The 70,975-nt window shown below is 53.3% G+C and overlaps 1 protein-coding gene across 2 annotated transcripts; it reads left to right on the top strand.

Moving 5' to 3' along the window:
• Nucleotides 1-14,982: 14,982 nt before the first annotated feature.
• LOC147081875 (pepsin A-like) lies at nucleotides 14,983-64,922 on the top strand. 2 transcript variants are annotated; one of them, XM_085980634.1, is made up of 10 exons: nucleotides 14,983-15,033; nucleotides 16,735-16,905; nucleotides 19,594-19,711; nucleotides 21,346-21,464; nucleotides 28,024-28,223; nucleotides 28,561-28,570; nucleotides 28,746-28,852; nucleotides 29,701-29,845; nucleotides 30,881-30,979; nucleotides 63,845-64,922. In XM_085980634.1, the coding sequence occupies exons 1-10, from the start codon at nucleotides 14,983-14,985 to the stop codon at nucleotides 63,992-63,994; spliced, it is 1,170 nt and encodes a 389-aa protein (XP_085836760.1). In that variant the 3' UTR covers nucleotides 63,995-64,922. The 2 variants fall into 2 exon arrangements, with proteins under 2 accessions (XP_085836760.1, XP_085836761.1); XM_085980635.1 differs by lacking the exon at nucleotides 28,561-28,570 and having other exon boundaries at nucleotides 14,983-15,038; nucleotides 16,743-16,905; nucleotides 28,733-28,852.
• The last annotated feature ends 6,053 nt before the right edge of the window (nucleotides 64,923-70,975 follow it).

Below are 70,975 nucleotides of genomic sequence, written 5' to 3'. Positions count from 1 at the left end.
TCGAACCCAACATTCGGCTTTGGTCAGCAGGCAAAGCAGCTTCCCTCGCCACAGCCCTCATGTACCGCTTGGATAATATCCCAAGCTCGTACCTCCTTATCCTCACACTGAACCACCAAAGACTGAAATATGCATTGAAAATTTTACCAGGCCCTGTAAAGTTTACCAACATTTTTACCACAATATGTGGCCAGTTACCTTTAAGTAGCCACATCCCTTTCAACTTACCCCTCCTACACAGCTTTTTTGCGAGCTCCCAATGCCAGGCCCAATATGGGCTGTGATGGCGGGACTGTCGTATGAGAAGAGATTGAGTAAACTAGTTCTGTATTCTCTTGAATTCAGAAGAATGAGAGGGGATCTCATTGAAGCATACAAAATTATTACAGGGCTTGATAGGATGGATGCTGGGAGAATGTTTCCCTTGGCTGGGGAGTCTAGAACCAGGGGCCACAGCCTCAAGATAAAGGGTACGCCATTCAGGACTGAGATGAGAAGAAATTTCTTCACACAGAGGGTGGTGAATCTTTGCAATTCTCTACCGCAGAGGGCTATGGAGGCTCAGTCATTGGGTATATTCAAAACACAAGTCAATAGATTTCCGACTCATAAGGGCATCAAGGTGTATGACGATAGGGCCGGTGAATGGAGTTGAGGCAGGAGATCAGCACGGTATCTGCTGGCGAACGACTCACAGGGTGTGGAGTTTATGACCCCGCGGCAAACATTGCCCTGGCGATTAGGCTCCCCAGCACTATGAGCGCACAGCAGGCTGAACTGTCCGCGGTGGCGTACGTGGTTACCCACCCCGAGATCTTCCCAACCCCATACACGATTTGCTCGGACAGCATGTTCACATGCAATTCGTGTACGGAATACCTGGCCATTTGGTCTCGTCGCGGATATATCTCCGCGGACGGATGACCTTTAACAGTTAAGCCCTTGCTGGAAAAGATCCTGGAAGGGGAGGTGTTCATCCACAAGGTGAAGGCTCATTCCACCACAGAACCCCGCAGTCAGGGTAACCAGCAGGCGGATGCGCTAGCCAGGGAGGGTGCCCGCAATGGCATTTTCTGGGACCCCTATGGACCCGGACCCGTGGCAGCGATCCGAGGCAGGGAGGGGACTCCAGGGAACACAGGGGTGACACCGCCCCTAGACCTAAAGACCGTCCAAACCCTGGATCCCGCCCTGAAAACAGTCCTCAATGCTATCGCTGAGGGCAAGCAGGTAGAGGGTCCGTACAGTACGACAGCCCTCTCCGTCAAGGAAGGCATGTTGTTCCGGGAGGAACAGTGGGTTGTGCCGCAGCAGCACCGGAGGGAATTCCTTCAACTGGCCCATGAGGGTCCAGGGGCAGGACACCCCGGGCCTGAGGTTACCTGGCAACGGGTAGAGCAGGCGGGATGGTGGCCGGGACTTCGAGACGATGTCCGCGAGTTCTGTGCAAGCTGTCTTGTGTGCGCTGCAAACAACCCAGACCCCCAGAAAAGGAAGGTGCCCATGGGGCACATCAGGAGGGTAGAGGGACCATGGCAGTCAATACAGGTCGACTACATAGGGCCCCTGCCCACCGCCCAGGGAGGTTATAAGTACTGCCTTGTCCTGGTGGATGTGTTTACCAAGTGGGTAGAAGCCTTCCCGTGTAGAACAGCTATGGCGCTGGGTACTGCCAAGATCTTGGTCCGGGAAGTGTTCTCACGGTGGGGGCTCCCCTGGTTTGTTGAATCCGACCGAGGGAGTCATTTCACCGGCCAAGTGATGCAGAACACCCTCATGCTGTTGGGCATTGAAGGGAAGTGGCACGTAGCGCACAATCCCCAGTCATCCGGGATTGTTGAACGCATGAACCGGACCCTCAAGGAAAAGCTGAGGAAAGAGGCAATGGGCTCGCCCCAGAAGTGGGCGGAGATCCTGCCTCTAGTCCTCATGGGGATCCGGGCCAGCCAGTCCAAAAGTACGGGGCACTCCCCGCACGAGTTAATGACTGGGAGGATCATGCGAACACCCACCCATGTACTAGTCCCGGTGCTCACTGAGGGCCAGCTCCAAGAGGTGAATTGGGACAAGTTCGTCCATACCCTTTTGGAGCGCCTGAAACAGGTTTATGAGCAAGCGGCTGGGAACATGGGGAGACAGCATCAGGGCAATCGACTGTTGCTGGAACCCCGTAAGAAGCAAGAGTGGGAAGTCGGAGACCAGGTCATGGTTAGGAACTATGCCCGAGTAGGGAGTCTAGAACCACTGTACATGGGGCCCTACAGCATTGTAGACAAGGCCAGCCCCATGGTGTACGCAGTGAAGGTGCCCCAACGTATTAAATGGTTCCACATTAACCAGTGTAAACTGTTTAAGCCCGGTGCACAAGGGCCAACAACAGGGGCCAGGTCTGAGGACAGAAATCCTCAGCCTGAGACAGGGTCACAGACCACACAGGCTGGAACTGTAGCCTGCGTGAGGGGAGGAGTCATCCCATCGGAGTGGGAGGTCTCCCCGTTAGTTTGGGATTCGGACGAGGGAGAGCCCGAACAGCTCGGCCCCGCCCCTGACCCGATCACGGAGGAGGAGGAGTCGGAAGACGAAGGTCCCGCCCCCGACTCGAGCATAGGGGAGGTAGGGATTGGGGGCGGAGACTCACCACCTGTGGGGACAGGTGGGGTGGAGTCTGTTAAGTCTGTGTGTTATAACGAGAATTACTACACAGACCACAAGAGTAACTTTTAACAGGTCTTTACTAGTCGAAGGTCCGGGCTGAACTGCCCAATAAATCATTACACAGCACTTATATACCGGTGTGGTCACCACCGGTATTACAGTATACAGCAGCCAAGATAAAGTCGTGCAACTCTTAAAATAGTTCTCTTAAAGGTGGAACGGTTACATACACCACAATCCTCCCTTTTTAGCTTAACAGTATATATTCCCCATTAACATAACATAATAACATATATACACAACTTCATGCAAAAACAGTTCACAGATTCAGTCTCTCTGGAGGCTTCCTGACTCAGTCCGGATAACGCCTCGGTGGTGTAGTAGTTTTCGGTGGTGTAGTAGGTTCTTTTGGCAAGGTCGATTCGGCTTGAATGCCAGTGTCGGGTTCATCTGATTCCAGTATCACCGAATCGGAGGTAGATCCTATGGGTATCTCTGCTTCATCATTAGGCGTATAGAGTTGTGGAGTAGGTTGTCCCTTTTCGGATGGCTCTATGATCTGGTCAACATGGCGCCTTATTATGCTTTCACCAATGTCCACGGTATACATCAGCGGTCCTAGTCGTGTGCAAATAGTTCCAGGCTGCCATTTCTCGGTACGGTAGTCCCGGGCCAAAACTTGTTGACCTATCTGGAAGGTTCTAGTTGGCCTTTCATTCATGCCTTGAAATTGCCGGTTCTCTACGTCCCTTCTGATGTTTGGCTTGATCAAATCCAGCCGGCATCTTAGTCTCCTATTGAAAAACATCATGGCGGGTGTTTGGTTTGTAACCGCATGTGTTGCATTCCTGTACGCCAACAAGAAGTTATCTACCTTATGTTGTAGATTTATGTCTTCCTTACCCATGGCCTTTATGGCCTTCTTGAAGGTCTGGACAAACCTTTCAGCTAATCCATTGGTGGCGGGATGGTATGGGGCGGACGTGTAGTGCTTAACCCCATTGTTTTTTAAGAACTTCCTGAATTCTTCGGACACAAATTGCGGTCCATTATCAGAACAGATCTGTTCCGGCAGCCCATTCCTGGCAAATATGGTCCTTAATACTGTGATGGTTTTTTCTGTGGTGGTGGAGGACATCTTTATTACCTCCGGCTACTTGGAGTGTGCATCCACCGCGATTAAGAACATTGAGTCCATAAATGGACCAGCAAAGTCGATATGTACCCTTTGCCATGGAGATGAGGGCCACTCCCATGGATGTAGAGGAGCTTGTGGTGGGGCGTTTTGGATCTTCTGGCATCCTAGACAGCTCTTGGTCATTTCTTCGATGTCTCCATCGATACCTGGCCACCACACAAACGCTCTGGCTAGGTTCTTCATTTTCACTCCACCCAGATGCCCCTCGTGAAGCTCCTTTAGCACTTTATGCTGGAGTTTGGGTGGAATCACCACTCTGGATCCACACATCAAAGTTCCTCGGCACACTGACAGCTGTTCTCTTCTTTGCGAAAATGCTGGCAACAGTGGTTCGCCATGTGCTGGCCATCCCTTCACCGTTAAATCGTAGACTCGTGAGAGAGTCGGGTCATTTCTTGTTTCCTTTTCGATCGTAGAATTTGTTACTGGTAGACATTCCACTATGGTTGAGTGGAACATCTCCACTGGGTCCACTGTAGGCGCCTCTTCTACCGTTGGCAACGGTAGGCGCGATAAACCATCAGCATTCCCATGCTGTTTTGATCCTTTGTATTCTATGTCATATTGGTGTGCCCCTAGGAAAAGGGACCACCTCTGTAGCCTTTGCGCTGTCATAATGGAAACGCCCTTTTTAGGGTTGAATATGGATACCAACGGCTGGTGGTCTGTCAGCAGTGTAAACTTCTGGCCCTGCAGGTAATGATTAAACTTCTTTACTTCCCACACCAGGCTGAGAGCCTCCCTATCTATCTGAGCATAGTTGCGCTCAGCGGAGGTCAATGATCTGGATGCAAATGCGACTGGCCTTTCCGAGCCATTTGGCAACTTGTGTGAGAGTACTGCTCCAATACCATAAGGAGAAGCATCACAAGCTAAACGAATAGGTAGCGTTGGGTTGAAGTGAGCCAACACTTCCTCTGAGGTGATCAATGCCTTGCTTTTGTGAAAGGCCTTCTTACAGTCCTCGCTCCACTTCCATGGTACTTCTTTCTGCAAAAGAGCATTCAGCGGGTGCAGCACCGTGGATAGATTTGGCAGAAACTTATGGTAATAGTTAATCAACTCTAGGAACGACCTCAACTGGGATACATTTTCCGGAGCGGGAGCCTTCACAACAGCTTCGATCTTGTCAGGTGACTTGTGCAGCCCCTCCTGGTCAATGACATGACCACAGTACGAGATCCGTTTCTGAAAGAACTCACATTTCTGGCGATTAACTCGAAGGCCATATTCCTTCAACCTGGTGAGCACCAGTTTCAAATTTGCAAGGTGTTCCTCATCGTCATCTCCTGTAATCAGGATATCGTCCAAGTAACATTGAGTGCTTGGAATTCCCTGTAATACCTGCTCCATGGCCCTCTGCCAAATTGCTGGAGCCGAAGCCACTCCAAAAACCAGTCTATTATATCGATACAAGCCTCTGTGCGTGTTGATTGTGAGATACTGGCGCGACTCTTCCTCAACTTCCATCTGTAAGTACGCTTGCGCCAGGTCTATCTTGGTGAAGTGTTTCCCGCCAGACAATGAAGCAAAGATATCCTCAATCCGCGGAAGCGGATATTGCACCGTGTGAAGCACCGGATTAACTGTGATCTTGAAGTCTCCACAGATGCGGACCTTCCCCGGTTCCCCTGGCTTGTTACTCGATGAACGCTTCATGACGGGAACAATGGGCATGGCCCATTCACTCCAGTCCACCTTAGACAGCACTCCTGAACGTTTTAGCCCTTCCAGCTCAGCTTCCACAGCAGGTCGTATCGCATAAGGTACCGGTCTGGCTTTGAAAAATTTTGGGTTTGCATGTTCTGCAATCTTGATTTTTGCCTTAATTCCTCTCAGTGTTCCCAGTCCCTGTTGGAACACCTCTTTAGCCTCATCCAATATTCTGGACAATCGTTCAGGTTTGACATCTTTTTTTCCGGAATCTACCGTTATTGCGTTTAGGGAGTGCCAGTCCATATTTATTTTCCTGATCCACTCCCGTCTCAGAAGTGGTGGGCCTCCCTCAGGTAGTACATATAAGTCCATTCGTTGGTGTTCTTTGCCCTTGTGTACCACCTTGACTTTTATCTTTCTGATGGGGTATACTCTTTGCCCCGTGTATGTCTGCAATATTATCTCCGTATCCCGTAGGGGAATATGTTTGAATAACTTTTTGTAATCTTGCTTATTCATGACCGTCAACGCCGATCCGGTGTCCAATTCCATCTTCACTTGGACTCCTGCTATCTGCAGTGTGACCCAGATAGTTTGTAAATCAGCTTCCTTACTCACATTGTGAATTCTCAGACTACCCAGTTCCTTGCTGTTAGAGTCTGAATCCGAATTCTGTTCATCCGAACTCTTCTCAGCCACCTTATGTACCTTTCTGCACTTTTCCTGCGGTGACTTTTTGTTGCTGGTCTTCTTTCCTGACTGGCATACTTTAGCTATGTGACCAAGCTTGCCACATTTTCTACATTCCTGGTTTTTAAACCAGCATTGGTTCTGATCGTGTGTTGTCTTTCCACAACGATAACATTTCGTCGTACCCAAAGCCATTTGATCTACGCTGAGTACTGCTGCCTTCAGCTGCATTTCCGCAGTGCCTCTCGCTGCGGCTTCGTGCGATGCTGCAATAGTGACCGCCTTATCAAGTGTAAGATCATTCTCTTCAAGCAGCCGCTTTTGTGTTCCTTCTTTCGACAATCCACACACGAATTTGTCTCTCAGTGCCTCTGTCAGACTTTCCCCAAACTGACAGTATTTCGCTAGCTTACGCAGTTCAATTAAATACTCCGCGTTGCTTTCCTCTTTCAGTTGTGTTCTCGCATAAAATTTAAATCATTCCGCTAACATCAGCGGTGTGGGGTTCAAATGATTTTTCAGGACAGCAACAATTTTAGCGAAAGTCTGATCCGCCGGTTTAGCTGGTGATAGAAGATGCTTCAATAGCCCGTATGTCTTCGCACCCATTGAGTTTAGTAAGGTTAGTGCTTTATCTTCATCCGATATTTTATTTGCCTTACAATATATCTCTATGCGTTCTACATACGTGGCCCAATCTTCAACATCGGGATCGAAATCGTTGATGTTACCACGCTTAGGCATCCTCGCAATCTTCTTGAGAAACAAAAATAAATTTTTCTTTTATTTTTTTTATTTCAAAATGGCGGTTTCCCGCGCTTGTCTTCTTCCCCCGCCTACGAAAATGGCGGCTTCCCGCGTTTGCCTTTCTCCCCCGCTGGCTGTAATGGCGATTGCCGTATTGCTGCGTTCGCCCTCCCCAGCGGTTTTCAATCGTGCCTCCCAGCCCCTCTTGCAGTCCGGTCCTTTCCCCCCCCGGCTGCGGCTGAGTTCTCCGCGGTTTTTTTTTTTTTTTTAATTTTCTCCCGCGCCTTACGCTGACCCGGTCGCTGCACCTCGCGGCCTCAGTAGCTGCCCGGCCTTTCTCACCGGTCGCGGTCGAGCTCTTTCTCGACGCTGTTGCGTCTCCCAGCCCGCTTGCAGCCCGGTCTTTTACACCGGCTGCGTCTGCATTCACCGCGGCTCCCGTGCCTTACGCTGCCCCAGTCTCAGCGTCTCTGGCCCCGACTTCTGTCCGGCTCTTTTCCCCGGCCGTGGTCGAGTTCTCCGCCCTTATATCCTCCGTTTTTCCCTCCCCTACTTCACGCCTACGTGGCCGGCTTGCTGCTCGTCGCTGATCGGCTTACCCACCACCGTGATAGAAGGGATGATCACTGCCTGTTGCTGATGGAAGGCTTCGTGTCAGAATTCTTCCTTTGCTCTGCAGACCCGAGTCTTTTCTCAGCAGAATGATGAGGGCGGATGCGTCCTCTCGACGCCCGTTAAACTGCCTTGGATGTATCTCTGCCGCAGGGTAAGATCGTACTCGTCGCCACTGTTAAGTCTGTGTGTTATAATGAGAATTACTACACAGACCACAAGAGTAACTTTTAACAGGTCTTTACTAGTCGAAGGTCCGGGCTGAACTGCCCAATAAATCATTACACAGCACTTATATACCGGTGTGGTCACCACCGGTATTACAGTATACAGCAGCCAAGATAAAGTAGTGCAACTCTTAAAATAGTTCTCTTAAAGGTGGAACGGTTACATACACCACAGAGTCGGATGCCACGGATCCAAGCCCCAGGGGGGCGGAGCCTGAGGGAAGGGAGCCGGAGCCTGCAGCTGTGGTGGGACCACAGGCTGCGACGGTGGAGGTCCCAATCCCCGGTCCGTTAGCCCTGGGAGCCTCGCCCAAGGTGCCCCCTCGTAGGTTGGCTCGGACGCCTCAGCCCAGAAAGTTTTGGCCAGATTCTCCTTACTTCCCCCATCATCGATCCAGGGTAGCCCAGGAAAGACACGATTCCCGTTCAGCAGCGACAGGCTGCGGGGATCAAAGCCGAAGGTCAGTGCAGCCCCGCCACAGGGAGCGGCACGCTGCAGCCCTCACAGGAATTAGGTAGGCCGCCCGAAGGAGGGCGGCGTTGTACATAAGTTTAGGTGTGTTAAGTTTAGGTAATGATAAGTTAAGTTAAGTAATTTTAATGTTAGTTTAAGGCATGTAAAGTTTAAGATGATGGGGATGTTTTAAAAGGTAGTTTTCGAAGTCTGCCCAGTATGTGTGTTTGTTTGGAAGCGGGGTCAAGGGACCCGAGCGTTCGTTTAATTAGGCCAGCGCCTATTGGGAGCCTGGCTACATCATCTTATCGGTTACAGAAACCAGGAATACAATGGAGAGGATTCTCGTGGTGCTCGCGGCGATCGGGTGCGGGCTGGCCTACCGAGGCCGCACCAAGGACGTCGTCGTGTTCTGATGCTCCAGGGACACAGCCCCCATCGCGACAGATGGGACGGGGAAGCGAGAGGTTGAGGAAACCGCCACCTACTTCCACCAAGGGAGATGGCCAGGATGGCTGGGGTCGAATTCTACAGAATACTCCAGCAAATCCGGGTTTGCCTACCAAGAGACTTCGTTACTGTGCCCTCGGGTGAGGATCATTACACCCAGAGTCAGCGTTACCGTGGGAAAGAGGATCTGTTTGGTGTGTAATGGGAACGTACCGCTAAGTAGATGGTGGTGGCTTCGAAAGCTGGGAAAGAATATGAAGAACTCTACAATTGAGTGGGAGCGACTGGGTAACAATACCCATCGGACAATTACAGGGACTCACGGACAATTACGTGTGTGTTGGGACAAGTGGTGGGAACCAGATGAAGAGATATATGTCTGCATGTGGGGTTCGAAGTACGTTTGCCCCAAAGGCATATCCACCTTTTTCCAGAGGCAGTGGCAGGATGCCGGGAAAGGGATGAGGTGGGGCGTCAGCACCCAGGCGTGCGGAGTCCCATTCTCCCCGATTCCGGTAAACGCCACTGAACTCATCACCCGCCCACGCAAGCCCCTGCCCACGATTCCGGTAGCACTAGCCCAGAAGGAAGGGTGCCCCACTACCACAAAGGGACCCGGGAACGGTTTAGTATTGGTACCCACCGGTCAGATGCTGTACCAAGGGGTACACTACGCGGTGGCCTCAGTGATTTTAAACCTCACTGAGGTACGATTGCCGGAGTGGTGTCCCAAGGAAACGGAGCAATTGTACCAGGTCCTGTTAACCCGGATGTTCAGACAATTTTATGAGTTTGACTTTGCCGACATCGACAAAGCCGAATTGTACACCACACCACAGGAAGTTTTGGATCGGGTAGGGAGGCAAAGAAGGGGCACTGTAAATGACATCTTCACTGCTTTTAGTACCGGGACGTCTGTTGTCAACGCTCTAGACAACGTGGAGCTGCAGACACAGATTAATGGTCTAAAGGCCCAGTTAAGGAACATACTGACAAACGAAAATAAGGTAGTGGGTTCTGAGCTACATGAGGACCAGGCCATGACACTACACTTAAAAGAAATAATCGCTGAGCTGGAGAAACACGCTAGAACGGTAAATGCACTCATTAGGGAGGATCGGAATGCGTCCGATCAGGTTGCACAGAACGAGGCTTGTGTGCTATACGGGGCGTGGTTACTGGGCGAGGGCCGCAGTAATCTGGAGGATTTAAAACAAGGTTTGGTCCCGCCCTGGATCAGCAATAAGCACTTGCAAGCGCTCCACCCTTTTGAGAATGCATTAACTCCGTGCCAGCTCAGACTAGCTGCAGAGGCATACCCAGTCCCAGTGGACTGCGGACGCTCGAATCACACTATCATGGGAATAGTGGTGAGGATGCCGGTGTTGGGTCCCACAGCAAAACCCGCCCCGGTATACAGGGTGGGGAACATTGGAGTCATTCAGGGGGGTGCGCACATCCGTTACGCAGTGGTCCCGCCTTATGTCATCAGATGGGAGCGTACGATGACAGGCACCGACCTCTCGGGGTGTCGAAGCCGGGGAGCACACATCATCCTGTGTCCCCAGCACTTGAATGCCTTTTTAAAACCACAGTGCGGGTTCAGAGCCGCTAGCGCGAAGCCGGTAAATTGCACCATGGAGGCAATGGCAAAAGACCATGGGCTAGAAATTCAGTAGGCTGTGCACCCAGTTTTCGCCCAAAGAGGGCTTTTGCGCCACTTGCTGAGATTGCGCCGATATTCAGCGCTGCGGTAATGGCGGCGTTAGCCAGTAGCGCTGCGCCGCCACCGATGACATCATCGGTGTGCGCACTGCCCCGCTACCGCCCCGCTACCGGCCCGACCGCCATATTTAGTTGCGGCCGCCTCTTCCGCAGCGGCCGCAAACAGCGATCTGAAAACGGGGCCGTCCTGCAGCCTTAGTGGGGCGAGTTAAGGCGGAGGTGCGGCCCCGCACCTCCTTCCTCGGCCTCCTCCACCCCCCCCCCGCGGGATTGCCGGCTGTTTTCCGGGAGCCCGGCACTTCTCCGTGGTGCCGGGCTCATTTGCCGGCACGAGCGAGCGGTGATCTCGCTGTTGCAGGCACCTCCCCCTTAAGAGAGGGAGGAAGGCCTGCAGTACCGCAGCCTGCCGCTCCGCAGTGGGTGGCGCTGCGGCACCTAGCGCGCCGAAATTCAGTTTCAGCGCCCCAAGCGGGGGCGGCCACACCCTTGAATAGCGGCCGGCTTCGACTTGGGGTGCAGAAACTGAATTTCCGTCGGGCGCAAGTGGCTCTGCGCGCAGCGGTAACTTCTGGGCGCAAGCGAGCTGGCGGGCCCAAACTGAATTTCTAGGCCCATGTGCCCCCGCAGGTGGCATATATCGGAGGTGGAACATACTGTGTTACCACTGCAGCGCCTCACTACCACCACGGACAGCACGGGTGGTGTCCGGTCAGTGACAGCAGTTTCTGTTTCAAACCCAGGGCTGAAGTTCAAGTGGCACAAAAGCAAATTGTCCCCATTCCTGTACCTTCCACCGTTCACCTCACTGTAAAAGAGTATTTCACGGATTTGTAGCGATTCGTTGCGCATTTTGGTTATATCATTCCCCCTCTCCCCGAACACCTCACCAAGATTTTAAAAGCCATAATAGTCTCACAGAAGCATTTTTACACATTAGAGCAGAAGACATTGGAGATAGGGAAAAACATATTAGACGTAGTCACCCCACCATGGTGGGACCTGTTTACTAATATAGAGATCCCGCCCTGGATTAGAATAGCATCCCACATCCTAGTAGTGTGTCAGGTTTTGATTGTAATATATTTACTGTTCGTGCATTGCAAGAGAGGCAAATGCCTCCAGAGGCACGAGAACACAGGAGAATGGAGAGACCGCTATGTACGAGTGGGTGAAGAGACCCCCGCTTAAGCTGCTATGTATTAAAGGATAAAGCGTCCCTCCACTCTTGGTTTTGGTTACTATATGATTTAAGTGTATGAATACTGTTGTGTTATAACCGTTGATCGGTTTTCTATTTTTGATTAATAAAATGTGTATGCAGGTGGTGTAAGGGGTATCGGCCCCTTCACATCTGAAAGATGAATGTGTTATAGTTTGAGGTAGTACTGCCTATGGTTGTCCAACTGTACACAATGTAATTTTTCTGAAATGGGAACTGCATGTGTCGTGGGGGTCATAGATAGTTAATTACCAGGAATGTTTGGATGTGGGGAATCAGGGAAAATTTGCTCACCAAGGGTTATTGATACTTTAAGCAAGCTATCAGTATCACAGGAGGGACTGTAAGATTCGTGAAATTTTCATTAAATAATCACGTAGGAAAATAGGGTTAATAAAACAGCTTTATTGACCAAAAGAAGCTTATACAGAGAAACCTTTGATAAAAGGGCACACAAAATGGCCACCAGACCTCGTGACCAGCTTCTGGGACCATTTGAATTTCTGTTACTGCAAGCCAGACAGGCTTGTGGATTGAGGGCATTAAAAGCCCGCGAAAACCAGTTTCGGGAAGCCGAAATTCATGGAACTGAGCATACATGTTGATTAGATTATAAGTACAGGACAGATTTGGGTGGCAGGATGAGACCCATCAAGAAATGGGCGGACAATTGAACGAACGCTTTAACCCATTACACTGTACAAAGAGAAGCCGTTTAACAGCCATCCAGGGCAGTCTCCAGACCGATCAATATACAAACCAAGTTACGGTAACAAAGCAAAGACATTATCGGCCCAGGAAGGCCAGTTAAGCTATCACTGACTCCCGTTATGAAGACAAAACACCCCTGCAGAGAGTTCTGCCCGTTAAAATTATTACAAAGACAGGACTATGATTTGGCGGGAGATAAGAATGTTCCAAAAAAAGTATAACTGTGGATTGAGTAAAGTCCATCGGTACTTCGGTTCGGAACGTGTTCGGTTCGTGGTTCGGTAAACGGTGTCCAGCGGGGTGTTCAGCTGTGTGTTCCGCGACTTTGGGAGGTTCGGCCAGGCAAGACCCGGCCACGATGGGAAGACGACGAGGGAGGCCCGGGTACTTTTGTCGGGAGATCATCGACGACCCAGGCCGGAGAAGAAGACACTCAGGTCCCGGAGTGTGCATCCAGTTCTTCAACATCACATCGGTAACGGATCCATCCGTGGCGAGCGCTCACCAAGGCTGTATCGGCTGCCTCCATCGCAGGAGAACCAAGAGGAAAACAAGCTGCGCCAGAAGCTTCCAAACCCACGTGACGACGGAAAGCTGTGTCGAAAGGCTGCAAAGCCTTTTTTTTGCAATTCTTAAAGTGGTGAGCATAATCCCGAGTCCCTCAAATCGAAACTTAGTTAGGTTTAGGGGAGGGGGTTAAGGGTAATTGTAATGTGTTACCCCTTTTACGATGTGCCGTGTGTTCCCCATTTCTATAGAGTTAAGTTTATAGATGTGTGCATGCTTGTAGTTGCTTTAATCTGTGCATATGACATGTATTTTATAATGCTGCAAACTGTTCAATAAAGGCATCCATTTCGTGCTATTCGACCTGGTCTATTGAGTTTTTCTCTGCACTACAGCTCCCTGCACCTAAGTCCAAGGTCTAGAACCGTAGGGGCGAGTGGGTCGAACCACTCACGGGTAATTATTGCAAGAAGCCTGGCAGGAGACCAGAGCAAGCAAGAGAAACCCCCTACACATGGCGCAGGTGATGCGGACGTCCTTGAGGTATATCGCTCGGACGATGATGTAGTCCAGCAGATGCCAGTGCTTGGAGCGACGGTGCTGCCATGAAGTCTTATACTTGTCTCTCTGACGGAGCAAGGTGTTGGTTATGAAAATGCCATGGTCTAAGCATTTCGACAGGAGGAGGGTACCGTTGGAGTTGGCTTTCCCTACCCGCTCTCTGCCGATCACACCTCCCCAGAGGTCTGTGTCCTTTCCAACTCTGGGGTTAAAGTTGCCAAGGAGGATAAGCTTGTCGCCCGTTGGGACTTGGGACAGGGATTGTTTGAGGCTGGAGTAGACTTCTTCTTTCATTTCGTCTGTGGCTTCCAATGTTGGGGCGTACACACTGATGACCATAGTGCACTGGTACTGGGCTAGGGTGAGCCGAAGATTCATGAGGCACTAGTTTATACCGCTAGGAGAGTCTCTGAGATGCCCAACTAGTTCATTTTTTATGGCGAAGCCTACCCCCTGGAGGCGGCGTTCTTCTTCAGGTTTGCCTTTCCAGAAGAAGGTGTAGCCACCACCATGCTCCTTGAGCTGGCCTTCCCCTGCCCGCCGGGTCTCACTTAGGACGGTGATGTCAATGTTGAAACATCTGAGCTCCTGGACAACGGTAGCAGTATGGCATTCCGGTCTGTCGCTGTTGGGGTTGTCCATGAGGGTCCAGACGTTCCAGGTCCTGAAATTCATTTTAAAAGATGGAAGATGCCTGTTCGTGAATTCTTTTAACGTGGGGTGGCTGTTGCACATCAGCTACCACACGGGCTTGACAGAGCAAGGTCTTGGTCCAATGGCAAGGGGATCCAAGACGATTGGAGACCAGGCTCTGCTACAATGGCTTAGCACACACACACCAGCTGTGAAAATAAATGCCAAATATTCTTTGACACAGACATTTCCATTAAAATGTCATCTAACGCGTCATTGGTTAAGACATTGAACAGAATTTGCGATCGTGGACAACTTTGCCTCGCTCCACTTTTGAGATGGGCTCACTGAGTCTCCCATCTATCCTTAAGTAGATCCTAAGGCTGTTACACAGCCCAGATAAAATCTAGGATTTGGCCACGTACTCCCTCAGCTTCCAGGTTCCTTGTGTGACCTTAGTTTGAAAGTTTTAGGTAATTCAGAGAAAGCAAAATAAATGAGTTTCCCCTGAGCTTGAGATCTCATATAAAGCAACAATGTGCCACATGCGTTCCTTACCCCTGAAACATGCTCTAGGTTTCTATAATCATACTGTCCTCAAAGAGCTAAACACTTACATTTGATCAACTATAACGCAAGTTCAACCGCAAGAACCAAATCTTATCTTCTTTAACAAATATGCATGTGGTTCTCTTATCAGGTCTAAGTTCTTAAACTTGACATGTAAAATGTTTGATTGTCAAAAATATCAGCTGATAATTATTAAATAACACCTATAGTCCGAGTGTGTCCTTCCACAAGGACGATACAAACGTGATTTTTTTGATGACCTACATCATTTGACTTTATGGACAATAGAACTGGTTGGTACAGACCTGTATAAAAGTAGCCAGACATTTCACAAATCTCACCAACGTCCTGAGAAGTGCCGGACAAGATGAAGTGGCTACTCATTGCACTCGCTTGCATTCAGCTTTCTGAGTGTTTAATCAGGCAGGAAATGATCATTTTAGCTGTATCTATGTATCTAAATTTCCATTCCTGTGTAGTGTTTCTTTGCACTGCAGTTTCTATCTAACAGGATCAGTAGGAGATAGTTTTAGGTTCTCTTTCCTTTTAAACATTTGCACATGAAATATTTCTTCCATCGTCATCAGGTTCCATGAGATAATTCAACGTACATTTATTAACATACCTCTATCTACTAATTATTTACCTGCTTCTGACCATCTCCTTCCAAGCATATTACAGAGAACAATATAGCATCTGTGCTAAAGTATCAAAACCGTCCCCAGTCATTTTGAGTCTTATGACTTGCATTTGAGCAACTTAAGCTTTTGATGTTTTCTTGGCTAATCCAAACTTTCTATACTTTACCTTGGAGTAGATTCTGAATACCTATTAATATAGGATTGCATAATTTTTATAGTACAATCTGAAATAGTCCATCATTTCCTAGTACCCATGAGTTGTAACCAACGTATGCAACAAGAGGTTGCACCTTTAACATGATAGAATGGGCACTATGGTGTCCTGGCAGTGAGTTCTTTTGGTAATTTTCCTTCGATCATCAGCATCAAAAACAAGTTGACTGTTTATTTTTCTGATTGCTGTTTGAGGGACTTTGCTGTGTGCAGAATGACTTGTGTTTGCTTAACAACAGTGTAATAATTAATAACAGTGATGGCGCTTCACAAACCAATTCATTCCTAGTGAACTGCTTTGGGATATTTCTGAGAAAAGTTCAAAAGCATTACATAAACACAAGGGCCTCGATTTTAACTCCTCCCTCCAGCCTGGCGGAAACTGGGTGGTGGGGGGCTGTTAAAATGGAGCGGAGAACCTACCCACTTCGTTCCCACCCCAATCTGACCCAATGTCATTTTAAATTGCAGGCGGCAAGGACACCCTCCTGAATCTGCTGGGGTCCTCTTAAAATATGCATATTGGGTCCCGATGACATCATCGGTGCCCCGATCTGCGATTTTAACCTGAGGCCTGAGCCGGGGAGCAGTGGTGACTTTCCCGCCAGAACAAACCTGCTGAGGGCTGGATCGAGGGCCAGAAGAGGCCCAGGCAAGGTAAGTTCTTACCTTTTCAGTGTTAAGTTTCCATGTGGGCCAGGAGCAGGATTGCTCTTCTGAGCCCTACAAATAAACCTTGAGCCTCCCTTGCCCTGGGATTCCCCGCCCCCCTTCCCCTGATTGCGACCACCACTGGACCGCCTACCCCCACTCACCACACCGCCACACCGCCTCACCATTTAACCAACTGTCGGAGGACCGTTCCCGCGTGTTCCCGGCCACGGCCTCTTGCTGCCTGAATTCCTGCTCCCGCCTGCTGGCCAGGCAGTGATTCCTGCCGGGTTTGAGTGGCAGTCCGAGTCTGAATATGGAAATGAGCCCAAGAGTTAAAATCTCTCCAGGCCTATGCATGCGTGTTTGTTGTGCTCCCCGGATCCCTCCCCAAGTTAAAATCGAGGCCCCAAGTTCCTTTTCTTTTTTCTTTCTACACCTATTTCAATTAACATTCAAGCAACTGCTGTTTTGATGTAGGTTTTTGTATCTCTGATTGACCTAACTTTCAACCATTGTTACAATGCTAGTCCCGCAATCTGCAGAGTTTAATTAAAAGACTAGGACATGTTGCTCACAACTTTGATTCATCCCCTACTGTGTGTTATGTTTATCTTCACAGAGTTCCCTTGATAAAAGGTAAATCTACCCGTAAGGCTCTTGAAGAACGTGGGTTACTTGGGGAATTTCTGAAGAATCACCCACGCAATCCATACTCCAAATATGCAGGACTCTTCAACAGCCAGTCCCTGGCTTCAGGCGAGCCACTTGCAAACTATTTGGACGTAAGTAATTGCTGTCATTTTTGCTGAGGAAATTTAAGGGCAACTTCACTGATCCCGGGGGAGAGTTGAGGTCGAAGGAAGCTTACAGATCCAATGCTGCAAAGTAGTAGCCCTATCTTCCGAGCATGGTACCCCACTGGGAGTGCAGCATTGGTGAATCTACCCTCAAGTTCCATGTCAGTTGTATTTATTGCAGTAGACCTCCATAGCTTTACACCGGTTATTGGGCACATGGGGTTAATTTCGACATTTGGAGGTAGTGTAAAACAGGCGATATCGGACTGGCCACCCGTTATGCACCTCTCCCAATTTCGGCTTCCACTGAAGTCAAAGGAAATTAAAATCAGGTCAGCTGTACAATGGCTGGCTGATTCGATTTCCCCCATTTTACACTATCGCCCAATGTTAACATTAGCCCCTCACCCCTTGTGTTATTCAAGGAATGTGTTATTAAAGAGTAGATCTCCAGAATCACAGGGCTGAATTTTCATTGAGGAGTTGGGTAGGAGGCGGGACTACAACTTTCGGGGTTGTAGTCCTGCCTCCATTGAGTTCTAGCCAACCCACGCGATTTTGACTTGATTGACCTTGTTGAGCCTGCCCAGTGGGCTCAGTAGGCCAATTAAGGGCCACCCGGCAACAGGTGATGTCACAGATTGATATTTCATCTGTCAAGACCTTTTGATAGATGAAACATCAGTGTTTCACAGCTGTTTGAAGCTGTCAAACATTGACAATCTGTACTCCAAGTTAATTCCTTCCTGTCAGGATGATTTAGAGATCTCCCCGGAACAGAAAGCTGAATGCTGGAACTTTTGACAGTTTGCGGCCATTCTGCTTTCTGTGCTGGTGAGATGAGGGACTCCCGAGAACTGAAGGAAGGAAAGCTGTAAAGGTAAGTAAATGTAAGTAAAACTTTTAAACACTTTAAACACACCAAACACACTTACCTCTGCACTCATGCACCCATCACTCACCGGACATCTCGACCCCTCCAAGCCCTTCATCCCGACGGCCCACCTCGCTAACTTGGCATGATTTGGAGCCATCGGGAATCTCACATTTCAACAATAAAAATAGGGATTAGGCTAAAAACTGCCTGTTAACTACCTGTTAACAGGCAGTTAATTGGCACTAATCCCCTTCCCGCCTCGGGGAGGCGGGTCCCAGTGCGGGTCGGGTATCCGTCTCCTTTTAAGCTGGCATGGAGGCGGGTTCGGGGCGGGATGGGTTCGTGCCCCCGATTTCGGGATTTTAACCCCCCACACGCCTCCAATCCCGCCTCCACGGCCCAATGAAAATCCTGCCCTAGATCTCCAGGATCACAGAGTCTAGGTTATGTGACTTGCTGGAGAATATACTGCATTAATATAATTAGAAATTATATTTAGCATTGAAATATACCTAAAGAAAATAAGAGTAGGTAAGATGTTTTTAATTTTAGCAGCAAGGCATTCTGTTTCTACGAGATAGGTGAGCATTAATCTAGATCTGTAAAATTTTCTCAAGAAAGGAAAATCAATGCAGTTACAAGAATTTGCATTTATATAGCACCCCTGATGTAGAAGAACATCTATGAATAATTTTGGTAGGGGGGAAACAGCAAAGATCAAGCAGGGGGTCAAAAAACACAATGGGGCAGCTAAGCCTTTCGGTAGTCTTTGAATGGGGGGAGAGGGGTAGTGAGGTGAAGTAGTTTGTGGAGAGAACGTCAGAAAACAGGAGCAAAGTGAGTGAAAGAAGAGTTTTCAGGGCTGATTGTAACTCTTGGCAAGAAGCCGGTGGGAACAGGCGGCGTTCCCGCCTGGGTGGTTTGAGTCGGAGGCCGGATGGATTTGAACTCTAAAGTAGATCTGGTTCTTCACTCTCTCCAGGAGTGGAGTTTGTGGGCTGGGATATACAACTGGAGAAGATCACTCGGATAAAGTGCAGTGTGACTGAAGGGATTTGAAAATGAGGATGAGGGAGCCAACAAGCTGGGAGGCAAGGTAACAGTGACAAGGACAGGAGTGATGAGCACTCAGGAACTTTGGAGCAATAACTCGACCGCGGAGTGGGGAACTAACTGAAGCTTGTGAAGATTGGAGGAGGGGATGCATTTGAGAAATCGATACTTGAGGTGATGAAGGCATGGATTAAGGATTTTGTACCGATGCGAGACAGGTAGGGTGAAGTGAGCAACATGAGCAGTCTTGGTGATAACCATTCTGGATAAGAAAGTCAGGTCAAAGCCGACCACAACCCAAATCCATGACTTGATGGTGCGGCGAGCAGTCACACAAGACAGCAACAGCCTGAAGATGAGAGTGGTGCCAGAGAGATACGTGTTGTTGGTGTACAAGTGAATACTGATGCTGTGCTTGTAACAACATCTAGGGTTAGGGTTAGAGTTAGGGTTAGTCCAAAACACCCTTTGTTCCCAATCATACAGATCTTTCTGTTCCTGTGACGGGGTGCACTGGTTTGCAGGGGTGCAGTGTGGGGAGGAAAATCGGGCAAACTCCTATCCAGGCACATGGTCCTTCCAAACCAATTTGCTTCTATGAGCTGCGCCTAGACAGTCCAATACACCTGAGCACAGGAACTTGAACATCTGCCTCAGTGTGTGTCTATATGCACTGAAATTTAGTACGGCAACACTTGGTAAATTATAACTTACCTTGTTTCATCTATAAAATATTCTGACAGATGTATTATTTTGGAGCAATCAGCATTGGAACCCCACCACAGAGCTTCACCGTCCTCTTTGATACTGGCTCCTCCAACCTTTGGGTCACATCAGTTTACTGTAACAGCCAAGTATGCAGTAAGTATACGTATACAGATACAGTATTAGATTTCCCAAGATTTCGTTGGCATTTTCCGCTGAGTGATCTGGGCATTGATTGGGAAAGTGTTCCAAGGGCACAATCAATTGATCACCAGTTAAAGGACACATAAACTTACAGAAGGTGGCTAAGAGTGTTAAGGGTAAAAGTATTCGGTGGATCCAGACCTTCTGAAAATACAGCCCATTGATTCAATATGTCAATGTATATGAAAATACATTTGTTAGAGTTGTGAGGCCTGGTGCTTTGTTTCTTCAAAGATTTGACTTACAGAAGCCCACATTTGTCGACAGGGACGGTGACAGTCGATGTACAAGTGCCACTAGCACAAAACATACTCCTAAAAGTTGATCCAATTTAGCAAATGTAAAACCAACTAGGTCAAACTTTTAATCCACATAGTAATCATCAATGCTGTAAATTAAAGCCATATAACCAACTGACTACTTATTCTAATTATAACACACACGGTTATGATTTCTGTTCGATGATTTTGTGAGATAATTGGATAATGGAATTTAATCACATTACTACAGTGTCATGCCAGTTAGGAAGGATGCTTAATAAAAGAAAATAATGCTAGAAAAAGGTGCTCTGGGACAAGGTAGTGCACTGGCATTTCACTCAGAGAATTGGGTTAAAATCCAGCCCATACTGCGTCAGCCATGGCTCAGTTGGTAGCACACTCGTCCTTCTGAGTCAGAAGGTTGTGGGCTCAAGTCCCAATCCAGAGATTAAACACCAAAATCTAGGCTGACACTCCAGTGCAGTACTGAGGGAGTGCTACACTGTCAGAGTGTGCCATCTTGCAGATGAGACGTTAAATCGAGGCCACATCTGCTCTCTCAGGTGGACATAATAAATCCCATGGCACTATTTCAAAGCAGAGCTGGGGAGCTCACCCCGCTGTCCTAGCCAATATTAACCATTATTCAATATCACTAAAACAGATTATCGGGTCATTATCATGTTGCTGTTTGTGGGAGCTTGCTGTGTGCAAATTGGCTGCCATGTATCCTACATTAAAACAGTGACTACACTTCAAAAGTACTTCATTGGCTGTAGAGCACTTTGGGATGTCCTGAGGCTATGAAAGGTGCTATAGAAATACAAGCCTTACTTTTTTGTCCTTTCGCGTTGATGGGCCAAAGGTCTCCTACATAAAATCAACTTGGGCCATCGTAACCTAGTTCCTCGTGATCATGGGCCCACAGGACACGAACTGTGTCCTACTGTGACACGAACTGGCAATCTGACTCAGAGAAGCCATACGATGGTTGTACGGAGAAACGGAAAATATTACATTGGTGTGTTACAGCAGAGGCCCATTGTCGGGACAGCACAAAGGTAGCTTTCCTCTAAATCTAACCCATGCTGTACTTGACCCTGTGAGCTCTTGATGCTACTGCTAGTTGCCTGATATGTAAAGTGGTTCAATAGCCAGCACCAACATCCCTCACCTAAATGAGCGCAAAATTCAACAGAAACAAATGGGACTACAAATAAAGAATTAGAAAGAATATTTTTGGTCGGATCTATCCTTAACTCATTAGTGGAATAAAACAACCAAACCATTAAATTGAGTGTTATGAAGCATGTACTATTTTTGCAGTGAACCACAAGAGATATTCGCCAAGCAAGTCCTCAACATATCAGACAAGAAACCAACCGTTCTCCATTCAGTATGGTGGAGGCAGTATGGCTGGGGTCCTGGGCTATGACACAGTCACTGTAAGTATAATGTAACTTTTACTAACAACGTTATGACAAAACAAAGTCAAAATTCTTAAATTGCCCATTCAAGTCAGAGTTCCCTGAATATTAATATCTCCTACTATCAGATCCAATACATTCTTCAAATGCAGGCATAGAGTATTGGTTAGTTGAATAGATCATGTTGCAACAAGCCAATAGGGAGCTTTGTAATGTTAGAGGCCTCTTCTGCATCGCCGATTTCCTTCACCCCACCATTGGTGGCCATGCTTTCCGTTGCATAGGCCCTAAGCTCAGGAGTTCCCGCCCTAAGCCTATCCAGTTCTCTACCTCTCTCTCCCTCTTTAATATGCTCCTTAAATCCTACCTCTTTCACCAAGCTTTTGGTCATCTGTCCAAATAGCTCCTTATATGCATCGGTGTCAAATTTTGTCTGATAACGTTCCTGTGAAGCCCCTTGGGAATTTTTACTGCATTAAAGGCGCTGTATAAATGCGAATTGCTGTTGTTGTTGGGTGAAGGGCTTCAGCATGGTAACAGGAGTCAATATGTATACTTTTTAGGCTAATTTATAGGTTCATAACAATGGATAGAATTCAATCAAAGATATTTAGAAATGTAGTGTTCCTATTATCTCATTTTTTAAATTAAAGTCAAGCATTATCACAATTCCTTATCGTTCAGCAGTAACATGTCCTACAACAAAGAACTAAAAATCATTGGCCGTTCACTTTTAGTATTTCTGAAATTGCCAATGATACAAAGCTAACGAAAGTGGTAGACTCCAAAGCTGAACAGGAAAATATACAGGAGGATTTCAATATACTTGGAAGTTGCTATCAACAGTTAAAAGAAATATATTCTCAAATCTTCAGGGGTCCGTGTCACAACCTCACCCTGGACCCCAAATGGGGCCCACACGCACTGTTGCTGACCTCTGACCAGGTCAGTGAAACCACAGCCAATGATACGCCAGGTTCCTGTGAGGTCAGGAGTGCTCAGGAACAGCTGTGGATTTTCAGAACCCTGTATCAATAAAGCTGGATTGATTCCTGAGATGAGAGGATTGTCCTATGAGGAGAGATTGATCAGATTGGGCCTATACTCTCTGGAGTTTAGAAGAATGAGAGGGGACCTCATCGAAACATATAAGACTCTGAGGGGGATTGACAGAGGCTGTTTTCCCTGGCGGGAGAGTCCAGAACTAGGGGGCATATGTGGTGTATGTGCCTTTAAGAGCCCCTGTGTACTGTAATGCCGGTAGTGGCCACTCGGGCTATATAAGTCTTTATAGTGTCTTGTATCTGTTAGTTCACCTCCAGACTTTGTCTAGTAAACACTTGTAAACCAACTCCTGCATTCCGTGTCTTCATTAACACACGGATACAACAGTGGCGATGAATTGGAAACGGACTTACCTGCAATTCGGCAGCACCTCAAGGAGATCGATTCCTCAGACGAAGGAAGAAGAAAAAAAACGAAAAAAAAACTGTGGTTTCACCAGCTAGCCGGGCTGGTGGCAGGTACTGCAATAATCCTTCCTGGGCGGCGGGCTGGGGCTCGATCGGCTGGCTCTACAGCGGGGCCAAGCAGTGAAGGCACAGGCAAACAAAGACGAAGGGTGGAGCACTCGGGAGATGGCCAGCTCTGCAAAGCAGGTCGGCGTTCAGACCATGCAGAGGGCGGGGAAAGTCCCAGAGAGCCCGGCAGGAACAAGTCTCCGACTATTAAAAATATTTATATAAATAAAAACCGCGGAGAACAGCGTTGTCAGCAGCAACAGCGGCGGGAAAGTGCAGGAGGCGCCATTTTTTTCAGCAAGGAAGAAAGGAAAGCGCGGGAGGCGCCATTTTTTTTCAGGATGCCTAAGACTGGCAATATTACTGCTTTCGATAATGATGTAGAGGATTGGACCACATATGTGGAAAGAGTGGAGGTATATTGCACAGCAAATGAAATAGAGGATGATGAAAAGGCATCGATACTCCTAAATCTAATGGGCGCAAAGACATACGGGCTATTACGAAACTTAATCACTCCAGCCAAACCAATGGACAAGAATTTTAAGGAAATTGTTGATACCCTACAGGAGCACTTAAACCCAACACCGCTGCTGATAGCGGAACGGTTCAAATTCTTCAGGAGGAATCAGCACAAGAATGAAAGTAACACTGATTACCTCACCGAATTAAGGAAGCTATCAAAGCACTGCCAATTCGGAGCAGGACTGGCAGACTCTCTTCGAGGTAAATTCGTCTGCAGTCTCCTAAGTGAAGGAACACAGAAAAGGCTACTTTCTGAGAAAGATTTAACACTGGACAAGGCTTTCAGAATGGCTGTATCATATGAAGCAGCAGCGAGAGGAGCTGCAGAGATAAAGCAAAAGCCACAGGATTTCGGCACCCATGAAATGACACAGGGTTTCGAGAGATGTTATCGGTGCGGCAGATCCACCCATGACCAAAGGGACTGCTGGTTCAAGGACAAAGCATGCAGGCAATGCGGAAAGATGGGACACATTGCACGTGTATGCCGATCTGGAAACAAAAAATCCACTGACAAAAAAAAAATCAATAAAGTACAAAAAGGTACAAATGATGACGGACAGTAGCTCCGAAGACCAGAAGAGCGATAGCAACTCCGGAAACAAGAGACTAAGCTGTCTCAAATTACATAATGTAATTGCCAAAGAAGATTACCAGACCATTTGGGTTACCCTCACGATAGCAGGGTCCTCAGTTAAAATGGAGCTAGATACAGAATCAGCTCTGACCGTCATAAGTCGACAGGATTACGAGCGGCTATTTCCGCATATACCCTTGAAAGACACATCCATTATCTTAAAAACATATACGGGGCAGAAAGTATACCCCAGAGGGAAAATAAGAGTGCCTGTTGTATACAACGGCAAGGAAATACAGAAGTTGTATTTATACGTTCTGCAAAATGGTGGTCCACCGCTGTTGGGACGTGAATGGATCAGAAAGATACGTTTAGACTGGCACTCCATTCAGGCACTGACGGTGACCAGTAAGAAAAAAAATGATGATGACTTCATACCTGAACGATTGAAAGACATCTTGGCCAACGCCAAAGAAGTGTTCCAACAGGAACTAGGAACCTTGAAAGGCGTCACCGCCTCAATAAAGGTGGAAGATGCGGCAATTCCCAAGTTTTTTAAGGCAAGGCCGGTGCCATACGCAATTCGTCCAGCAGTCGAGGCAGAGCTGGAGAATTTGGAAAGGACAGACGTGTTATCCAAGATAGATTGGAGCGAGTGGGCAACACCCATCGTCCCGGTCATGAAGAAAACTTTGAATAATGATAAATCTGAAGAACAGAGAAAAATTCGCATCTGTGGGGACTTCAAGGTGACTGTAAACCCGGTCCTTCACACGGTACAGTATCCTCTTCTGAGGATAGAAGATATTTTCGCCTCGCTATCCGGAGGGAAACGTTTCACAAAAATTTACTTGGCACAGGCATATCTACAGATGGAGGTTGAGGAGACCTCTAAAAAGTATCTCACAATAAACACACACAAAGGCCTGTACCAGGACAATCGACTCGTTTTCAGGGTAGCATCAGCTCCAGCTATCTGGCAAAGAGCTATGGAACAAGTCCTGCAAGGGATTCCGGGGACTCAATGCTACCTAGGCGACATCCTTGTAACAGGAGAAAATGACAATGAGCACCTTGCCAATTTGGAGCAGGTGCTCACTAGGCTGAGAGAACGGGGCCTACGAGCAAACCGCCCCAAGTGTGAATTTTTCCAGAAACAAATATCATATTGTGGCCACATAATTAACGAAGAAGGGTTGCATAAGTCCCCTGAAAAAATTGAAGCGGTCATAAAAGCCCCAGCACCTGAAAATGTCTCACAATTAAGGTCGTTCCTGGGATTGATAAATTACTATCATAAATTTTTACCGAACTTGTCAACTGTTCTGCACCCTCTTAACGAACTGCTACAAACGGGAGTAATTTGGGAATGGAGCGAGGACTGTAAACGTGCCTTCCATAAATGTAAAGGCTTGATCACGTCCAAGGAAGTTTTGGCTCATTACAACCCATCACTGCCAATCACACTGGCGTGTGATGCATCCCCTTACGGCATAGGAGCGGTATTATCACATAGATTCCCTGATGGCTCGGAGCGGCCGATAGCTTTTGCTTCACGCTCATTGAACTCAGCTGAGCGTAACTATGCCCAGATTGACAGGGAAGCACTCAGCCTGGTATGGGGAGTGAAGAAATTCAACCATTACCTACACGGACAAAAATTTACCTTGTTGACTGACCATCAACCCCTCGTCTCCATATTCAACCCTAAAATGGGCGTTCCCATTATGACAGCACAAAGGCTACAGAGGTGGTCCCTTTTCCTAGGGGCACATCGATATGACATAGAATACAAAGGGTCAAAACAGCAGGGAAATGCTGACAGTTTATCGCGCCTACCGTTGCCAACGGTAGAAGAGGCACCTACAGTGGACCCAGTGGAGATGTTCCACTCAACCATAGTCGAATGTCTACCAGTAACAAATGCTACCATTGAAAAGGAAACGAGAAATGACCCGACTCTCTCTCTCTCTCGAGTCTATGATTTAACAGTGAAGGGATGGCCAGCAAATGGCGAACCACTGTTGCCAGCATTCTCGCAAAGAAGAGAACAGCTGTCAGTGTGCCGAGGAACCTTGATGTGTGGATCCAGAGTGGTGATTCCACCCAAACTCCAGTATAAAGTGCTAAAGGAGCTTCACGAGGGGCATCTGGGTGGAGTGAAAATGAAGAACCTAGCCAGAGCGTTTGTGTGGTGGCCAGGTGTCGATGGAGACATCGAAGAAATGACCAAGAGCTGTCTAGGATGCCAGAAGGTCCAAAACGCCCCACCACAAGCCCCTCTACATCCATGGGAGTGGCCCTCATCTCCATGGCAAAGGGTACATATCGACTTTGCTGGTCCATTTATGGACTCAATGTTCTTAATCGCGGTGGATGCACACTCCAAGTGGCCGGAGGTAATAAAGATGTCCTCCACCACCACGGAAAAAACCATCACAGTATTAAGGACCATATTTGCCAGGAATGGGCTGCCTGAACAGATCTGTTCTGATAAAGGACCACAATTTGTGCCCGAAGAATTCAAAACGTTCTTAAAAAACAATGGGGTTAAGCACTATACATCCGCCCCATACCATCCCGCCACCAATGGATTGGCTGAAAGGTTTGTCCAGACCTTCAAGAAGGCCATAAAGGCTATGGGTAATGAAGGCATTAATCTACAGCATAAGGTAGATAACTTCTTGTTTGCCTACCGGAATGCAACACATATGGTTACAAACCAAACTCCCGCCATGATGTTTTTCAATAGAAGACTAAGATGCCGGCTGGATTTGATCAAGCCAAACATCAGAAGGGACATAGAGAACCGGCAATTTCAAGGCATGAATGAAAGGCCAACTAGAACCTTCCAGATAGGTCAACAAGTTTTGGCCCGGGACTACCGTACCGAGAAATGGCAGCCTGGAACTATTTGCACACGACTAGGACCACTGATGTATACCGTGGACATTGGAGAAAGCATAATAAGGCGCCATGCTGACCAGATCATAGAGTCATCCAAAAAGGGACAACCTACACCACCACTCTATACGCCTAATGATGAAGTAGAGATACCCATAGTATCTACCTCCGATCCGGTGATACTGGAACCAGATGAACCCGACACTGGCATTCAAGCCGAATCGACCTTGCCAAAAGAACCTTCTACACCACCGAAAACTACAACACCACCGAAAACTACTACACCACCGAGGCGTTATCCGGACCGACTCAGGAAGCCTCCAGAGAGCCTGACTTATAATTGATTAACTGCAGCAAATGTTTAGGTTATTGTTCTTGTACACATGTTAATAACAATTACTTAAAATGTTATGTACTGGTTATCTAAAAGGGGAGGAATTGTGGTGTATGTGCCTTTAAGAGCCCCTGTGTACTGTAATGCCAGTAGTGGCCACTCGGGCTATATAAGCCTGTATAGTGTCTTGTATCTGTTAGTTCCCCTCCAGACTTTGTCTAGTAAACACCTGTAAACCAACTCCTGCATTCCGTGTCTTCATTAACACACGGATACAACAGCATAGTCTCAAGATAAGGGGTTGGCCATTTAAGACTGAGATGAGGAGGAATTTTTTCACTCAGAGGTTGTGAATCTTTGAAATTCTCTACCTCAAAGGGCTGTGGATGCTGAATTGTTGAGTATATTGAAGGCGCAGTCAGATAGATTTTTGGACTCTAGAGGAATCAAGAGATATGGGGATCTTATTGAATGGTGGAGTGGGCCCAAGGGGCCGTATGGCCTACTCCTGCTCCTAATTCTTATGTTATGTTCTAAACTGTTGCCCAGTCAATACTGAATTTTGTTATTTGGTAAAGTATCAGCCCGAGGAACAACAAACATTTTGTCGTAACATGTAAGTAATGTGTGACCTGGACAACAATGCGCTAATGTGTTTGTTGATGTCTCTCAGTACAATAATTCTTCAGAACAAGTTAGCTTTTTTCTTTTGTCTAGGTGTCGAACATAGCTATCAGTCAGCAGGAATTTGGTTTAAGTCAGTCTGAACTTGGGAGTTCATTCTACTACGCTTCATTTGATGGGATTCTCGGATTGGCCTATCCAAGCATTGCAGCAGCAAGTGCCACACCTGTGTTTGATAACATGATGTCTGATGACCTGGTGCAACAGGACCTGTTTGCTTTTTACCTGAGCAGGTCGGTTTTCTTACCTTCTTATACTTCCATCTCTGTAGCTCCCTGCTGAAAATAGGGTATTTAGTTAAGGTCACCACAGAACCTTCTTTCTATAAAGCCGATGGGCCTTTTCTCGCCCTTCCTTGTGTTTGTTCTCTCACCTGGATGAATTGTTTTCATGTCAGGTGACCTCTTCACCTTCTAGCAAAGTCCGAAGCACATCCAACTGGATCCCAATGGACAAATTCAACTCCTTTAGATGTTTTAATTGATTTATAGATCCAAGATGGGAAATTGGATAATTGCAATCTCTTTCAGGGATTATGGAAAGAACAATGTTTCATTCCAACCAGCACAGTGACGATCAAGTTCTCTTTTCTTCTTTATTTCGCAAAATATTGGCTTGGGTCTAATTTCCACTGGTTAATGAAGCCACATTGGGCCAGCCAGTAAAACATATTGTTAATCAGGAATTTCTGAATCTCTGTTTATGCTCATTTCAATAACATTCTGGTTAAATTGTTTTACAGAGAGACTGGTCAGTCCGGAAGTGAAGTTGTATTTGGTGGAATTGATCCAAACCACTACACAGGTCAAATTAACTGGGTGCCCGTCACTCACCAAACTTACTGGCAAATCCGCCTGGACAGGTAAATGACTGACCCATTTCACAATTGGCACGCATTCTGTAACAATCAAGTTGCACTCAACATTGCAAGTGGAAATAATAAATACAATGGGATAGCAGTTGCGTTAGTGTGATAATACTGCAACCCCTTTCAATGATCAGGAATAAACACAGGGAACGAGCTAACTCAAGATAGCTTCCAGGCCACAATTGAACCATTGTTTAAGTCCAGCCTGAGCAAACAGACGCTCAATCCATCTAAGGGTAAAGTTATTGCAGACCATTGCTCGCCGAGAGCACACCCTCGGAGTACTTGGAGAATCATGTGCCAAGAATCCATCCTGCATGATTTACTGTCCATTAAAACTGATTGATTAAAATTAATGAATGACAAATAGGGCCAGCTGCTCATTAGACATGCGAGAGTAAAAATTGGACCTCGTTGCACCTGTTTTAACGGAGGTAAAAGGCGTCACAACAGGCCATTCTCAGGGGCCAACGTCCCATGCCCATAGGATGCCTGGAAAATGTCTGACCCAATATTGGAATATTTAACTTTAGATTCACCTCTTTGGTTCAGCTCTGCTTGTGTTTTTCACAAATATCTTAGTTTCAGGGTTAACAACAACAACTTGCATTTATATAGCGCCTTCAATGTAGTAATGTGTCCCAAGGTGCTTTACAGGAGCTTTATCAAATGGAATTTGCCATCAAACCACATGAGGAGGTATTCGTGCAGATGCCCAAAAGCTTGGTCAAAAAGGTAGGCTTTAAGGAGCGTCTTAAAGAAGGAGAGCGAGAGTTAGAGAGGCGGAGAGGTTTAGGGAGGGAAAGAATTCAATCAACTGTAACCACCTTTTCCTCTTTCAGAGTGACAATCAATGGGCAGGTTGTGGGCTGCAGTGAGGGCTGTCAGGCCATTGTTGACACTGGTACTCCTCTGCTCACTGGTCCCCGTGGGCCCATCAGCAAGATCCAGCAATACATTGGTGCGACAGAAGGATACTATGGCGAGGTAAGCCTCTATGGTACAGATCAGACTTCACAATGAATGAAAGGAGGTTGCAGTTATATATTTTTCATTTTGTAGTATTTGTAAAGTGATGCTTTATTTAAGAGTTTTGTTCTTAAAAAATTAAAAAGCTAACTGAATCAATCAGTAGCGTATATTGTCATTTCTCTTCTGTTATTGCTCTGTATTACAGAACACCCTTACAAGCACTTGTTTCTGACTTTCCTAGCTAGCTGCAAGATCCAAATGAATCTCAGGAATCAAGCTTAGCTCCCATCAAAATGACTAAATTTAAGGCCTGTTAAACCAGGAGTCTATGGGGCTTCCACTGCACTCCCACTAAGTCAGGTGGAAGAGCGCCTGTAGGGCTACAAATTAGGCTGGTCCCGGATTTGGGTTAGGGTTTCCCGGGCATCTTGTGAAGGGTGGAGCTTCCACCAGCTCCAAACAAGACTACTGATGTAGGAGGGCTGGAGATTCTCAATCCTGAGAGTTCCTGTGTGCCTGGTAAGCCCAGCCTCTCAAAGGCCCAACGGATCATCAATGCCGGGACACCTGGTGAAACCAGGCTGCTAAATGGTGGATGTGAGTCCCACCGAGGGAACTGGGTTGCAGCCTGCACCCCCAAAGAAAGGGTAAAAATATTTTTTTTTAATTTGACCCCCTTACGAATGGGGCCAGTGGAGGCATTTTAACCCTCATCCTGGGGGGTTCCCCCATCAGTTTCTCCTCCACAAGCCCAGCAATTAACGGCCATTTTTACAGCCTCTGGGGGCAGGTAGATGGCCTCCATACACTCTTAGGTTGCAGGGAACCTCCCCACAAACCTCGGAATATCCACCGGGATCGATGACGCAGGTTCCTCGCGGGACCATCTTGGCACTTGTGTTGGAATGTAGCCACAGCTGCTTTTAAACGTGACCAACTGTACATCCAATGATTACATCATTGATTTTATTATTTATACAAGTATTTCCTGCAATGCTTCTCTGAACATTCTACTGACGACCATTGTTAAATACTTCACCCTTTTTACAGTACTTAATCAACTGCAACAATCTGTCCAACATGCCTGATGTGGTCTTCACAATCAATGGAATTGACTATCCCCTTTCTCCATCTGAGTACACAGTCAAGGTATGTTTTTGTTTTAATTTGATAAATCTGACTTTGAATGGTTTGACTATGTTCTCTGACTTCAGTATCCAGTAAGATTGCTTCTCAGCGAACTAAGATAAGAAAATGAGCAGAAAATTAATGAAAATGTACAAAGTGGTAAGATTGAGTAACTATACTACATTTAGTTAAAAAATGAACTTCCATATCAATTAATAAGGCAAGAGAAGATTTTAATGTTTTATTTATTCATTCTTTGGATATGGGCGTCACTATCAAGGCCAGCATTTATTGCCTATCCCTAGTTGCTCTTGAGAAGGTGGTGGTGAGCCAACTTCTTGAATCGCTGCTGTCCGTGAGGTGAACGTACACCCACAATTCTGTTAGGAAAGAAGTTCCAAGATTTTGACCCAGCAACAATGAAGTAGTGGTGATATATGTCCATGTCCAAATGGTATGTGACTTGTAGGGGAACTTGGAAGTGATGGTGTTCCATGGACCAAGAAACATAGAAGATAGGAGCAGGAGTAGGCCATTCAGCCCCTCGAGTCTGCTCCGCCATTTAATGAGATCATGGCTGATCATCCAAATTCAGTACCCTGTCCCTGCTTTCTCCCCATATCCCTTTAGCCTTAAGAAATATATCTAACTCCTTGAAAATATTTAATAAGTTGGCCTCAACTGCCTTCTGTGGTAGAGAATTCCACAGGTTCACCACTCTCTGGGTGAAGAAATTCCTCCTCATCTCAGTCCTAAATGGCTTACCCCTTATCTTTAGACTGTGACCCCTGGTTGTGGACTCCCCCCGCAATTGGGAACATCCTTCCTGCACCTAGTCTGTCTAGTCCTGTTAGAATTTTAAAAGTTTCAATGAGATCCCCTCTCATTCTTCTAAAACTCTAGCAAGTATAAGCCCAGTCAACCCAATCTCTCCTCATACGTCATTCCTGCCATCTCAGATATCAGTCTGGTGAATCTTCGCTGCACTCCCTCTATGGCAAGAACATCCTTCCTCAGAAGGCGACCAAAACTGCACAGAATACTCAAGGTGTGGTCTCACCAAGGCCCTGTACAACTGCAGCAAGACATCCTTGCTCCTGCACTCGAATCATCTCGCTACGAAGGGCAACATACCATTTGCCTTCTTAACCGCCTGCTGCACTTGTATGCTTACCTTCAGCAACTGGTGCACAAGGACACCCAGGTCTCGATGCACTTCCCCTTCTCACAATCTATTGCGTTCAGATAATTATCTGTCTTCCTGTTTTTGCCACCAAAGTGGATAACCTTGCATTTATCCACATTATACTGCATCTGCCATGCATCTGCCCAATCACCTAACTTGTCCAAATCATAATGGAGTTTCTCGGCATCCTCCTCACAGCACACACGCCCACCCAGCTTTGTGTTGTCTGCAAACTTGGAGATATTACATCTAGTTCCCTCGTCTAGGTCATTAATATATATTGTGAATAGCTGGGGTCCTAGCACCGATCCCTGCGGTACCCCACTAGTCACTGCCTGCCACTCGGAAAAAGGCCCGTTTATTCCAACTCTTTGCTTCCTGTCTGGCAAACAGTTCTCTATCCAAGTTAGTATCTTACCCGCAATCCAATGTGCTTTAAATTACACGCTAATCTCTTATGCGGGACCTTATCGAAAGCTTTCTGAAAGTCTAAATACACCACCTCCACTGGTTCTCCCTTATCTATTCTACCAGTTACATCCTCAAAAAATTCCTATAGATTAGTGAAGCACGATTTACCTTTTGTAAATCCATGTTGGCTTTGTCCGATTCTGTCACTGTTTTCCAACTGCTCTGCTATTACATCTTTTATAATGGACTCTGTCAGGGTTGAGGTCGCAGGGGCCGTGTAGACATGGGGCCGTGCTGTCTGGGCGAGGCTGGTTCTGGACCCAAGTGCAGACAGACGAGGCGAGAAGCAGATATGCAGCCTTAAATAACAGTACTTTACTAGAATCACACAGGGAAACAGTTACAAAACATAAGAGCTCAAGACAAGCTACCCCAGGGCAACCGGCTCGTCAAGGCTGAGCTCAAGTCAAGCTACCACAGGGCAACAGGCTTGTCCAAACTGAGCACCCTCTCAAGACTGAGCAACTTGTCAGCACCTTGTCAAGACCGAGAACAAAGGGAAAAACCACAGAACTTAAATACAAGCAAAACATAACACAGATAAAAAGTTATAGACATAGGAGCTCAAGACAAGCAACCACTAAGGCAACCGGCTTGTCAAGGCAAGCTACCACATAGGCAATAGGCTTGTCGAGACTGAGCACCTAGTCAAGACTAACTCCCTTGTCAGGACTGAGCCCAGAGGGAAGAAACCACAGAACTTAAATACAAGCAAAAACAGGTGGAACCAATAAACCAGATGAAAGGCAGTTAAGTAATAAAGAGGAGAAACAAGTAACAATGGGAAACAAACAAGTGAAGGTGCCATCTAGAGGCTACAGAAGGAACTGACTGGCACCCTCACAGGACCCCATTCCAGACCTTGCACTCTGAGGAGCAGGTTGTGCTGCTGCTGCTGTGTGGAGAGTGGTGGTCACCTTGGCCTGGGAGTGGAGGGGAAGGAGAGACCCCAGGCCACCACTACCAGCAACCTACCATCTACAACTTCAACATCATCTACCGAGGTGCCTGGGGAGAGAGGAGGAGAGGACAGAGGAGGCCAGCATTACAACTGGAGAGGCCTTCCATCACTGCCTCCCCAAATTGGCCTCCAGTCCAGGAGAGGGAGAGAGGGGAGAGGAACACCACTCAGCTCCAACTTGGAAGGAGGGGAGGAGCTGCATCCTTCAACATCTGCAGGTGGGTGTCTTTTGTGCATTCCCCTAAAGACTTTGTATTCTAGGCGGGGGGAGAAAAGAAGACGGGCCGGAAAGCCTGGCCTGGGTCGGCTGGAGCTGCCCAGGAGAAGCTTTTTCCCTTACATTGAGAAGACCTGGTGTGGGCTGAACCTGGGCTGTCTCCAGTCTACCCAGGCGAAGACATCTTCTCCCCCTGCCCGAAGACCATCGTTATAGACTTTGTTTTTTTCCATCGGGGGAGTGCACCCAGCCGACGCCCACCCACCGACCAACACCTTAAGCGGGGACCCTGCCTTTGCGGCCCCCCCCCTCCTTCCCATCCCCCTCTTTCTCTCTCCTTGTCCTCTCTCTGCCTCTCAAAAGGCACCTCTTATTATTATTTATTATTACCAATTGAGCAGAGGGAAGGAAGGGCCCCCTCCCAATTTATTCCATCAAGGGGAGAGGTGGCCCAGTACATTTACACTCCCTCTGCTCAGGACCCTTTTTCCGAGGCCATTAACACCTTCAGGCCTGTGACTTTTGGGGTGTGTGTAGCTCTTTTTTAAGATCCACCCCACTATGGCATCTACATCCGCGGCGGCGACGGGGCCGGCGAGAACTTATGCGGCGGCGGCGGCCAAAGCCTCGGCCGCTCCCGCTGCTGCTGCTGCCCCGTCGCCGTTCCGCTTGATGACCATCAAGCTCGGGGTGAAGAGCTACACCCACCCCGACATGACTATTGAGGCGTGCGTCAAGGCTATGGCCGGGGTTGTCGGCCCTCCGGCCATAGTGGCCGCCTCAAAAATGTACGGGAAGGCTGTCTTCTTCCTGGAGTCCGAGCGGGCGGTGGCCCTGGCCATCGCCCAGGGGCTCACCGTGGGCGGGACTTTCCTGCCGGTGGACCCGCTGGAGGCCACCGCGCAGAGGGTCGTCTTGTCAAACGTCCCGCCCTATATCACCGGTGAGCTCCTCCTCCCCCACCTACGTCAACTCGGGGAGGTGAGGTCGGGCATTTCCCCGATCCCGCTCGGGCTCCGGGAAGGCAGCCTTCGCCATGTCTTCTCCTTCCGGCGCCAAGCCTTCGTTCAGCTGGCGCGGGAGGGGGAGACGGACGGGGCTTTCACGGTCCTCCACGGGGGGACCCCGTACCGCGTCTTTTGGACCACGGACGGCGTGCGGTGCCACGCCTGTAGGGAGGTGGGGCACGTGCGGAAAAACTGCCCCGCCTCCAAGGCCGCCAAGTCATCCGGCGCGGCCAAGGCTGGCGCCGCCGCCGCTCCTCCCTCCGGGTCTAGCCGCGCTCCCTCCCAAACAAAAGCTAACGGGGCGCGGTCGTCGTCGGAGGCCATCGTCATCCAGGCCTCCGGCGGGGGGGAGGAGGGACGTCCGGTCGGGAAAAAGGCGCTGGGGAAGAGCAAACACCGTAGGGTGGGTCCCCCCGAGGAGGGCGTACCCTTTGACATGGACCCCCTGACGCCCGAGAGCATCGCGGCGCTGATAGTGGAGTGCGGAGCGGGGGGGGACCCCGTGCCTGAGCCCGTGGCCGTGACCGCCGAGGCGGGACCGCCAGAACCTGCGGCCGGGCTTGGGTCCGGGGGACCCAAAGAACTCGCTCCTCTGGAAGGAGCAGGGGAGGCCCCTGAAGACATGGAGGCCTCCCTTTACCCCTCCGCGCTCAAGCGAAGGCGCGACTCCCGGGACGAGGGGGGGGACAGGGAGGTGGAAGGCCCCTCCGGTCAGGGGGAGTCGTCGCCCGCCGCGGACACTGCGCCCCACCCCACCGCTAACACTACTACGGGCGAACGGCAGGGGTCGCCTGTCCCTGGGGAAGCTGAGGCAGAAGCGTCTGCCCGGCTCGTGCCTCCCGGGGATGGGGACGAGACCCTGCCCGTGGGGGGGGTCGCGGGACGACCCGCGGCGGGGACGGATCCTTTGTCGGTGGCGTTACCCCTCGACGGGTCGGGCGGCCAGGGGACCGGGCCGGGCGAGTCGTCCGACGATGAGCTCGCCCAGAGCGGCCCGGACCTTTCCCAGGTGCTGCTCGACTTCGTCGAGGTATGCGGGAAAATTACCCCGTCTGCTGGGTCGGAGGCCGGTGGCGTGGCGGAGGGGGACCCTCCGTCTGTGTCTCCGGCGCCGGGCGACTTGGAGACGATCGGGTACGCGTGTTCTCCGGTCTCTCCGGTCGTTCCGGTGCCTGGGGCGGAGGGGGTCTCCGGGCCGCCGCCGCCTTCTGGCCCGGCCCCCCTAAAGGAGCCCGGGGGGGAATCCTCCGCTACCGATCCTGGGGGTGGGATCGGGGCGGAGGCGGGGCCGGCTGTCGCGGCCGGGCCGCCCGACGCGCACTGCGTGGCGGACGGTTCGGCCGCCGGTGGCGACCCCCCGGAGGAGGACGGGGACTCGGTGGTGGGGGCGGAGGAAGACTTAGAGTCCATCGCCGACGAGGCGATGGATGACCTCGCGCCCCTCGCCGGGCCCCCCCTCGTTCTTATTCCCATCAGGGAGCTCCGGGAATTTGTGGCCACGAGCCAGGGTCGCCGCAGGACCCAGCAGGCCCTCGACAGATGGTCGGGGCTGGCGCTGCTCGTCGGGTCGGCCCGCGTCGCCTACAAGACCATGGGTGCGGACGCGGGCGTGAGCCCGTCCGAGCTGTGTCGGTTCCGAGCATTCCTCACCGGGCTGCTAAGGGAGTGGCGGTCGACTAGCGGCCGCCCTCCCTTCCCCCGTTAGGTTTAAGTAGGGGTTGGTCGTGCTTCTGTAATGAAGATAACCATAGCCAGCCTCAACGTCAACGGCAGCAGGGAGGCTAGCCGCAGATTTAATAACTTTTCGGTCCTTCGGGACGGGAAGTATGCGGTGTGCTTCCTGCAAGAAACCCACACCGTTCCGGGAGACGAGGCTACGTGGCTCCTGGAGTGGCAAGGAGGGGTCAACATGAGTCACCTCTCCAGTGTTTCCAGTGGGGTGGCTATCTTGTTGGCCCCGCATTTTCAGCCGGAGATCTTGGGGGTCAAGGAGCTCGTGCCGGGCCGCTTGCTCCAGGTCACTGTTCGCCTGGGGGGCGTGCCGTTCCATCTAGTGAACGTGTACGCCCCCGGGGCCGGTGCGCAGCAAGCGCGCTTCTTTGAAGAAGTGTCCACTCTTTTGGGCTCCATCGACGCGGGCGAGTGCGTCGTCCTCGGGGGGGATTTTAATTGTACCCTCGAGGCCAGGGACCGCACGGGTACCCGGCCGAGCCCGGCGTCGGTGGGGAAGTTGAGGGACCTGGTCGGGTCCCTCGACTTGGTGGACGTCTGGCGTAATCTCCATCCCGACTCCAGCGCCTTCACCTTTGTGAGGTCTGGGGGAGGAGCGTCCAGGATCGACCGCCTCTACATTTCCCGGGCGTACGTCTCCTGCGTTCCGACGGCTTCCGTGCGGCCGGTGCCGTGCACGGACCACCACCTGGTGTGGGCGGAGCTCGTGCCGCCGCGCGCCGGGGGGCGGTCCGCGTACTGGCACTTTAACAACCTGCTGCTGGAGGACGCGCGGTTCCGGGATTCGTTCGGTCGGTTCTGGGCCGGCTGGAGAAGGAAGCAGGGGGGCTTCCCCTCCTTGAGGCTATGGTGGGATGTGGGCAAGGCTCACATCCGTCTCTTCTGTCAGGAGTACGCGAAGGGGTCGACCAAGAGGCGGGAGGCCAGGGTCGGGCAGTTGGAGAAGGAGGTGCTCGACCTGGAGTCCCGTCTCGGTCAAGTCGCCGAGGACCCGGCCCTGCGGCTGGCGTACGAAGAGAAGAGGGGCGCGCTGAAGGACCTGCAGCTCGTCGGGTCCCGAGGCGCGTACGTGAGGTCGCGGATCCGGTTCCTGCGGGACCTGGACCGCGGCTCCCCCTTCTTCTACTCGCTGGAAAAAAGACGGGGGGTCCGTAAGCAGCTTTTGGAGCTGCTGGCCGACGACGGATCTCCGGTCTCGGATCCGGAGGGAATCCGCGTGGAGACCCGCGCCTATTACGGGGCTCTGTTCTCTCCGGATCCGTCCAGCGAGGACGCGCGTGGAGTTTTGTGGGAGGACCTGCCGAAGGTCGGCCTGGAGGGCGCCGAAAAATTGGACGCTCCTCTGAGTTTGGAGGAGCTGTCCGGCGCCCTCCGCCAGCTCTCTAGGGGGAAGTCCCCGGGGCTGGACGGGCTGACCGTGGAGTTCCACAGGGCGTTCTGGGGCGTCCTGGGGGGCGACTACGTGCGGGTCCTGGGGGAATGTTTGGCGACCGGGGAGATGCCCCTCTCGTGGCGCAGGGCGGTGATCGTCCTGCTGCCTAAGAGGGGTGATCTCCGCCTCCTTAAGAACTGGCGCCCGGTCTCCCTCCTCAGCACGGATTATAAAATCTTTGCCAGGGCCATGTCTGTTCGCCTTGGCGCCGTGCTGGCCCGCATGATCCATCCCGACCAGTCCTACACGGTCCCGGGCCGGACCATTCACGATAATATCCATCTGGTCCGGGACCTGGTCCACCATTCCCAGAGGGCTGGTCTGTCGGTCGCCTTCCTTTCCCTGGATCAGGAGAAGGCGTTCGACAGGGTGGATCACGAGTATCTTTTCGGGACTCTGCGCGCTTTCGGGTTCGGGACGCATTTCGTCGCCCGGATCCGACTTCTGTACGCTGCCGCGGAGTGTCTGATTAAAGTTAACGGGTCCTTGACGGCGCCCCTTCGCTTCGGGAGGGGGGTGCGTCAGGGATGCCCCATGTCTGGCCAGTTATACGCCATTTGCGTGGAGCCTTTCCTGCGCCTCTTGCGGAAGAGGTTGGCGGGATTGGCTCTGCAAGGGCCGGGCGTGGAGGTGGTCCTCTCGGCTTACGCCGATGACGTGCTCCTCGTGGTCACGGATCCCGTTGACTTGCGGAGGATGCGGGAATGCCAGCAGATTTACTCGGACGCATCCTCCGCCAGGATCAACTGGGGGAAATGTTCCGGACTCCTGGTGGGTCAGTGGCAGGTGGACTCTCTGCCGGAGGAGTTCAGGCCCTTCGCCTGGAGTACTACGCACCTCCTCTACTTGGGAGTCTACCTCAGCCCGGCCGAGGACGCCTGGCCGGCGAACTGGCACGAGCTGGAGGCCAAAGTCACCGCTCGCTTAGGACGCTGGACAGGATTGCTCCGAGTGTTGTCCTACAGGGGTCGGGCGTTGGTCATAAACCAACTGGTGGCCGCCATGTTGTGGTACCGGTTGGTTACTCTGACCCCCCCCCCTGCGTTTGTCGCCAGGATACAGAAGAGGCTCGTCGACTTCTTCTGGAACAACAGGATGCACTGGGTCGCTGCCGCGGTTCTGAGTCTCCCGCTTAGGGAGGGCGGTCAGGCGTTGGTGTGCCTCCGCACCCAGATTGCGACTTTCCGTCTTCGGACGCTGCAGAGATACCTGTACGTCGAGAATCCTCCAAGATGGTGTGCGCTGGCGACGTATTTTTTCCGCCAGCTGCACGGCCTCAATTACGACACGCAGCTCCTGTTTTTGGAGGGGAGCGGCAGGCGTGAGAGCCTGCGGGAGCTGCCTGTCTTTTACCAGGAACTACTATGGGTTTGGAATCACGTCGCCTCCAGGCGGAGCTCTCCCCCGTCAGGAGCGGCGGCTGTCCTCCGGGAGCCGCTGTTCAGGAATCCGCACCTCCACGTCCGCGAGTTCGGGTGGCTGGCGGAACGGAGGGCTGTGCCTGCCGGGGTGACTAGAGTCGGGGACCTACTCGATGGCGGAGGAGCGGGCTGGATGGCGCCAGAGGAGCTGGCGAGGCGCATGTCGTGGGACGACGTCCGGCTCGCGGTCAATGCCATCGGGGCGGTGAAAGCGATGCTGCCCCCCGGCGCCACGAGGTGCGTCGAGGCGGCTCGGGCACGTGGGGAGATCCCGTCCGAGCTTACTCCCGTTCGGATGGAATTCCTTATCGGCGCCTTTCCCCGAGACTCCCCTCGGAGATCGGCGCCTCACAACTTGAGCCGTCTCGAGGAAATACCCTCCGTGCTTTTTCATTCTGCGCGGAGGGGTTTCCTGTACGGGCTGCTCTTGCACACCTTCCACTTTGCCATCTTCGCCTGCCGTCCGGACACGCCGTGGCGTGCCGTTTTACCTCCGGACGGAGGCGGAGGTCCCCAATGGGGGGCTCTCTATGCGGGAGTCCTCCCCTGTTCTATCGGGGATTTGGCCTGGAGGGTGTTGCACAGAGCAGTTCCGTGCAATAGATTTTTAAGTAGGTTTACGGACTCCCAGACCGCCTGTTTGTTTTGCGGTCTGGAGGAGTCCGTCTTTCACATTTACACGGGGTGTGAGAGGTTGCAGCCCCTCTTCCATTTTTTGAAGGGGCTGCTCCTCAAATTTTGGTTGCACTTCAGTCCCACGCTCCTGATCTACGGTCACCCCGTGCGGAGGGGAGCGGGCAGGTCGGAGGACCTCCTCGTGGGCCTGCTCCTGGGCCTGGCCAAGAAAGCCATTAATTGGTCCAGGCAGCGGGCGGTCGAGGGGGTCGTCCGGCCGGATTGCCTCCCTCTCTTCCGCGGCCACGTTCGCGGCCGGGTGGCCCTGGAGATGGAGCACGCGGTGTCCGCCGGCGAGCTCGAGCTCTTTCGTGACCGGTGGGCGCCGCGGGGACTGGAGTGCATAATTGGTTTAAACAACCAGACTTTAATTTAAGGGGTTAAGTTTTGTTTCGGGGTTTATTGGATTGGGTGTATTTGTTTAATGTTTTTGTTTTATTGGTTTAACACAAGAGGAGAAACAAGTAACAATGGGAAACAAACAAGTGAAGGTGCCATCTAGAGGCTACAGAAGGAACTGACTGGCACCCTCACAGGACCCCATTCCAGACCTTGCACTCTGAGGAGCAGGTTGTGCTGCTGCTGCTGTGTGGAGAGTGGTGGTCACCTTGGCCTGGGAGTGGAGGGGAAGGAGAGACCCCAGGCCACCACTACCAGCAACCTACCATCTACAACTTCAACATCATCTACCGAGGTGCCTGGGGAGAGAGGAGGAGAGGACAGAGGAGGCCAGCATTACAACTGGAGAGGCCTTCCATCACTGCCTCCCCAAATTGGCCTCCAGTCCAGGAGAGGGAGAGAGGGGAGAGGAACACCACTCAGCTCCAACTTGGAAGGAGGGGAGGAGCTGCATCCTTCAACATCTGCAGGTGGGTGTCTTTTGTGCATTCCCCTAAAGACTTTGTATTCTAGGCGGGGGGAGAAAAGAAGACGGGCCGGAAAGCCTGGCCTGGGTCGGCTGGAGCTGCCCAGGAGAAGCTTTTTCCCTTACATTGAGAAGACCTGGTGTGGGCTGAACCTGGGCTGTCTCCAGTCTACCCAGGCGAAGACATCTTCTCCCCCTGCCCGAAGACCATCGTTATAGACTTTGTTTTTTTCCATCGGGGGAGTGCACCCAGCCGACGCCCACCCACCGACCAACACCTTAAGCGGGGACCCTGCCTTTGCGGCCCCCCCCCTCCTTCCCATCCCCCTCTTTCTCTCTCCTTGTCCTCTCTCTGCCTCTCAAAAGGCACCTCTTATTATTATTTATTATTACCAATTGAGCAGAGGGAAGGAAGGGCCCCCTCCCAATTTATTCCATCAAGGGGAGAGGTGGCCCAGTACATTTACACTCCCTCTGCTCAGGACCCTTTTTCCAAGGCCATTAACACCTTCAGGCCTGTGACTTTTGGGGTGTGTGTAGCTCTTTTTTAAGATCCACCCCACTATGGCATCTACATCCGCGGCGGCGACGGGGCCGGCGAGAACTTATGCGGCGGCGGCGGCCAAAGCCTCGGCCGCTCCCGCTGCTGCTGCTGCCCCGTCGCCGTTCCGCTTGATGACCATCAAGCTCGGGGTGAAGAGCTACACCCACCCCGACATGACTATTGAGGCGTGCGTCAAGGCTATGGCCGGGGTTGTCGGCCCTCCGGCCATAGTGGCCGCCTCAAAAATGTACGGGAAGGCTGTCTTCTTCCTGGAGTCCGAGCGGGCGGTGGCCCTGGCCATCGCCCAGGGGCTCACCGTGGGCGGGACTTTCCTGCCGGTGGACCCGCTGGAGGCCACCGCGCAGAGGGTCGTCTTGTCAAACGTCCCGCCCTATATCACCGGTGAGCTCCTCCTCCCCCACCTACGTCAACTCGGGGAGGTGAGGTCGGGCATTTCCCCGATCCCGCTCGGGCTCCGGGAAGGCAGCCTTCGCCATGTCTTCTCCTTCCGGCGCCAAGCCTTCGTTCAGCTGGCGCGGGAGGGGGAGACGGACGGGGCTTTCACGGTCCTCCACGGGGGGACCCCGTACCGCGTCTTTTGGACCACGGACGGCGTGCGGTGCCACGCCTGTAGGGAGGTGGGGCACGTGCGGAAAAACTGCCCCGCCTCCAAGGCCGCCAAGTCATCCGGCGCGGCCAAGGCTGGCGCCGCCGCCGCTCCTCCCTCCGGGTCTAGCCGCGCTCCCTCCCAAACAAAAGCTAACGGGGCGCGGTCGTCGTCGGAGGCCATCGTCATCCAGGCCTCCGGCGGGGGGGAGGAGGGACGTCCGGTCGGGAAAAAGGCGCTGGGGAAGAGCAAACACCGTAGGGTGGGTCCCCCCGAGGAGGGCGTACCCTTTGACATGGACCCCCTGACGCCCGAGAGCATCGCGGCGCTGATAGTGGAGTGCGGAGCGGGGGGGGACCCCGTGCCTGAGCCCGTGGCCGTGACCGCCGAGGCGGGACCGCCAGAACCTGCGGCCGGGCTTGGGTCCGGGGGACCCAAAGAACTCGCTCCTCTGGAAGGAGCAGGGGAGGCCCCTGAAGACATGGAGGCCTCCCTTTACCCCTCCGCGCTCAAGCGAAGGCGCGACTCCCGGGACGAGGGGGGGGACAGGGAGGTGGAAGGCCCCTCCGGTCAGGGGGAGTCGTCGCCCGCCGCGGACACTGCGCCCCACCCCACCGCTAACACTACTACGGGCGAACGGCAGGGGTCGCCTGTCCCTGGGGAAGCTGAGGCAGAAGCGTCTGCCCGGCTCGTGCCTCCCGGGGATGGGGACGAGACCCTGCCCGTGGGGGGGGTCGCGGGACGACCCGCGGCGGGGACGGATCCTTTGTCGGTGGCGTTACCCCTCGACGGGTCGGGCGGCCAGGGGACCGGGCCGGGCGAGTCGTCCGACGATGAGCTCGCCCAGAGCGGCCCGGACCTTTCCCAGGTGCTGCTCGACTTCGTCGAGGTATGCGGGAAAATTACCCCGTCTGCTGGGTCGGAGGCCGGTGGCGTGGCGGAGGGGGACCCTCCGTCTGTGTCTCCGGCGCCGGGCGACTTGGAGACGATCGGGTACGCGTGTTCTCCGGTCTCTCCGGTCGTTCCGGTGCCTGGGGCGGAGGGGGTCTCCGGGCCGCCGCCGCCTTCTGGCCCGGCCCCCCTAAAGGAGCCCGGGGGGGAATCCTCCGCTACCGATCCTGGGGGTGGGATCGGGGCGGAGGCGGGGCCGGCTGTCGCGGCCGGGCCGCCCGACGCGCACTGCGTGGCGGACGGTTCGGCCGCCGGTGGCGACCCCCCGGAGGAGGACGGGGACTCGGTGGTGGGGGCGGAGGAAGACTTAGAGTCCATCGCCGACGAGGCGATGGATGACCTCGCGCCCCTCGCCGGGCCCCCCCTCGTTCTTATTCCCATCAGGGAGCTCCGGGAATTTGTGGCCACGAGCCAGGGTCGCCGCAGGACCCAGCAGGCCCTCGACAGATGGTCGGGGCTGGCGCTGCTCGTCGGGTCGGCCCGCGTCGCCTACAAGACCATGGGTGCGGACGCGGGCGTGAGCCCGTCCGAGCTGTGTCGGTTCCGAGCATTCCTCACCGGGCTGCTAAGGGAGTGGCGGTCGACTAGCGGCCGCCCTCCCTTCCCCCGTTAGGTTTAAGTAGGGGTTGGTTGTGCTTCTGTAATGAAGATAACCATAGCCAGCCTCAACGTCAACGGCAGCAGGGAGGCTAGCCGCAGATTTAATAACTTTTCGGTCCTTCGGGACGGGAAGTATGCGGTGTGCTTCCTGCAAGAAACCCACACCGTTCCGGGAGACGAGGCTACGTGGCTCCTGGAGTGGCAAGGAGGGGTCAACATGAGTCACCTCTCCAGTGTTTCCAGTGGGGTGGCTATCTTGTTGGCCCCGCATTTTCAGCCGGAGATCTTGGGGGTCAAGGAGCTCGTGCCGGGCCGCTTGCTCCAGGTCACTGTTCGCCTGGGGGGCGTGCCGTTCCATCTAGTGAACGTGTACGCCCCTCAGGCCGGTGCGCAGCAAGCGCGCTTCTTTGAAGAAGTGTCCACTCTTTTGGGCTCCGTCGACGCGGGCGAGTGCGTCGTCCTCGGGGGGGATTTTAATTGTACCCTCGAGGCGAGGGACCGCACGGGTACCCAGCCGAGCCCGGCGTCGGTGGGGAAGTTGAGGGACCTGGTCGGGTCCCTCGACTTGGTGGACGTCTGGCGTAATCTTCATCCCGACTCCAGCGCCTTCACTTTTGTGAGGTCTGGGGGAGGAGCGTCCAGGATCGACCGCCTCTACATTTCCCGGGCGTACGTCTCCTGCGTTCCGACGGCTTCCGTGCGGCCGGTGCCGTGCACGGACCACCACCTGGTGTGGGCGGAGCTCGTGCCGCCGCGCGCCGGGGGGCGGTCCGCGTACTGGCACTTTAACAACCTGCTGCTGGAGGACGCGCGGTTCCGGGATTCGTTCGGTCTTTTCTGGGCCGGCTGGAGAAGGAAGCAGGGGGGCTTCCCCTCCTTGAGGCTATGGTGGGATGTGGGCAAGGCTCACGTCCGTCTCTTCTGTCAGGAGTACGCGAAGGGGTCGACCAAGAGGCGGGAGGCCCGGGTCGGGCAGTTGGAGAAGGAGGTGCTCGACCTGGAGTCCCGTCTCGGTCAAGTCGCCGAGGACCCGGCCCTGCGGCTGGCGTACGAAGAGAAGAAGGGCGCGCTGAAGGACCTGCGGCTCGTCGGGTCCCGAGGCGCGTACGTGAGGTCGCGGATCCAGTTCCTGCGGGACCTGGACCGCGGCTCCCCCTTCTTCTACTCGCTGGAAAAAAGACGGGGGGTCCGTAAGCAGCTTTTGGAGCTGCTGGCCGACGACGGATCTCCGGTCTCGGATCCGGAGGGAATCCGCGCGGAGACCCGCGCCTATTACGGGGCTCTGTTCTCTCCGGATCCGTCCAGCGAGGACGCGCGCGGAGTTTTGTGGGAGGACCTGCCGAAGGTCGGCCTGGAGGGCGCCGAAAAAACTGGACGCTCCTCTGAGTTTGGAGGAGCTGTCCGGCGCCCTCCGCCAGCTCTCCAGGGGGAAGTCCCCGGGGCTGGACGGGCTGACCGTGGAGTTCCACAGGGCGTTCTGGGGCGTCCTGGGGGGCGACTACGTGCGGGTCCTGGGGGAATGTCTGGCGACCGGGGAGATGCCCCTCTCGTGGCGCAGGGCGGTGATCGTCCTGCTGCCTAAGAAGGGTGATCTCCGCCTCCTTAAGAACTGGCGCCCGGTCTCCCTCCTCAGCACGGATTATAAAATCTTTGCCAGGGCCATGTCTGTTCGCCTTGGCACCGTGCTGGCCCGCATGATCCATCCCGACCAGTCCTACACGGTCCCGGGCCGGACCATTCACGATAATATCCATCTGGTCCGGGACCTGGTCCACCATTCCCAGAGGGCTGGTCTGTCGGTCGCCTTCCTTTCCCTGGATCAGGAGAAGGCGTTCGACAGGGTGGATCACGAGTATCTTTTCGGGACTCTGCGCGCTTTCGGGTTCGGGACGCATTTCGTCGCCCGGATCCGACTTCTGTACGCTGCCGCGGAGTGTCTGATTAAAGTTAACGGGTCCTTGACGGCGCCCCTTCGCTTCGGGAGGGGGGTGCGTCAGGGATGCCCCATGTCCGGCCAGTTATACGCCATTTGCGTGGAGCCTTTCCTGCGCCTCTTGCGGAAGAGGTTGGCGGGATTGGCTCTGCTAGGGCCGGGCGTGGAGGTGGTCCTCTCGGCTTACGCCGATGACGTGCTCCTCGTGGTCACGGATCCCGTTGACTTGCGGAGGATGCGGGAATGCCAGCAGATTTACTCGGACGCATCCTCCGCCAGGATCAACTGGGGGAAATGTTCCGGACTCCTGGTGGGTCAGTGGCAGGTGGACTCTCTGCCGGAGGAGTTCAGGCCCTTCGCCTGGAGTACTACGCACCTCCTCTACTTGGGAGTCTACCTCAGCCCGGCCGAGGACGCCTGGCCGGCGAACTGGCACGAGCTGGAGGCCAAAGTCACCGCTCGCTTAGGACGCTGGACAGGATTGCTCCGAGTGTTGTCCTACAGGGGTCGGGCGTTGGTCATAAACCAACTGGTGGCCGCCATGTTGTGGTACCGGTTGGTTACTCTGACCCCCCCCCCTGCGTTTGTCGCCAGGATACAGAAGAGGCTCGTCGACTTCTTCTGGAACAACAGGATGCACTGGGTCGCTGCCGCGGTTCTGAGTCTCCCGCTTAGGGAGGGCGGTCAGGCGTTGGTGTGCCTCCGCACCCAGATTGCGACTTTCCGTCTTCGGACGCTGCAGAGATACCTGTACGTCGAGAATCCTCCAAGATGGTGTGCGCTGGCGACGTATTTTTTCCGCCAGCTGCACGGCCTCAATTACGACACGCAGCTCCTGTTTTTGGAGGGGAGCGGCAGGCGTGAGAGCCTGCGGGAGCTGCCTGTCTTTTACCAGGAACTACTATGGGTTTGGAATCACGTCGCCTCCAGGCGGAGCTCTCCCCCGTCAGGAGCGGCGGCTGTCCTCCGGGAGCCGCTGTTCAGGAATCCGCACCTCCACGTCCGCGAGTTCGGGTGGCTGGCGGAACGGAGGGCTGTGCCTGCCGGGGTGACTAGAGTCGGGGACCTACTCGATGGCGGAGGAGCGGGCTGGATGGCGCCAGAGGAGCTGGCGAGGCGCATGTCGTGGGACGACGTCCGGCTCGCGGTCAATGCCATCGGGGCGGTGAAAGCGATGCTGCCCCCCGGCGCCACGAGGTGCGTCGAGGCGGCTCGGGCACGTGGGGAGATCCCGTCCGAGCTTACTCCCGTTCGGATGGAATTCCTTATCGGCGCCTTTCCCCGAGACTCCCCTCGGGGATCGGCGCCTCACAACTTGAGCCGTCTCGAGGAAATACCCTCCGTGCTTTTTCATTCTGCGCGGAGGGGTTTCCTGTACGGGCTGCTCTTGCACACCTTCCACTTTGCCATCTTCGCCTGCCGTCCGGACACGCCGTGGCGTGCCGTTTTACCTCCGGACGGAGGCGGAGGTCCCCAATGGGGGGCTCTCTATGCGGGAGTCCTCCCCTGTTCTATCGGGGATTTGGCCTGGAGGGTGTTGCACAGAGCAGTTCCGTGCAATAGATTTTTAAGTAGGTTTACGGACTCCCAGACCGCCTGTTTGTTTTGCGGTCTGGAGGAGTCCGTCTTTCACGTTTACACGGGGTGTGAGAGGTTGCAGCCCCTCTTCCATTTTTTGAAGGGGCTGCTCCTCAAATTTTGGTTGCACTTCAGTCCCACGCTCCTGATCTACGGTCACCCCGTGCGGAGGGGAGCGGGCAGGTCGGAGGACCTCCTCGTGGGCCTGCTCCTGGGCCTGGCCAAGAAAGCCATTAATTGGTCCAGGCAGCGGGCGGTCGAGGGGGTCGTCCGGCCGGATTGCCTCCCTCTCTTCCGCGGCCACGTTCGCGGCCGGGTGGCCCTGGAGATGGAGCACGCGGTGTCCGCCGGCGAGCTCGAGCTCTTTCGTGACCGGTGGGCGCCGCGGGGACTGGAGTGCATAATTGGTTTAAACAACCAGACTTTAATTTAAGGGGTTAAGTTTTGTTTCGGGGTTTATTGGATTGGGTGTATTTGTTTAATGTTTTTGTTTTATTGGTTTAACACAAGAGGAGAAACAAGTAACAATGGGAAACAAACAAGTGAAGGTGCCATCTAGAGGCTACAGAAGGAACTGACTGGCACCCTCACAGGACCCCATTCCAGACCTTGCACTCTGAGGAGCAGGTTGTGCTGCTGCTGCTGTGTGGAGAGTGGTGGTCACCTTGGCCTGGGAGTGGAGGGGAAGGAGAGACCCCAGGCCACCACTACCAGCAACCTACCATCTACAACTTCAACATCATCTACCGAGGTGCCTGGGGAGAGAGGAGGAGAGGACAGAGGAGGCCAGCATTACAACTGGAGAGGCCTTCCATCACTGCCTCCCCAAATTGGCCTCCAGTCCAGGAGAGGGAGAGAGGGGAGAGGAACACCACTCAGCTCCAACTTGGAAGGAGGGGAGGAGCTGCATCCTTCAACATCTGCAGGTGGGTGTCTTTTGTGCATTCCCCTAAAGACTTTGTATTCTAGGCGGGGGGAGAAAAGAAGACGGGCCGGAAAGCCTGGCCTGGGTCGGCTGGAGCTGCCCAGGAGAAGCTGCTTCCCTCATCAAAAAGACCTGGTGTGGGCTGAACCTGGGCTGTCTCCAGTCTGCCCAGGCGAAGACATCTTCTCCCCCTGCCCGAAGACCACCTCAAAAGACTTTGCTGTTCCATCGGGGGAGTACACCCAGCCGACGCCCACCCACCGACCAACACCTTTAAGTGGGGACCCTGCCTTTGCGGCCCCCCCTTCTTCCCATCCCCCTCTTTCTCTCTCCTTGTCCTCACTCTGCCTCTCCAAAAGGCACCTCTTTTTTTTTATTTTCCAATTGACCCATTGAGCAGAGGGAAGGAAGGGCCCCCCTCCCAATTAATACCATCAAGGGGAGAGGCGGGCCAGTTAATTTACACTCCCTCTGCTCTGGGAAAACACAATAACCGAGGCCATTAACACCTTCAGGCCTGTGACTTTTGGGGTGTGTGTAGCTCTTTTTTAAAAATCCACCCCACGATGGCATCTACATCTGCGGCGGCGACGGGGCCGGCGAGAACTTATGCGGCGGTGGTGGCCAAAGCTGCGGCCGCTCCCGCTTCCGCTGCTGCCCCGTCGCCGTTCCGATTGCTGACGGAAAAACTTGGGGTGAAGAGCTACACCCACCCCGACATGACTATTGAGGCGTGCGTAAAGGCTATGGCCGGGGTTGTCGGCCCTCCGGCCATAGTCGCCGCCTCAAAAATGTATGGGAAGGCTGTCTTTTTCCTGGAGTCCGAGCGGGCGGTGGCCCTGGCCATCGCTCAGGGGCTCACCGTGGGCGGGACTTTCCTGCCGGTGGACCCGCTGGAGGCCACCGCGCAGAGGGTAGTTTTGTCCAACGTCCCGCCCTTTATCACCTGTGAGCTCCTCCTCCCCCACCTACACCAACTCGGGGAGGTGAGGTCGGGGATTTCCCCGATCCCGCTCGGACTCCGGGAGAGCAGCCTTCGCCATGTCTTCTCCTTCCGGCGCCAGGCCTTCATCCAGCTGGCGCGGGAGGGGGAGACGGACGGGGCTTTCACGGTCCTCCACGGGGGGACCTCGTACCGCGTCTTCTGGACGACGGACGGCGTGCGGTGCCACGCCTGTAGGGAGGTGGGGCACGTGCGCAAAAACTGCCCCGCCTCCAAGGCCGCCAAGTCATCTGCCGTGGCCAAGGCTGGCGCCGCCGCCGCTCCTCTCTCCGGGTCTAGCCGCGCCCCCGCTCGATCCAACGCTACCGGGGCGCGGTCGTCGTCGGAGGTCGATGCCATCCTGGCCTCCGGCGGGGGGGAGGAGGGAGGTCCTGTCCGAAAGAAGGCGCGGGACAAGACGCGAAACCGTGGGGTGGGTCCCCCCGCGGAGGGCGTCCCCCACAACATGGAGCCCCTGACGCCGGAGAGCGTCGCCGCGCTAATCGCGGAGTGCGGAGGGGGGGGGGCCCTCGTGGCCGAGCCTGTGGCCGCAACCGCCGAGGCGGTAATGCCAGAACCCGCGGCCGGGCTCGGGCCCGGGGGACCCAAAGAACTCGCTCCTCCTGAAGGAGCAGGGGAGGCCCCTGAAGAAATGGAGGCCTCCCTTTACCCCTCCGCGCTAAAAAGAAGGCGCGACCCCCTGGATGAGGAGGAGGACCGGGAGGAGGAAGGTCCCTCCGGTCAGGGGGAGTCGTCGCCCGCCGCGGGCGCTGCGCCCCACCCCACCGCTAACACCATTACGGGCGAACGGCAGGGGTCGCCTGTCCCTGAGGAGGCTGAGGCAGAAGCGTCTGCCCAGCTCGTGCCTCCCGGGGATGGGGACGAGACCCTGCCCGTGGGGGGGGTCGCGGAGCAACCCGCGGCGGGTATTCATCCAGTACTGGTGGCATTGCCCCTCGACGGGTCGGGCGGCCAGGGGACCGGGTCGGGCGGGTCGTCTGAGGACGAGCCCGCCCAGAGCGACCCGGATTTTTCCCAGGTGCTGCTCGACCTCGTCGAGGTGTGTCAAAAATTCACCCCGTCTGCTGGGTCGGAGGCCGGTGGCGTCGCAGAGGAGGGCCCTCGGTCTGTGTCTCCGGCGCCGGGCGACTTGGAGGAGGTCCGGTTTTTGTATTCTCCGTTCTCTCCGGCCTCTCCGGTCGTTCCGGCGCCTGGGGCGGAGGGGGTCTCCGAACCGCCGCCGCCTGCTGGCCCGGCCCCCCTAGAGGAGCCCGGGGGGGAATCCTCCGCTACCGATCCTGGGGGTGGGATCCGGGCGGAGGCGGGGCCGGCTGTCGCGGCCGGGCCGCCCGATGCGCATTGCGTGGTGGACGGTTCGGCCGCCGGTGGCGACCCCCCGGAGGAGGACGGGGACTCGGTGGTGGGGGCGGAGGTGGACTTAGAGTCCGTCGCCGACGAGGCGATGGATGACCTCGCGCCCCTCGCCGGGACCCCCCTCGTTCTCATTCCCATCAGGGAGCTCCGGGAATTTGTGGCCACGAGCCAGGGTCGCCGCAGGACCCAGCAGGCCCTCGACAGATGGTCGGGGCTGGCGCTGCTCATCGGGTCGGCCCGCGTCGCCTACAAGACCATGGGTGCGGACGCGGGCGTGAGCCCGTCCGAGCTGTGTCGGTTCCGGGCGTTCCTCACCGGGCTGCTAAGGGAGTGGCGGTCGGCTAGCGGCCGCCCTCCCTTCCCCCGTTAGGTTTAAGTAGGGGTTGGTTGTGCTTCTGAAATGAAGATAACCATAGCCAGCCTCAACGTCAACGGCAGCAGGGAGGCTAGCCGCAGATTTAATAACTTTTCGGTCCTTCGGGACGGGAAGTATGCGGTGTGCTTCCTGCAAGAAACCCACACCGTTCCGGGAGACGAGGCCACGTGGCTCCTGGAGTGGCAAGGAGGGGTCAACATGAGTCACCTCTCCAATGTTTCCAGTGGGGTGGCTATCTTGTTGGCCCCGCATTTTCAGCCGGAGATCTTGGGGGTCAAGGAGCTCGTGCCGGGCCGCTTGCTCCAGGTCACTGTTCGCCTGGGGGGCGTGCCGTTCCATCTAGTGAACGTGTACGCCCCCGGGGCCGGTGCGCAGCAAGCGCGCTTCTTTGAAGAAGTGTCCACTCTTTTGGGCTCCATCGACGTGGGCGAGTGCGTCGTCCTCGGGGGGGATTTTAATTGTACCCTCGAGGCCAGGGACCGCACGGGTACCCAGCCGAGCCCGGCGTCGGTGGGGAAGTTGAGGGACCTGGTCGGGTCCCTCGACTTGGTGGACGTCTGGCGTAATCTCCATCCCGACTCCAGCGCCTTCACCTTTGTGAGGTCTGGGGGAGGAGCGTCCAGGATCGACCGCCTCTACATTTCCCGGGCGTACGTCTCCTGCGTTCCGACGGCTTCCGTGCGGCCGGTGCCGTGCACGGACCACCACCTGGTGTGGGCGGAGCTCGTGCCGCCGCGCGCCGGGGGGCGGTCCGCGTACTGGCACTTTAACAACCTGCTGCTGGAGGACGCGCGGTTCCGGGATTCGTTCGGTCGGTTCTGGGCCGGCTGGAGAAGGAAGCAGGGGGGCTTCCCCTCCTTGAGGCTATGGTGGGATGTGGGCAAGGCTCACATCCGTCTCTTCTGTCAGGAGTACGCGAAGGGGTCGACCAAGAGGCGGGAGGCCAGGGTCGGGCAGTTGGAGAAGGAGGTGCTCGACCTGGAGTCCCGTCTCGGTCAAGTCGCCGAGGACCCGGCCCTGCGGCTGGCGTACGAAGAGAAGAGGGGCGCGCTGAAGGACCTGCAGCTCGTCGGGTCCCGAGGCGCGTACGTGAGGTCGCGGATCCGGTTCCTGCGGGACCTGGACCGCGGCTCCCCCTTCTTCTACTCGCTGGAAAAAAGACGGGGGGTCCGTAAGCAGCTTTTGGAGCTGCTGGCCGACGACGGATCTCCGGTCTCGGATCCGGAGGGAATCCGCGCGGAGACCCGCGCCTATTACGGGGCTCTGTTCTCTCCGGATCCGTCCAGCGAGGACGCGCGTGGAGTTTTGTGGGAGGACCTGCCGAAGGTCGGCCTGGAGGGCGCCGAAAAATTGGACGCTCCTCTGAGTTTGGAGGAGCTGTCCGGCGCCCTCCGCCAGCTCTCTAGGGGGAAGTCCCCGGGGCTGGACGGGCTGACCGTGGAGTTCCACAGGGCGTTCTGGGGCGTCCTGGGGGGCGACTACGTGCGGGTCCTGGGGGAATGTTTGGCGACCGGGGAGATGCCCCTCTCGTGGCGCAGGGCGGTGATCGTCCTGCTGCCTAAGAGGGGTGATCTCCGCCTCCTTAAGAACTGGCGCCCGGTCTCCCTCCTCAGCACGGATTATAAAATCTTTGCCAGGGCCATGTCTGTTCGCCTTGGCACCGTGCTGGCCCGCATGATCCATCCCGACCAGTCCTACACGGTCCCGGGCCGGACCATTCACGATAATATCCATCTGGTCCGGGACCTGGTCCACCATTCCCAGAGGGCTGGTCTGTCGGTCGCCTTCCTTTCCCTGGATCAGGAGAAGGCGTTCGACAGGGTGGATCACGAGTATCTTTTCGGGACTCTGCGCGCTTTCGGGTTCGGGACGCATTTCGTCGCCCGGATCCGACTTCTGTACGCTGCCGCGGAGTGTCTGATTAAAGTTAACGGGTCCTTGACGGCGCCCCTTCGCTTCGGGAGGGGGGTGCGTCAGGGATGCCCCATGTCCGGCCAGTTATACGCCATTTGCGTGGAGCCTTTCCTGCGCCTCTTGCGGAAGAGGTTGGCGGGATTGGCTCTGCAAGGGCCGGGCGTGGAGGTGGTCCTCTCGGCTTACGCCGATGACGTGCTCCTCGTGGTCACGGATCCCGTTGACTTGCGGAGGATGCGGGAATGCCAGCAGATTTACTCGGACGCATCCTCCGCCAGGATCAACTGGGGGAAATGTTCCGGACTCCTGGTGGGTCAGTGGCAGGTGGACTCTCTGCCGGAGGAGTTCAGGCCCTTCGCCTGGAGTACTACGCACCTCCTCTACTTGGGAGTCTACCTCAGCCCGGCCGAGGACGCCTGGCCGGCGAACTGGCACGAGCTGGAGGCCAAAGTCACCGCTCGCTTAGGACGCTGGACAGGATTGCTCCGAGTGTTGTCCTACAGGGGTCGGGCGTTGGTCATAAACCAACTGGTGGCCGCCATGTTGTGGTACCGGTTGGTTACTCTGACCCCCCCCCCTGCGTTTGTCGCCAGGATACAGAAGAGGCTCGTCGACTTCTTCTGGAACAACAGGATGCACTGGGTCGCTGCCGCGGTTCTGAGTCTCCCGCTTAGGGAGGGCGGTCAGGCGTTGGTGTGCCTCCGCACCCAGATTGCGACTTTCCGTCTTCGGACGCTGCAGAGATACCTGTACGTCGAGAATCCTCCAAGATGGTGTGCGCTGGCGACGTATTTTTTCCGCCAGCTGCACGGCCTCAATTACGACACGCAGCTCCTGTTTTTGGAGGGGAGCGGCAGGCGTGAGAGCCTGCGGGAGCTGCCTGTCTTTTACCAGGAACTACTATGGGTTTGGAATCACGTCGCCTCCAGGCGGAGCTCTCCCCCGTCAGGAGCGGCGGCTGTCCTCCGGGAGCCGCTGTTCAGGAATCCGCACCTCCACGTCCGCGAGTTCGGGTGGCTGGCGGAACGGAGGGCTGTGCCTGCCGGGGTGACTAGAGTCGGGGACCTACTCGATGGCGGAGGAGCGGGCTGGATGGCGCCAGAGGAGCTGGCGAGGCGCATGTCGTGGGACGACGTCCGGCTCGCGGTCAATGCCATCGGGGCGGTGAAAGCGATGCTGCCCCCCGGCGCCACGAGGTGCGTCGAGGCGGCTCGGGCACGTGGGGAGATCCCGTCCGAGCTTACTCCCGTTCGGATGGAATTCCTTATCGGCGCCTTTCCCCGAGACTCCCCTCGGAGATCGGCGCCTCACAACTTGAGCCGTCTCGAGGAAATACCCTCCGTGCTTTTTCATTCTGCGCGGAGGGGTTTCCTGTACGGGCTGCTCTTGCACACCTTCCACTTTGCCATCTTCGCCTGCCGTCCGGACACGCCGTGGCGTGCCGTTTTACCTCCGGACGGAGGCGGAGGTCCCCAATGGGGGGCTCTCTATGCGGGAGTCCTCCCCTGTTCTATCGGGGATTTGGCCTGGAGGGTGTTGCACAGAGCAGTTCCGTGCAATAGATTTTTAAGTAGGTTTACGGACTCCCAGACCGCCTGTTTGTTTTGCGGTCTGGAGGAGTCCGTCTTTCACATTTACACGGGGTGTGAGAGGTTGCAGCCCCTCTTCCATTTTTTGAAGGGGCTGCTCCTCAAATTTTGGTTGCACTTCAGTCCCACGCTCCTGATCTACGGTCACCCCGTGCGGAGGGGAGCGGGCAGGTCGGAGGACCTCCTCGTGGGCCTGCTCCTGGGCCTGGCCAAGAAAGCCATTAATTGGTCCAGGCAGCGGGCGGTCGAGGGGGTCGTCCGGCCGGATTGCCTCCCTCTCTTCCGCGGCCACGTTCGCGGCCGGGTGGCCCTGGAGATGGAGCACGCGGTGTCCGCCGGCGAGCTCGAGCTCTTTCGTGACCGGTGGGCGCCGCGGGGACTGGAGTGCATAATTGGTTTAAACAACCAGACTTTAATTTAAGGGGTTAAGTTTTGTTTCGGGGTTTATTGGATTGGGTGTATTTGTTTAATGTTTTTGTTTTATTGGTTTAACACAAGAGGAGAAACAAGTAACAATGGGAAACAAACAAGTGAAGGTGCCATCTAGAGGCTACAGAAGGAACTGACTGGCACCCTCACAGGACCCCATTCCAGACCTTGCACTCTGAGGAGCAGGTTGTGCTGCTGCTGCTGTGTGGAGAGTGGTGGTCACCTTGGCCTGGGAGTGGAGGGGAAGGAGAGACCCCAGGCCACCACTACCAGCAACCTACCATCTACAACTTCAACATCATCTACCGAGGTGCCTGGGGAGAGAGGAGGAGAGGACAGAGGAGGCCAGCATTACAACTGGAGAGGCCTTCCATCACTGCCTCCCCAAATTGGCCTCCAGTCCAGGAGAGGGAGAGAGGGGAGAGGAACACCACTCAGCTCCAACTTGGAAGGAGGGGAGGAGCTGCATCCTTCAACATCTGCAGGTGGGTGTCTTTTGTGCATTCCCCTAAAGACTTTGTATTCTAGGCGGGGGGAGAAAAGAAGACGGGCCGGAAAGCCTGGCCTGGGTCGGCTGGAGCTGCCCAGGAGAAGCTTTTTCCCTTACATTGAGAAGACCTGGTGTGGGGCTGAGCCTGGGCTTTCTCCAGCCTACCCAGGCGAAGACATCTTCTCCCCCTGCCCGAAGACCATCTGCATAAGACTTTGTTTTTCCATCGGGGGGTGCACCCTGCTGACACCCACCCACCAAATACCACCTTGAGCGGCCCCCCTCCTTCCCACCCCTCCCCCTCTCTCTCTCTCTTTGTCCTCTCTTTGCCTCTCTGAAAAGGCACCTCCTTTTAAATCTATTAATTGCCACTTGAGCAGAGGGAAGGAAGGCCCCTCTCCCAATTAATTCCATCAAGGGGAGAGGCGGGCCAGTTACTTTAAACTCCCTCTGCTCAAGGGAAGACTTTTCACCTTACCAAGGCCATTGACACCGTAGGGCCTGTGACTTGGGGTGTGTGTAGCTCTTTAAAGAACCACCCCATTATGGCTTCCACATCTGCGGCGGTGATGGGGCCAGCAAGAACCTATGCGGCGGTGGCAGCCAACGCCACAGCTGCTCCCGCTTCTTCTGCTGCCCCGTCGCCGTTCCGACTTACAACAAAGAAGCTTGGGGTGAAGAGCTACACCCACCCCAACATGACCATTGAGGCGTGTGTGAAGGCCATGGCTGGGGTTGTCGGCCCTCCAGCCATACTCGCCACCTCGAAAATGTATGGGAAGGCTGTGTTCTTCCTGGAGTCGGAGCGGGCGGTGGCCCTGGCCATCACCAAGGGGCTCACCGTGGGCGGGACCTTCCTGCCAGTGGACCCTCTAGAGGCCACCGCGCAGAGGGTCGTATTATCGAACGTCCTGCCCTACATCTCGAGTGAGCTCCTCCTCCCCCACTTGCTCCAACTTGGGGAGGTGAGGTCGGGGATCACGCCGATCCTGCTCGGATTCCGGGAAGCCAGCCTTCGCCATGTCTTCTCCTTCCGGCGCCAGGCCTTCGTTCAGCTGGCGCGGGAGGGGGAGACCGACAGGGTTTTCTCGGTCCTCCACGAGGGGACCCCTCACCGCGTCTTCTGGACGACGGACGGCGTGCGGTGCCACGCCTGCAAGGAGGTGGGGCATATACGAAAAAACTGCCCCGCCTCCAAGGCCGCCAGGTCGTCTGGCGTGGCCGAGGCTGGCGCCGCCGCCGCTCCTCCCCCCGGGTCTGGCCGCGCCCCCCCCAAACAAATACTACCGAGGTGCGGTCGTCGTCGGAGGTCGATGCCATCCAGGCCTCCGGCGAGGGGGAGGAAGTGCGTCCGGTCGGGAAGAGGGCGCAGAAAAATAAACACCGTGGGGTGGGTCCCCCCATGGAGGGCGTGCCCCTGGACTTGGCGCCCCTGTCACCCGAAGGCATCGCCGAGTTGATCAGGGAGGGCGAGAGCGGGGGGGACCCCGTGCCCGAGCCTGTGGCCGCGACCGCCGAGGCGGGAGCATCAAAACCTGCGGCCAGGCTCGGGCCCGGGGGACCCAACAAACCTGCTCCACCGGAGGGAGCGGGGGAGGCCCCTGCGGAAATGGAGTTCTCCCACTATTCCTCCGCTCTAAAAAGAAGGCGCGACCCCCAGGACGAGGAGGAGGACCAGGAGGAGGAAGGTCCCTCCGGACAGGGGGAGTCATCGCCTGCCACGGGTGCTGCACCCCTCCCCACCGCTGTCACCATCGTGGGCGATCGGCAGGGGTTGCCTGTCCCTAGGGAGGCTGAGGCAGAGGTGTCTGTCCAGCTCGTGCCTCCCGGGGATGGGGACGAGACCCTGCCCGTGGGGGGGGTCGCGGAACAACCCACGGACGAAATCAATCCCCTTTCGGTGGCGTTACCCCTCGACGAGTTGGGCGGCCTGGAGTCTGGGTCGGGCGAGCTCGCGGAAAATGAGCTCGCCCAAAGCGGCCCGGACATTTCCCAGGTGCTGCTCGACTTCGTCGAGGATTTAGCAAGAAATACCCCTTCTGCTGGGGCGGAGGCCGGTGGCGCGGTAGTGGAAGGCCCTCTGTCTGTGTCTCCGGCGCCGGGCGACTTGGAGGAGCTCGGTTTTACACATTCTCCGGTCTCTCTGGTCGTTCCGGCGCCTGGGGCGGAGGGGGCCTCTGAACCGCCGCCGTCTTCTGGCCCGGTGCCCCTAGAGGAGCCCAGGGAGGAATCCTCCGCCACCGATCCTGGGGGTGGGATCCGGGCGGAGGCAGGGCAGGCCGCCGCGGCCGAGCCGTTCACTGCGCATTGCGTGACGGACGGGTCGGCTGCCAGTGGCGACCCCCCGGAGGAGGACGGGGACTCGGTGGAGGGGGCGGAGGATGACTGGGAATCCATCGCCGATCAGGCGATGGATGACCTCGTGCCCCTCGCTGGGACCTCCCTCATTTCCATCGGGGAACTCCGGGACTTTGTGGCCACGTGCCAGGGTCGTCACAGGATCCGGCTGGCCCTCGAAAGATGGTCGGGACTGGCGCTGCTCATCGGGTCGGCCCGCGTCGCCGTCAGAGCCGTGGGCGCGGACGCGGCCGTAAGCCTGCTCGGGCGGCGTCAGCTCCGGTCGTTCCTCACTGGGCTGCTAAGGGAGTGGCGGTTGACCAGCGGCCGCCCTCTCCCTTCCCCCGTTAGTCTTAAGTAGAGGGTGAATTATGCTTCTGAAATGAAGATAACCATAGCCAGCCTCAACATCAACGGCAGCAGGGAAGCTAGCCGCAGATTTAATAACTTTTCGGTCCTTCAGGACGGGAAGTATGCGGTGTGCTTCCTGCAAGAAACCCACACCGTTCTGGGAGACGAGGCATGTGGCTCCTGGAGTGGCAAGGAGGGGTCAGCATGAGTCACCTCTCCAGTGCTTCCAGTGGGGTGGCTATCTTGCTGGCCCCGCATTTTCAGCCGGAGATCTTGGGGGTCAAGGAGCTCGTGCCGGGCCGCTTGCTCCAGGTCACTGTTCGCCTGGGGGGCGTGCCGCTCCATCTAGTGAACGTGTACGCCCCTGGGGCCGGTGTGCAGCAAGCGCGCTTCTTTGAAGAAGTGTCCACTCTTCTGGGCTCCATCGACGCGGGCGAGTGCGTCATCCTCGGGGGGGATTTTAATTGCACCCTCGAGGCAAGGGACCGCACGGGCACCCTGCCATGCCCGGCGGCGATGGAGAAGTTGAGGGACCTGGTCGGGTCCCTCGACTTGGTGGACGTCTGGCGAAATCTCCATCCCAACTCCAGCGCCTTCACCTTGCGTGAGGTCTGGGAGAGGAGCGTCCAGAATCGACCGCCTCTACATTTCCCGGGCATACGTCTCCTGCGTTCCGGCGGCTTCCATGCGGCCGGTACCGTGCACGGACCACCATCTGGTGTGGGCGGAGCTCGTTCCACTGCGCGCACGGGGTGGGGTCCGCGTATTGGCACTTTAACAACCTGCTGCTGGAGGACGCACGGTTCCGGGATTCGTTTAGTCGGTTCTGGGCCGGCTGGAGAAGGAAGCGGGGGGGCTTCCCCTCCTTGAGGCTATGGTGGGACGTGGGCAAGGCTCACGTCCGTCTCTTCTGTCAGGAGTATGCGAGGGGGTCGACCAAGAGGCGGGAGGCCCGGGTCGGGCGGTTGGAGAAGGAGGTGCTCGACCTGGAATCCCGCCTCGGTCAAGTTGTCGAGGACCCGGCCCTGCGGAAGGTGTACGAAGAGAAGAAGGGCGTGCTGAAGGACCTGCAGCTTGTCGGGTCCCGAGGCACGTACGTGAGGTCGCGGATCCAGTTCCTGCGGGACCTGGACCGCGGCTCCCCCTTCTTCTACTCGCTGGAAAAAAGACGGGGGGTCCGTAAGCAGCTCTTGGGGCTGCTGGCCGATGACGGATCTCTGGTCTCGGATCCGGAGGGAATCCGTGCGGAGACCCGCGCTTATTACGGGGCTCTGTTCTCTCCGGATCCGTCCAGCGAGGATGCGCGCAGAGTTTTGTGGGAGGACCTGCCGAAGGTCGGCCTGGAGGACGCCGATAAATTGGACGCTCCCCTGAGTCTGGAGGAGCTGACCGGCGCCCTCCGCCAGCTCTCCAGGGGAAAGTCCCCGGGGCTGGACGGGCTGACCGTGGAGTTCCACAGGGCGTTCTGGGACGTCTTGGGGGGCGACTACGCGCGGGTCCTGGGGGAAAGTTTGGCGACCGGGGAGATGCCCCTCTCTTGGCACAGGGCGGTGATTGTCCTGCTGCCTAAGAAGGGCGATCTCCGCCTCCTTAAGAACTGGCGCCCAGTCTCCCTCCTCAGCACGGACTACAAACTTTTTGCCAGGGCTATGTCTGCTCGCCTTGGCGCCGTGCTGGCCCACATGATCCACCCCGACCAGTCCTACACGTTCCCGGGCCGGTCTATCCATGACAACGTCCATCTGGTCCGGGACCTGGTCCACCATTCCCAGAGGGCTGGTCTGTCGGTTGCCTTCCTTTCCCTGGATCAGGAGAAGGCGTTCGACAGGGTGGATCACGAGTATCTCTTCGGGACTCTGCGCGCTTTCGGGTTCGGGACGCAGGCTGTCGCCCGGATCCGACTTCTGTACGCTGCCGCAGAGTGTCTGATTAAGGTTAACGGGTCCTTGACGGCGCCCCTTCGCTTCGGGAGGGGGCTGCGTCAGGGATGCCCCATGTCCGGCCAGTTATATGCCATTTGCGTAGAGCCTTTCCTGCGCCTCTTGCGGAAGAGGTTGGCGGGACTGGCTCTGCAAGGGCCGGGCGTGGAGGTGGTCCTCTCGGCTTACGCCGATGACGTGCTCCTCATGGACATGGATCCCGTTGACTTGCGGAGGATGCGGGAATGCCAGCAGATTTACTCGGACGCATCCTCCGCCAGGATCAACTGGGAGAAATGTTCCGGACTCCTGGTGGGTCAGTGGCGGGTGGACTCCCTGCCGGAGGAGTTCAGGCCTTTCACCTGGAGCACCACGCACCTCCTCTACTTGGGAGTCTACCTCAGCCCTGCCGAGAACGCCTGGCCGGCGAACTGGCACGAGTTGGAGGCCAAGGTCACCGCTCGCTTAGGACGCTGGACAGGATTGCTCCGAGTGTTGTCCTACAGGGGTCGGGCGTTGGTCATAAACCAACTGGTGGCCGCCATGTTGTGGTACCGGTTGGTTACTCTGATCCCTCCCCCTGCGTTTGTCGCCAAGATACAGAAGAAGCTCGTCGACTTCTTCTGGGACAACAGGATGCACTGGGTCGCTGCCGCGGTTCTGAGTCTCCCGCTTAGGGAGGGCGGTCAGGCGCTGGTGTGCCTTCGCACCCAGGCTGCGACTTTCCGTCTTCAGACGCTGCAGAGATACCTGTACGTTGAGATTCCTCCCAGATGGTGTGCGCTGACGACGTATTTTTTCCGCCAGCTGCGCGGCCTCAATTATGACACGTAGCTCCTGTTTGTGAAAGTGGGTGACACGCATGCCAGCCTGCGGGGGCTGCCTGTCTTCTACCAGGAACTGCTATGGGTTTGGAACGTAGTCGCCTCCAGGCGGAGCTCTCCTCCGATAGGAATGGTGGCTGTCCTTCGGGAGCCGCTGTTCAGGAATCCGCACCTCCGCGTCCGCAGGTTCGGGCGGCTGGCGGAGCGCAGAGCTGTGTCTGGCAAGGTGACTCGAGTCGGGGACCTGCTCGATGGTGGAGGAGCGGGCTGGATGGCGCCGGAGGAGTTGGCAAGGCGCATGTCTTGGGTCAACGTCCGGTTCGCGGCCGATGCCATCGAGTCGATAAAGGTGAAAGTGCCCCCGGGCACCACTAGGCGTATCGAGGCGGCTCAAACGTGTGGGGCGATCCCGTCTGAGCTTTCCCCCGTTCGGACGGAATTCCTTGTCGGCGCCCAGCCCCGTGCCCCCCCTCGGGAACCGGCGCCTCACAACTTGAGCCGCATCGAGGAAATACCCTTCGTGCCTTTTCATTCCGCATGGAGGGGTTTCCTGTACGGGCTGCTCCTGCACACCTTCCACTTTGTCATCTTCGCCTGCCGTACGGACACGCCGTGGCGTGCCGTTTTGCCTTCCGACGGAGGCGGAGGTCCCCAATGGGGGGCTCTCTATGCGGGAGTCCTCCCTTGTTCTATTGGGGACTTGGCCTGGAGGGTGTTGCACAGGGCAGTCCCGTGCAATAGGTTCTTAAGTAGGTTCACGGACTCCCAGACCGCCTGTTTATTCTGCGGTCTGGAGGAGTCCGTGTTCCATGTATACATTGAGTGTGAGAGGTTGCAGCCCCTCTTTCATTATTTGAAGGGGCTGCTCCTCAAGTTTTGGCTGCACTTCAGTCCCACGCTCTTGATCTACGGTCACCCGGTGCGGAGGGGAGCGGGCAGGTTGGAGGACCTCCTCGTGGGTCTGCTCCTGGGCCTGGCTAAGAAAGTCATTAATTGGTCCAGGCAGCGGGCGGTCAAGGGGGACGTCCAGCCGGATTGCCTCCCTCTCTTCCGCGGCTATGTTCGCGCCCGGGTGGCCCTGGAGATGGAGCACGCGGTGTCCGCCGGCGCGCTCGATCATTTCCGTGACCGGTGGGCACCGCGGGGACTGGAGTGCATAATTGGGCTGGAGAACCAAATTTTAATTTGATTTCCAAGGGTTCTGTTGAAGTTTTAATGGTTTATTTACAGTTTTATTTGTTGATATTATTTGGTTCTTTAAAAAGAGGAACAAAAAAGTGAAGGTGCCATCTAGGGGTTACTGAAGGAACTGACCGGCACCCTCACAGGTCTCTAGCATTTTCCCCACTGCCGATGTCAGGCTTACCGGTCTATACTTCCCCATTTTCTCTCTACCACCTTTTTTGAATAGTGGGGTTACATTAGCCACCCTCCAATCCATGGAAACTGTTCCAGAGTCTATAGAATTTTGGAAGATGACCAGCAATGCATCTACTATTTCTAGGGCCACTTCCTTAAGTACCCGAGGATGTAGATTATCAGACCCTGGGGATTTATCTGCCTTCAATCCCATCAATTTCCCTAACACCATTTCCCTACAAATACTGATTTCATTCAGTTCCTCCCTCTCATTAGAGCCTATGTTGCCCGACATCTCTGGGAGGTTATTTGTGTCCTCCTTTGTGAAGACAGAACCAAAGTATGTATTTAATTGGTCTGTCATTTCTTTGTTCCCCATTATAAATTCCCCTGATTCTGACTGCAAGGGACCTATGCTTGACTTCACCAATCTTTTTCTCTTCACATATCTATAGAAGCTTTTACAGTCAGTTTTTATGTTCCCGCAAGCTTACTCTCATACTCTCTTTTCCCCCTCTTAATTAATCCCTTTGCCTTCCTTTGCTGAATCCTAAACTGCTCCCAATCCTCAGGTTTGCTGCTTTTTCTGGCCAATTTATATGTCCTCTCCTTGGATCTTGTGCTATCCCTAATTTCCCTTGTTAGCCACGGTTGAGTCACCTTCTTTGTTTTATTTTTATGCCAAACAGGGATGAACAAATTCTAATCCTCGACATATTGGTCCAGGAAACCATCCCGTATACACGCCAGGAATTCCTCCTCCACAGTATTGTTACTAATTTGGTTAGCCCAATCTATATGTAGATTAAAGTCACCCATGATAATTGCTGTGCCCTTATTGCACGCATCTCTAATTTCCCATTTAGTGCCATCCACAACCTCAGCATTAATGTTTGGGGGTCTGTATACAACTCCCACTAACGTTTTCTGCCCCTTGGTATTTCCCAGCTCTACTCATACGGATACCACATCATCAGAGCAATATTCTTCCTTACTATTGTGTTAATCTCCTCTTTAACCAGCAATGTTACCCCACCTCCTTTTCCTATTTGCCTGTCTTTCTTGAATATTGAATACCCTTGGTTGAGTTCCCAGCCTTGGTCACCCTGGAGCCATGTTTCCATAATTCCCATCATATCATATCCATTTACATCTATTTCTGCAGCTAATTCATCCACCTTATTATGAATGCTCCTCGCATTAAGACACAAAGCCTTCAGGTTTGCATTTTTAACCCTCCCCAACAGCACTAGCAAGCACTCCCCCTAGGATATCGGTCCGGGTCCTGCCCAGGTGCAAACCGTCCAGTTTGTACTGGTCCCACCTCCCCCAGAACCGGTTCCAATGTCCCAGGAATTTGAATCCCTCCCCCTTGCACCTGCTGCTCTCGTCCTTCTAGGTGGTGGAGGATTCGGGATTGGGAGGTGCTGTTGAAGCAATGTTGGCGAGTTGCTGCAGTGCATCCTGTAGATAGTACACACTGCAGCCCGGGTGTGCCGGTGATGGAGGGAGTGGGTGTTTAAGGTGCTGGATGGCCTGTCGATCATGCGGAATGCTTTGTTCTGGATGCTGTCGAACTTCTTGACTGTTGACAGTACTGCACCCATGCATGTGTAATGTAGAATAGTGTCTGTGGCACATCGGTGGACCGATTGAGAGACTGATGGAGCAAAGAATTTACATTTTTGTGAATTTTGTGATTTAACATAGCATAGTGATCACTAAAGAGGAAAACATGGAAATTCTTTTCATTTTTTATTAATATACACACAGAAGAATCAGAATTGGCAACAAAGTAGTTCTAGGGAACTGACTCTCACACTTTGCATTTCTTCCAGGAGCAAGATGGCTGCTTAAGTGGATTTGAAGGATTTTATCTTCCATCCTCTTCTGGAGAACTCTGGATTCTGGGAGATGTCTTCATTGGGCCATACTATTCCATCTTTGACAGAGGAAACAACCGAATGGGCTTTGCCCAAGCTGCCTAATTTATTCATCCAAGTTTTCATTTATTAATTTGAGGCACATTCAGATCCCATTTTGTGGCCTTTGCTCATTCATCCACAATGATTGAAGCACTGGACCATAGGGTAACAAGAATTCAAATAAAACCCTGGCGAGCCTCTGGTTAAAGAGTACTCAAGCTCATCTGATTTTGCATGAGATGCAGCAAAGAAAAACCCCTAGAATAAAGTCAATGAACTGAAATCTTTTAATTAAATCGGACCAAACTGACCTACAAATCCAATGAATGGCTCATCAAAATGTGCTTTAAATTGATAATTTTGCAAAGTCAACCTTGGATGACAAACCACTTTGTAGATGCACTCCTATATTTTTTGTCCTTTCTCTTGCCTTGAACCCTAATTGAAGACCTGCCTGAACGTTGGACTGAACCTTTCACTGCTATGTGCAATTGATTGTATGAGCGATGGTCCATTCCAGAGTCAAAAGACATCTCCATTTTAGGTGTTTGCCTCTGTGGTGAATCCAGACTTGTGGGTGGAAAGCACACTGTATGGTGTTAGTAAAACACATGAATGTGTTTGTATGAAGTTCCTCTGTCCATTATGAGCAGACGTGTTAATCACTCTTAAAGCAGCAGATAAAGGATCTTCACGCGCACACATGGTGGGGAATTTCCACCTGCACGGCTTGGGCGGTAGATTGGCGTACGGCATTGCCCTTCGCTATAGAACATGCCCGATTTTCAGAAATGGCGGGCGGGAGTTTACCCGCCCAGAGAGTGAAGGTGACAATTATCCCCATTGTGCTTGTTACTAATATCACGCAGCGTGATTTCACCTTGTTGGTGTATGTCAGGTATTTTCTGTCTTTTTTGGGGGAACTTTCATTTCTTTATTACAGCAGCTCAGCAAAAGCAAAAAGATAATAAACTTAGAAGTATTGCAAACATTTTTTCTGTTGTTTCTGTTTTTGTTAGCTCTGATTGTGGGTGGGGATGTGGGCTGCACCGCACTTCAGTTACAAACTCATTAGCCCTCGGGCCTCATCTGAATAATCTGAGCGAGCTGCCAGCGACTGTCTCGCCCTCACTTATATACGTATGGGGCTTATCGCCTGTTTCAGGCGGACACCAGGGACGACCGCGAAATGGCTTGGCCCAAGTTTGGATGGGACATTTTTTCAGGCATCCTTGGGGCCCAGGACATTGGTCCCCAAAATTGGGCCTCGTTGCATCCTCTTTATGGGCGCAAAATAGGTGCAACACGGCCCAATTTCTAACCCCAGAAGTCCCAAGTCACCCAAAGCATGCTAGACTTACCATGTCATGTCTCAAATTAAAAGACAGAAAGGGAAGACTTGCATTTATACAGCACCTTTCACGACCACCAGACATAAAAAAGCGCTTCACAGCCAATGAAGTACTTTTTGAAGTGTAGTCACTGTTGTAATGTAGGAAACACGGCAGCCAATTTGCGAACAGCAAGGTCCCGCAAACAGCAATGTGATAATGACCAGATAATCTGCTTTAGTGATGTTGGTTGAGGGATAAATATTTGCCAGGATACCGGGGAGAACTCCCCTGCTCTTCTTCGAAATAGTGCCATGGGATCTTTTACACCCACCTGAGAGAGCAGACGGGGCCTTGGTTTAATGTCTCATTCGAAAGATGGCACCTCCGGCAGTGTAGCAGAAGTACTGCACTGGAGTGTCAGCCTAGATTTATTGTGCTCAAGTCCTGGAGTGGGACTTGAACCCACAACCCTTCTTGTCTCAGAGGCAAGGGTGCTACCAACTTTTTGGGCTAGAAATTCAGTTAGGCCCCGCCAGCTGGCGTGCGCCCAAAAGTTAGCGCTGCGCGCGGAGCCAGTTGCGCCCGTCAGAAATTCAGTTTTTGCGCCCCAAGTCGGAACCGGGCACTCTTCCAGGGTGTGCCCGCCCCCGCTTGGGGCGCTGAAACTGAATTTCGGCGTGCTAGTTGTCGCAGCGCCACCCGCTGCGGAGCGGCAGGCTGCGGTACTGCAGGCCTTCCTCCCTCTCTTAAGGGGGAGGTGCCTGCAACAGCGAGATCGCCGCTCGCTAGTGCCGGCAAATGAGCCCGGCACCACGGAGAAGTGCCGGGCTCCCGGAAAACAGCCGGCAATGCCGCGGGGGGGGGGTGGAGCAGGCCGGGGAAGGAGGTGCGGGCAGGCGGCCGCCGAAAAAGCGGCCGGCCGCACCTCCACCTTAACTCACCCCACTAAGGCTGCAGTACGGCCCCGGTCTCTGAACGTTGTTTGCGGCCGCTACGGAAGAGGCGGTCGCTACTCAATATGGCGGTCGGGCTGGTATCGGGGCGGTAGCGGGGCACTGCGCACACCGATGACGTCATCGGTGGCGGCGCAGCGCTACTGGCTAATGCCGCCATTACCGCAGCGCTGAATATCGGCGCAACCTCATCAAGTGGCGCAAAAGCCCTCTTTGGGTGAAAACTGGGCGCAAAGCCTACTGAATTTCTAGCCCTTTATGTTTTAAATTTTTTATTGAACATTATGAACATTTACAACATCGTGATCATTCCATTGTATCATACAAATCAATTCCGCCACTCTGCACAGCCATTCCTCCACCACACATTAACATCAAAACCTGAAGTTTAATTTGTCTCCCGTAACATATATTAATTGATTGTACTTTAAAAATTGATTGTAAAATACTATCTTTAAATTCCTGTCTGAATAAAGCATCCACAGAGCCTTATAATGATCTTTTAGCTTATATTTAAAATACACTTTTAGATTGATTCTCCTCCCCTTAACAAACAGAGCATTCCTTCTTTGCACAATCACAAATCTAGCCAAACTGAACATTAAATTAAATGCCGCTGCACTAGACTCGGGCAGACTCTCCTGCAATCCCCATCTCAAAATTGAGTCCCACAGGATTCCCATTCTCGCTCTTCGGTCCATACCCAGCAAAAAAACTTCACACAACTGTCGAACATAGTACTTAAAATCATTTAACTGCGGACATAACACCAGTAAATGGGACAGAGCCCCATCCCGTGTCCCACACACTGGGCAAGTTGCCCCCTCCACTCCTCCAATCTTACACAAGACCGTCATGGTAAAAATCTGGTTATGAGCCAATTTGAAATCCAGTTCAATCCACTCTGGACATTTAAAATTTGCCCACACTCCCTTCCAAATCCTGTTGAAGTCCAGCTGTGGGTATATACTCTGCCAAAACTCCTCACCAGCAGGTGTCTTGAATCTCCATTCACTAAATTCCGCATAGTATTACAGTTGTCAGATTGGACCAGCTCTCCCCCTTTTTCCAGCAGAAAGCTTGGAAAAGCCGGATACATTTTATTTCCTTTGGAGATTTCCACATTTATTTCTTCCATCCAATCCTATGGCATTGCACTCACAATCTTCTCATACATGATCCCTATTGCTTTTTCCTCTACCTGCTGATCCTCCTCCCACACCACGTCCCTCACTACCGCTTCCCGCAACCAACCTGGAATTACCTCGTATAATACATCTTTCACATATATAATACCAGCTTTTATAAAAGCTTGATTAAATAATACCTCTCCTTCGATGTTGACCCACCTGTTCATAAATAAGGGCTGTTCAAAAAATTCCTCAGCCCCCTTGGGCATAAACTGCACACTTTTTAAAAATTGGGCCCAAATCTCTACAACCCCCTTATAAAACCGAGGGAGAGGTTTAATCGATTTCAAAAACATATTATTGTATTCCACTTTTTCCAGTTCTGATGAAGGGTCCCAGACCTGAAACGTTAACTCTGTTTCTCCCTCCACGGATGCTGCCGGGCCTGCTGAATATTTCCAGCATTTTCTGTTGCTATTACAATATCCCCTGCCCTCCTATCCCACTTCGTTTTAAAAAATGCTCGAAACAACTCTTCCAAAAACTTGTATTTGACTTCTGAAGAAATCTCCTCACCCATTTGCTTCTAAAGGATTTTTTCTTCAAATCAATATCTGGGAAATTGAGTCTTCCCTGATTTCTTCGTCCAATAATGGTATTGTAAGCAACCAAGGCTGGTTTCCCTTCCCATAAAAACCTCACACAAGCCTCTCGGATGGACTTTTCCACCCACTCAGGAATATCCTCCACCGTCAATAAGTACCATAGCTTAGATAGCAGGTGAGCGGACACCACTGTCGCTCTTCCTTGCACTTTCAACCACCTTCTTTCCCATCTTCCCAAAATCTTTAAAATTTTCATAACCTTGGGTTCCCAATTTAATCGATCCACTTCATCCCTGTCTTTCTTGCACCTGATATGCACCCCAGAACTTCAAAAAACCTCCACCACGTTAAAGGGACTTTCCTTCAACCATTCCTCCCTACCCCTTCCTGCAACCAGGCATTGGGACTTACTATAATTCACTCTGGCTCCTGAAGCTCTACAATACTCCTCCATTACGTCCATAGCTTTCTTCACTGACTCCCCATTTCTCAATGTTAAGGTTGTGTCATCTGCATTTTGGTGTATCACCAACACCAGCCCGGAACTGGGAACCGCAATCCCAACTACACCTTGTTTCTTTCGCATCATGTGACCTAATAGTTCTGCTACCAATGTGTATAGCAAAGGGGACAGGGGACAACCCTGTCTCACTGATCTCTGTATCGGAAAATACTTGGATAAAAAACCATTACATTTAACACAGCTAAATATGTTTGAATAAAAAATCCTTATCCACTCAATGAAATTTTCCCAAAACCAAATGCTTTCAAAACCTTCATTGAAAACTCATGAGAAAAGGCCCTATCAAAGACTTTCTCTTGATCTATCTTTAATACATAAGCCTCCCTCTCACTCTCTTCCATGAGCTCTATCTGCCGGGACCTTTGCTGAGTCCAGTGAGTTTTGGAAAATTATTACCAATGCATCCACAATCCCTACCGCTACTTCCCTCAAGACCCTAGGATGCAAACCATCAGGTCCAGGGGATTTATCTGCCTTGAGTCCCATTATTTTACCAAGTACCACTTCCTTAGTGATTTTAATCATATTTAGTTCCTCCCCCACTAGAGCCCCCTGTTTGTCCAGTGTTGGGATATTCTTAGTGTCCTCTACTGTAAAGACTGATACAAAATAATTGTTCAGTGTTTTTGCCATCTCCATGTTTCCCACCATTAATTTCCCGGTCTCATCCTCTAAGGGACCAACATTTACTTTAGCCACCCTTTTTCTTTTTATATAACTATAGAAACTTTTACTGTCTGTTTTTATATTTTTTGCTAATTTACTTTTATAATCTATCTTCCCTTTCTTAATCAATCTTTTAGTTATTTTTTGCTGTCTTTTAAAGACTTCCCAATCTTCCATCCTCCCACTAGATTTGGCTACCTTATATGCCCTTGTTTTTAGTCGGATACTATCCTTAATTACTTTACTTAGCCACGGATGGCTATCTTTTCTTTTACACCCTTTTTTCCTCAGTGGAATATATATTTTTTGGAAGTTGTAAAATAACTCCTTAAATGTACACCACTGATCATGTACCGTCTTACCCTTTAATCTATTTTCCCAGTCCACTCTAATCAATTCCGCTCTCATACCTTCATAGTCTCCTTTATTCAATCTCAGCACGCTTGTTTGAGATCCAACCTTCTCACCCTCTAATTGAATATGGAACTCAACCATGTTATGGTCACTCATTCCAAGGGGATCCTTTACTAGGACATTTTTAATTAATCCTGTCTCATTACACAGGACCAAATCTAAGGTTGCTTGCCCCCTGGTCGGTTCAGTTACATACTGCTCAAGAAACCCATCCCTAATACACTCAATGAACTCATCCTCAAGGCTGCTCTGCCCAATTTGATTTGTCCAGTTAATATGATAATTAAAATCCCCCATAATTATAGCTGTTCCCTTATTACAAGCCTCAACTATTTCCTGATTAATACTCCGTCCAACAGAGTTGCAACTGTTCGGAGGCCTATAGACTACACCCACTAGTGTTTTTTTCCCCTTATTATTCCTTATCTCCACCCAAACTGTTTCACTATCCTGCTCCTTTGACCCAATATCATTTCTCTGTATTATAGTGATTCCTTCCTTTATTAACATAGCCACCCCACCTCCTCTCCCTTCCTGCCTGTCCTTCCTGATTGTTAAATAACCTGGTATGTTTAATTCCCAGTCATGGTCACCCTGCAGCCATGTTTCTGTAATGGCCACAAGATCATACCCATATGTCGTTATTTGTGCCGTTAACTCATTCATTTTGTTACGAATGCTACGTGCATTCAGATAAAGAACTTTCAAATATGTTTTGTAACACTTAGTTCCTGTTTTTTCCCTTTTTAGTACTTTACTTTTTACTCCATACCTTCTGTCCCTTCCTGACACATTCTGTTTTTTAATTCCCCCACTGCTACCTAAGTCTATGACCTTCTCTGTTGTCATTTCTATTATTTGCTCTCTAGAAACCTCCCCCCCACTAATTAGTTTAAAGCCCTCTCTACAGCCCTAGTTATATGATTCGCCAGGACTCTAGTCCCAGCACTGGCCAAGTGGAGTCTGTCCCAACAGAATAGCTCCCTCCTGTCCCAGTACTGGTGCCAGTGTCCCAAGAAGCAAAACCCATTTCTCCCACACCAGTCTTTGAGCCACGCATTTAACTCTTTAATTTTATTTATCCTAGCCAAATTCGCTCGTGGCTCAGGTAATAACCCAGAGATTATTACCCTTGAGGTTCTGTTTTTTAATTTGACCCCTAGCTGCTCATACTCCTTTAACAGAACCGTCTTCCTTGTCCTGTCTACGTCATTTGTACCAACATGGACCATGACAAATGGATCCTCCCCCTCCCACTCCAAGTTTCTTTCCAGCCCAGAAGAGATGTCCTTAACCCTGGCACCGGGCAGGCAACACAGCCTTCGGGACTCCCGCTCTTGACTGCAGAGAACCCTATCTATCCCCCTAATGATACTATCCCCTACCACTACAACATTTCTTTTTACTCCCTCCACTTGA

This window comes from Somniosus microcephalus, unplaced genomic scaffold, assembly GCF_052327205.1.
Source record: "Somniosus microcephalus isolate GS21.2 unplaced genomic scaffold, FLI_Smic_1.0 scaffold321, whole genome shotgun sequence".
Classification (NCBI taxonomy): domain Eukaryota; kingdom Metazoa; phylum Chordata; class Chondrichthyes; order Squaliformes; family Somniosidae; genus Somniosus; species Somniosus microcephalus.
Note: the sequence above shows the minus strand (reverse complement) of the source record. Positions and strands in the feature narration are given on the sequence as shown.

Excerpts from the sequence above, each read along its gene's own strand:
- LOC147081875 (XM_085980634.1), top strand. The coding sequence starts at position 14,983 with ATGAAGTGGCTACTCATTGCACTCGCTTGCATTCAGCTTTCTGAGTGT. Across the intron at positions 16,906-19,593 it reads CACTTGCAAACTATTTGGAC|ATGTATTATTTTGGAGCAAT; the intron begins GTAAGTAATTGC and ends ATATTCTGACAG. Across the intron at positions 19,712-21,345 it reads CTGTAACAGCCAAGTATGCA|TGAACCACAAGAGATATTCG; the intron begins GTAAGTATACGT and ends CTATTTTTGCAG.